At 38.3% G+C, this 72089-nt stretch overlaps 1 long non-coding RNA gene and 1 pseudogene across 2 annotated transcripts; one reads left to right on the forward strand and one right to left on the reverse strand.

The window, feature by feature from the left end:
* Nucleotides 1–18650: 18650 nt before the first annotated feature.
* LOC143675552 (thiopurine S-methyltransferase pseudogene) lies at nt 18651–19385 on the forward strand (annotated as a pseudogene).
* A 3374-nt stretch (nt 19386–22759) lies between these two features.
* LOC143676077 (uncharacterized) lies at nt 22760–49731 on the reverse strand. Of its 2 annotated transcripts, none has more exons than XR_013171796.1 (3): nt 49522–49731; nt 29120–29258; nt 22760–23089 (listed from the first exon to the last, which is right to left on the reverse strand). It is a non-coding gene; the product is annotated as an uncharacterized LOC143676077 (long non-coding RNA). The 2 variants fall into 2 exon arrangements; XR_013171797.1 differs by lacking the exon at nt 49522–49731 and adding an exon at nt 36669–36720.
* Nucleotides 49732–72089: the final 22358 nt, after the last annotated feature.

The raw sequence follows: 72089 nt of genomic DNA on the forward strand, positions 1-72089 counted from the left end.
ATATTACTTTCCTTCGAATTCTTGACTAAAATCATTGAAGATTGAGCTACCCATCAAGTTCCAAAAGTAATTCAGTTAGGCAAAGAAACACCATCAAAATATAATATAAGATGACTTCTGTACTCATGAGCTTAGAGTTTACTTGGTGAGGGACAACACAAACAAACAAAAATATAAAATATTACAGAGAAAAATGAGACATGAATATTAATATAGGCAGTGAGTAATTCAGACAATGAAAGTTTGGGGATATGAAATGATGTTGAAAAGAAAAGGAGCTCTAACCGTGGGGGCAGGAGATGGGGTTCAAATTTTAACTTCACCACTTAGCACGTGGAGGAAGTCTGGGCAGGCATGTACCCTCACCGGTCTCACTGTGCTCAAACAGAATTTAAAGGACTGCTTCAACCAGCACCGAAGTCCCTTTCAGTTTTAAAACTTACTGTTGTTTGGGGCAAGTGGGCTTCATGGACTATATGAGACCTGAGCCAGTCCTTGGCAGACAAAAAGGAATTGGATACTTAAATGATCCCAGAAGGAGAAGAGGCTTTAGAAGCGTGTGGTAATTTGAGATGCAATAGAAGTTTCAGTTTTGAAATCCTCAATGCAGTACTTCTCTGAATTATAAAAGCCCTCTCCAGCTGACGTGGTCTAGAGTCAATTAACTGCAGATACTAATTCTAAGTGCTCTTGGTTCAAAGTGCACTTATGTGCGGCATAAATTCCCTCTTCACCATTTACTTGGTATTACAGTACTTACCAGATAGCATTCTAGTTATCTGTGCTCATGTCCAGATTCAGAACTAAACTGTTTAAGGGCAGGGACTGAATTTATTTTTCCATTGGGTTGTTATTGTTGTTGAATTCATGTTTGTAGTCCTCTCTGGGTCTAGCTCAGGGTCTCGTGCCTAGTAGATGCTAAATAAATTCGATTGTTCTACAGAGTCAGAGACAAGCAATATGCAGATGAATGACACTGCACGGGCCTCTGTGGCCCTTTTGCCAACTGGGCTGTCTCACTTATACTTTTCATCTCTCAGCCTTGGGTCTGAGACAGAAGAGTCCACAGAACTGTCAGGCAAGGAGAGTAGTGAGCTTATTCCTTTAGCTCAGGGGTCACAAAATGACAGCTCCAAGGACAAGTCCAGCCTGGAACAACATTGCAGCCACCACAGAGCAGTGCTGCACAGTTTGCCACAAGCCTCATGCTCCTATTGTCTGCCTTACTGCCATCTTGATTCAGATTACTGGCCTTGGCCCTGGAATCATTTGAATTCATAACCTCAGATCTAGAAATTGATCGGAACCACAAACAGACTAGACATGACAGCTGCCTGCCGGCAATCTGGACTGACAACTAGCTATTTCAGGGCATTAAAATACATTTAAGCAAGCACGGCATAGTTCCAAAAGAAGTACCAGGTGGTTTGTCTGTGGGTCTCACCATATATAATTGCTAAGATATGAGATTTGATTATTAGACAGAGTTTTAAAAAAAAACGGCTCCAAGCCTCTGTATGGATTGCCAAAGGACGTTTGAGAATATATGCCAGTATAGTTGTTCTTTCTTAAGTGACCTTTGGTTTTAGACCTTATTTTTTCTTTTGGGATGAAACAAAAATTTAGGATAAGTTTTGCAAAGATGAGACTAATTCTTCTCCACATAAGCATAAGAAAAAAACAGCCCCTTCAGATCCTCTTTGTAGAAATTCACCATTTGTATTGTGACCTTGGGAAAGTTCCTGAACTTCTTTGAGTCTTGGGATCTTCATCTATAAAGAAGAGATAATGATGTCTACTCTATGGGGTTGTTTTAAGCATTAAAGAACTAATTAATGCTTACTGAGCACTTATGTATTAACTCATTTAACTTCGCAATGTCCTTATGATTTATGTGATATCATTATCACTTCATTTTATAGATGTGGAGACTCAGGCCAGGGAACTTAGGTCAATGCTCAAGATACCTGGTAAGTGGGAAAGCCAAGGCTCAAGTCAGGTAGTCTGAGTCCAAATCCCATATCTCTGCTGCCTCTCTAAGAGAAATCTTGTCTGGCACCCACCGAATATTCAACCTCCCTTCTCTTCAACCATTCCTTAGTATTTCCATCTCAGAAATTGGGATGGAAGACTCAATCATTCCAGAACAATGAAAAATGATCATTTGTGATTCTCTACAATGGTATAACGTCCAAAACTGTTGCAGAATTAATTCTTAATTTCATTTCATATGCTGCATAGTTACAGTTATTTCTCTATCCTTTCACCAAAGATCAGAATCCCCTTAATTATATCACCAGTGAAGAAAAACTGGTGTTTTAGCTGCATAGGTGAAGATATTTCATTAATTGCTTTTAGTAGACTGGTTCATTTATACAGTATTTTTGAATATTGAAACCCTCTGCTAATAGAACTCTAAATAGAAGGATGCTTATTTTTAAGATTAAAATGCTTCCTGCAGAAAATTTTGTAATATGCATCATATATGTTCCTTCTGCAAATGAGAATGTCATTGCTAATCATTTCACTTTTTCTTGATTTAACTAATTACGTACATTGAACTATACAGAAACAGAACATCCCTCCCAAACCTACTAGGATGTGTGCAACCATTTGGCACTTAAATAAACGTTCATCTTTTCTTGAAGTTTGCTCTGGACAGTTTGTATATGATCCCTTAAAATCAAAGTATAACATCTCCTTCCCTGCTTGGTTAATGTACTTGCTTCCAACAACCACCTGTACCAGGTCTTTATGGTAGCTAATCTGAGAAAGCTAGCAGATAGGTTAGTGAGAATTCAGTGTTTAATGTAAGAATAAATAGGTAAAGAATAATGGCCCAATATGCTCTTCTATAGATATGGTGCCTAAGATTTAGTGTCTGAACTTAGATAGTTCATATTCTACAAGGTAATTTGGTTAGTTCTGAGGTTCTTCTTAGTAGACTGGACAATGGGAACTACCAGATGAATTACTGCTAGAGAAAGAGGATTAGCTGTGTTTGTCTTGACTATTAATGTACTCAGAAGTGGATAATCATTTTGGAACAGCTCCATTTATATGTCTATACAGGCTAAATTTTCTGTTATAATTACCCCTCAAAACACATGCCTCCATCTGAGTGACTGATGGAGACAAGTGACATTGATGGGACATCATTCTCATTGCTCTGATGCATCTGTCCATGACAATCAAAATCCTGAAAGTGATGGATGATATAGACAGTAAGCTCCCAAAGTACTCCCCAGCTTTCAGTGGTTCTGATCTTTTAATTAACAGGGCATGGTTTTAGAAAGCTCTTTGCTTAGAAAAAGAACCGGCTAAAAGTAATTGGGTGGGCCTTAACAGGTGATTTAAGTGGATTATAATGAAAGGACACTGTTGGGGGTTGAATCATATCTCCAGCAAAAGGCATTTTCAGGTCCTAACCCCTGATCCTGTGGTTGTGAACCCATCTGTAAATAAGACCTTTGAAGATGTTATTAGTTAAGCGGTGCCCAGACTGGGTGAGGGTGAGCCTTAATCCAATATGGCTGAAGTTCTAATAAGAAAAGGAAATTGGACGCAGGAAAAGAAGCCATGGGAGACAGCCAGAAGTTGGAAGTCAATTGAACCCAGAAGAGAAAGGAGAAAACACCACCATATGCATTGCCATAGTGATAGCAATGAAAAAGCCCAGAAACCCCAACTATTCCTGGCAGCCAGCCACAGAATGCTACAGTCTTTTGGGTTTGCCTGGCTTTGCTGGCATCTTAACTTAGGACTTCTCCTAGCCTCAAAACCATGAGCCAATATATTCCTGTTATTTAAGCCAACCCATTGTATGGCACTTGGTTTAGCAGTCAGGAAACTGAGACTGTCATCAAAATCTGAGTGTCTATTGACATAACTAAGATGACCATATAGCAAACATTGAACTTAGGAACTTGCTACAATGGATAAGAATGGATTTACTGTAAAGATTTTTATCATATTAAGAAGATTATGGAATTAAAAATGAAAACAAAAAGTAAAAATTAAAAATAAATAAAAAGATTAAAGAGGATCCAGTGAGTTCCTGAAAGCATGCTGGACACATAAATTACAGGAATGATTGGGACATGGTCTCTGCCTCAAGGTGCTCTCAGAATAACCAATGTGACAATTTAGATGACTGAATCCCTGGGATATTTTAAAAAGCAGACTGCATTTTCACGACCAAGTCATCAAAATTGAGCTTATGATAATGAAGCTTGGGTTAGGCCTATCACCCCCTTTAACATTTTCAGAGAGAGAGAGGTAATTTTTTGTAATTAATATAGGATGACTTTTATTGGATCAGATCAAGTTTTTTTTTTTAATATTTTTATTATAGAAACAGCATACAGACATTCTTGACATACAAACCTTCCATTTGTGGTGTACAATCAATGGCTCACAATATCATCACATATTTGCTTATTCATCACCACGATCATTTTTTGTTTGAACATTTGCATCACTCCAGCAAAAGAAACAGAAAGAAAAAATTCGTACATTCCATATCCCTTACTCCTTCCTCTCATTGACCACTAGTACTTCATTCTACTCATAGGGGGAGATATTTGCTCTATGGAATTATTACTGAAAAATCTGATTTTTTTTTTTCTTGATTGCTCTCAAAACTGCATCTGCCTCAAGCTGCCTAGTACCTTCTCTGTCTTTTAAGAAGGAGGGGTAGGTAGAAGAGTTGGGACACTTTGCCTGACAATGACATTTTAATGTTCAGGCAATTTGTCATCTCCTAGAATTTTGCCCTTTACTCTGCCCATTTTTCTTTTCAGCTTTTCAAGAGTAAGACCAGAATCTTAAAAGAGGTCAGAGATAGAATAGATTCTAAATTAGTGATTTTGTTTCAGATAGGGGAAGTCCTTGAAAAGGGTGAGTCCAATAGCATACACACTTCATAATATTATGCCTACAGCAGATGCCTGGAAATCCAACTAGCTATGTTGTCATAGACATGTGTGATATATTGTTCAGTGAGAAAGATTTCAGGAAAAAAATTTGGTATCAGATTGAAGAGCTTACATACTTGGGATATTTTATGAAAAGGCAGATGACTATAAAGCTGTTCCTATAACCAAGAAAAACACAAATCGTGGGGTAGTGGTCCATGTGTCTCTCAGTGTAAAATTAGACTCCTTGGCTAAGTTTGTTGGTATGTTGATGAGCCAGCAATTTTAATTATAGCATTTTAATATAGAATTTGTTCACTTTTCCATGTATTGAGCACCTAATGTGTACCAAGCATGTGTTTGATGGTAAAGAATCACAAATAAGCCATTTCTCTAACCACAGGAACTCACATTCTAAGCAATGAGAGATGGATAGAGGACGTTTTCCCAGAGTACTCTAGCAGAAAAATGCACAAGTCGTATAAAAACACAGAAGAGGGAGCCACTAACTATGCCTTAATACAGTCCAGAGAAGGTTTTAGGCTCTGAGTCGTCCAGTATGGCCCTATTTTTATCAGACTGAAAGGATGTCATGGATTTACTGGATGTGTAGACTAAAGTAACAAGACTTCTAGCCAGAAAAGTAAGCTGCAGGATTCTAGAGGACACAAGTCTGCCATATTGTACAGTGTCAAGCTTAACCTGTCTTGATGGAGAGCTGCGGGATATTTCAAAGAAGAAGAAACATTCAGGTTTTTAGTTGAAAGGACAGTCTGGCAGCAGAGTGTAGTCAGGGTTGAAAAAGATCAGGACCAGAGACAAGGAGTCTGTAATCATGGTCGATGATGGATGAAGACGTAATTAAGATATATGCCACAGGAATGAAGAAGAAGGAGTCAGAAATTTCTCATTGAAACTACCATTCTTGATGAATAATTAGATATAGAGGAAAATAGAAAGGGGGGCACCCAGGATGCTTGGTAGTGACAGAATTAACTGATATAATGAATAGAGGGGAATAACAGTAAGTTTAAAGAATCAACCTTATGTGTATTGAATGCTTACTAGCATCAGGCATTCTACTAACACCTTTATTTGGACAATTTCTTTGTATCTATATATAATGTTATGGAAACACTATTTGTACAATTCAGATGAGAAAACCAAGACGTAGAAAAATTAAGCAACTCTCCCAAGTCATACAACCATTAAATGGCAGAAATAGTAATGAAACCTATGTCTATCTCAGTTCTGGAATAAACTAAAGCTATGACTAATAGACCTACTAGACTTATCTATCATCTTATCTGCCACTCTCTTCAGTAAAATAAAACTTCTTATCTGTTTATTTTTCATTTCCTCTAGTACTTATTAAATGTCTAGCAGACAGTAGATATGCTAAACAGAAGTTTGTGGCTTGGGACACTGGTTAAAGTCATGAACATGGCACTGGTGCAATTTTAGATTGTAATTTTCTTTATTGGTGACTGTCCCTTAAATCATACATTCATTCATGATTGCTATGGCATTGCACAAAACATTATCAAAACAGCAAAGCCATCTGCCAAGACAGTGTCGAAGGTGCTCTAAGGAGCACATGTTTGTTTTTAAGCTATTGTCTTTCAGGTCACAAACACACTGGATTTTGTCATGCTGGAACTGGGCTATGAAAACTTAATTTGTCCTTTGCCAGGTGCTCCCTGTGAGTTTCTACCAATAGAGCCCTAGAGGAAGGTAGAAAAGGAGCAGGGTGTTGGTACTTTCTGTTTTGCTTCCCGGTCTTGTCAACACCAACTCAACAATGGCTCTTGGCCCTGGCAGTAATGACTGTTTTCAGTTTTTGTTTTTACCCTCAGCTTCCAGAATCAGCTTCATTGATCTATCAACACTGGCCAGTCAGTGCCCCCTGTTCAGAGGTCAGGGTTCCAGGTGCATGTGATCTTATTCCAAGTTTCCTTCAAGGCCCCTATTCTAGGGGTGCTAGTTCCTCCTGCAGGTGCTATCCCTGTACTCTGTGATCTCTGAGTTAGCTCAGTGTCCTCCTTTTCCCTGTATAATCTGCCAATACCTGCCTCAACCACTTTCTTATATTAAAGTTTTCTCTGTTTGAAATAACTGAAATCATTTTCATTTTTCTCACTAGATCACGATAGAGAGTACAAATTATTTCCATCTTTTATGGCTGATGGGGACTTTCAAGTCCTTTATAAAAAACCCTCATGATCTGGGAGATGGGCTCTCTGACCCAGTGAAATTACCACCCATCCCCTTGGTAAAGTTGAACTTTAGTAGACCCATTTGAACCAGTGCATCAGTAAGGCTGCAAATGAGAAGAAATGGGGACATGACCATTTAGGCCAAAAAGGAGTAAATCTGTTGTTGCTCCTATCTGAGCAATTTTACTGACTTAGCTTGTGAAATAGCATAGAATAATAATAAGCGAACTGATTTTTCTAACTCCTTTTTAAAAATCAGCAAACTTCCACAGTTCATTACTTTATGGACTGACTGTTCCATTCCTTCCTAAGTGATCTAATAGAAAAGATGCCTTAAAATTACTTGTGAGCCAAGCATTCCAACTATAGTGAGATTCTATAAGCATAGATATTACTATGGATTTTCTTAGATATAATTGCTTACTGAGCTCTTCAATATCATGATAAGACAGGAAACCTCTCTGTTCCAAACTTCAGAGAGCATTCACAGTGTTTAATAATTATCTGTTTTGTTTCAGCTAATCGGTAGTATTTACTGCTTTTGGCACCAGCTGACAAATGGCAAGCCTGAATAAACTCCTGTTTAAATGCCAGCAGAATCCCCTGGAGGGTTGTTAGCTTGAAAAAAGAAAATTACCATTGGTTCTACTCCATGGAATTGGACATTTGAGTAGCTCAAGCAGAATTTCAATAGCATTATCCTTGGGGTTATTAAAAAAGAATAAGTAGAAGTCATGGGAGGAGATAGAAAGTACTTCTGGTAGATGATGTTTTGTGCCAGAAGAAGAATGGAGGACATAGAATTTTGCATATCACACAGTTTGCACCACCATAGCAAGATGACTGTTAGGATATTTCATGGGGATTTCATCTATGCTAAAGAACACTTAATCCAATTCCCTTCTTCTGCAGAGGAGGAAACCACTTCAGAGAGAGAAATTGATTTGCCCCACATTATACGGTCAGATGATAGCAGACTCAGGTCTAGAATTCATAGACATTCAAAATAATGACCCTTCTATTCACTTATCGGTCATTACCATTATTAAATTTAGATTTGTATTAGTTAAGCTAAGAGGTGGCAGACTTTTTCTGTGACAGGCCAGATAGTATTTATCTTCAGCTTTTGCAGGTCATACTAATTCCACCGCAACCATTCAACTGTGCCATTGTAACATGGAAGTAGCCATAAAGTAAACAAATGTGTGTGGCTGTGTATCAGTGAAACTTTATTTACAAAATCAGGCAGTGGATTAGATTTTACCCACAAAATCTAATTTGCTGACCACTAAAGCTAAGACACCCAAATAAATGGTGGTTCAAATGAGTTAGAAATTTACCTCTCCCACCCTTAAATTATCTTAGCTCTGGAATGATAGGTCAGTTTGGTGGTATAATGTCCCAAGCAGATTGACTCTTCTTGCTCCCCAGCCTTAACAAAACAAAAAAAAAAATCTTCCCAGTCATCTGCTGGAGTATTATTTATCAGCTCTGAAATGTAGCCAGTGAAAATGAAAGAGAAAGTGGGGTACACCCTTGCCCTTTCAGAGCCAAGTCTAGAGATGCTCACATCACTTTCACTCACATTTCATTGGTGAGACATGTGGTCATCTCCAGCTACAGGAAAAGCTGGGAATGTACTGTAGATTGTGGACAACCAAATGTACTTTCAGGTCCTATTACTAAAGGAAGAAAGATAGAATGGATATTGTAGACAGTGTTTGTGCTATCTGCAGGTATTTAATTTGCTAAGTAATCTCTTAGACTATGTATGAAAAGAAAGCTGCTTTTTCTCAGTGCGTAATTATCAATTTGCTAATCTGTCCTTTAAAAGTCACTGCTTCAGTAAAACTCTGTTCTCTTTAAAAATAAATATTGCTCTGTAGTAGAATGAATATGAGCTGTTAAGCAAAACAGATCTGGATTTGTTTCTCTCTTCCTTAATGGTGTGACCCAACCTTTGTTTTAGTTATCTGTAAATTGGGACCTTAAGTTGATGAAAATTAAAAGGAAAGACATATAAAGCTACTGGTCCCCTGCAGGAAATCAATATCAGTTCCTCACCTTCTTTCTTATATAATAGACAATCTAAAAGGTATGTTGTATGTATGAATTTTGTGATACAGGCAAACTAAATATAATCTAACACTTAAGTTATACCTCATTCTAAACTGCACCACTTAAAATTTTTTAACTGAGTGATATCATCAGTAGATCTTTATCTCTTTGCTTTCACATTAGGAGGTTTTCCCACGTGAGGGGCAGCACATTACAGAAGGTCAAGAACAGGACTTGATTTCAGAAAATGTGTATTCATAGCCTAGTTCTCTCCTCTACCGGCTTGGTAATTAAGAATTACAATTATGCACTTAGTGTTCATTGGGTCTTTTTAAGACTTGAAATTCTGATCTCTCACCAGGAATCACTAGAATCCTATTTTTAACAAATTGAAGGATGATACTTTCTTAATTCCTTTTTATAAGCCTCTGCACATATGACAACACTCATCATAAATGTTGAAATTTTTATTTATAAAATGAATCCTGGGCATCTTCTTATCATGAATTCTTTTTTATACATGCTTGAATTAGGTAGATAATTTGAGAAGACTCATTTGATCAAATTTTAAAGACATACCACTGAGCATCAGTCTCAGAAAAGCAATTAAAGGAATTAATTCTAAATTCCCTCTGAATGATCTAGTGTGTTTCCACTACAGAGAATCACAATTCCATCCACGAATGTCTCTCTCTATTTCTTCAGTATATGAATCTAAGAGGGCAAAAACATTGCTATAAATCATCTCCTGGCCCACTATTTTCCCTTCAAGGATATTATCCCCCAACTTATGAACCCCCTGACTCCCCAAAGTCATCAGCTAGCACTAATTCCTTAGGAAGAGTCCTAGGGTAGGGTTTGGATAACAGAGGTCTTGTCTTGTAATTAGTGACACATGAGCAAAGTTTTAAAGTCTAAACAGAAGGCACACGAGTTAACATGAAAAGAAAAGCATTCTGGAGGGAAGGAGGCAGCATGGAAAAAGAAAGAAGCAAGGATCAAGGTGTTGGTGACAGAAAACCTACACACACCCACTTTCTTTCGATGCACGACTATGTAGCAAGACACTTGGGAGAGGAATACAGGTTATCAAATGAAATATCTTACCACCAAGATCTTGGACTTTATTTTGTAAGCAACAGGGAGCCAACAGAAAGAAACCAGCACATGCAGATCGAGGTATTAAATAGATGACTCTGGAAGCTATGTGAAAGGTTAGACTGAGAGGACAGAGATGGAAGACAGGTTAGGAAGCCATATAGCGTCTTTGTGAGAGTCAATGAAGAGCATAAATGGATCATGCCCGTTGCTGTGGAAAAGACAAAGGTAAGAGGGTGGGGGATCTCTGTCTCTGCATGCATGGTGGTGGAAGACTGGCCAGTTGGGGGGGGGAGGGGGCGGGGAGAAAGGGAAGAGGCAATTCACCCAGAGAGAGCGTGCACGTTGAGAGGCGTGCAGCACAAGGCAGAGACATTAGGGAAAATCAAAGTGTAACAAAATGAAAAAAAAAAAATGTAAAGAGGGAAATCATTCAGAATCAAAAAAAAAAAAGAAAACTCCCCTTCTTGTTCTTTTTTTTTTTTTCTCATAGAGAACAGAGTATCTTAAATTGAAGAGGCAAACTTAGGTAAAATAAGACAGTTCCCTCATCCTGTCCCTTTGTAACTCACTCTGCATGACTGTTTATCCTGATTAGAGGACATAAATATGCAGTGCAAAAGCTATCCTAGACAGCAGGTGCAAGGGTAGTTCAAGGGTAGAATTCTGCCCGCCATGCAGGAGACCCAGTTTCGATTCCCAGCCTAGGCACTTCCCCAAAACAAAAAACAAACAAGCAAAACAAAAGAAAGTAAAAACAACCAAACAAAAGTTCAACAAATGGTGCTGCAATAACAGGATACTCACATGGAAAAAGAATGAAATGTGATCCCCACCATACGGCATACAAAAAAAAAAAAAAAAAGCAGCCATAGACAGCGTGAAAATGAATGGCTGTAACTGTGTTCCAATAAAATGTTATTAGAAATGCAGGCAAAGAGCTGGATTCAACCTATGGACCATAATTTACTAACCCTTAATCTATATTTTTGGGGTCTACATAAGATGGCTTTTAATTGTTATTTCAAATCCATACGATTTTATATTCTTTTATGTAATGGTAGGTGTTGGTTGTATTTACGTTTTGCTTGTTTTTGTTTTCTTGCAGATATTCAGTATTCTTTGGGAGGTCCATGAGAACAACATCAAAAATTCTTATCATATATCTGCCTAGAACTCTCCCCAATCTTCCACTTCTGTAAACCCACATGGTATCTTCTCTCTAAAACAAGAAACAAGTCATCTCTCCTTTTTCAATGTAAATATCCATTTTAGAATTCTTTACTAAGCAGTGTTCATTCATCTATGCATGTGTATGCACGCGAAATCTACAGTCTCTTTGATGATATTATGCCTTTATCATGTTGAAAAATCTATGTGATGTTTGCACTATACTAAGCCGGGTGGCATTCAGGTTAAGGCAGCTTCAACCTCTATGTGATTTTAGTGGGATTTCAACTAAACACCATTTAAACTTTCACGAACATCATGCAATTTGAGAATGGCCATGTCTCCAGAAGAACAAAAATTGCAAGTGACCAGCCTCAAAATTCCCACAATTTACTACTTCATCAAAATATTATGAATTCTGTAAAATGTCTCTTTTTGGCAATTTCCATATGAGTGTAGAAGTCAATTGAGTTTTACAGATTGGCAATTTTACTAGAGTTCAGCCAAATTAAATATCCTTGAATTATTTCTTTTACCCAAGAGATTTGGCAAATAGTTTACAGGAACTCTCTTGGTACTGTTTTGAGGAGGGCCTGGGGGTGAGTATTCCTAAACATCACCTCTGAACAAATACCAAAGGCTATTCGAGAGAGCCTTGTGAGTGTTCTAACGTAGACATAGCAGACCCAGATAGGTCATCCATCCATTAGTCACTCAATCTTTACTGGCAGGACCACGGCATTCCATTTACTTTATTCAGCAACCGTATTTTAAAAGTACTGGAAACTTCATTCAAATGGTGAAGAAGCCTTCCCCAGTTCTCTGTCATCAACCCTCATGGGTTCTTGAAATGCCTCAGAATGCAAAGGAATAATCAGGTAGACTATCTGTGATCCTTCTCTTAGCCAATGATTATTTCCAGAGCACCCAGCTTAGTCCAAATAAAAGAGAAAGCTTACGCTAAGATAATTGGTTTCACGTGCATACAATTTGTAGCAGCTGCCTTCCTTCTCACTCGCCTTCCCTGCAGTGCCATTCTAGAACCTGGATTAGAAACTATGGCAAAGCTACAGAATTGAGGGCTCACCCAGAGCAGCTCATTCCTCTTGTAAATAAGAACCGTCAGACTTAATATCTGGGTTTTTTTTTTCATCCATGCACTGGGAAAAAAACAAACAAACATATACTGAGTGGTAAAGACACTTGATGTTCCTGGTCTGATAATGTTTAGTTCTTTCTGGCATCCCAAAGCAGGTGAATACCCACCCATATAGTGTGCATTGAAGCTTAATTTCAAATAACTCTCCTGAAATATTCCTTCTGTCTCTATCTGTGCTGCTCTGAATCCACCCAGCAAATAACCTTGTTGTTCAGTCCCCTGCCTTTGTGTTCACCTTGCCTAGTGAATGAAGCTGACAAGCTAAGCCAGGCATTTTCCTGTTAGACTGGCTCTCTTCTGGGAAGCCTCCTAGAATCTGCCATGCAGACAGCTCCCTTCAGAAAGCCTTCTGACGCATAATACTGTTCATCATGTGACCCTGTCAGCAGAGCGGGTGCTGATTAGAGCAGGGGTAGATGCCTGAACCGAAGGCAATAAATCTATAGAATGGCCAACAGCCTGTACCGCTGTCTGGTGCAAGAATGTAGTTCAGTGATGCTGACAGTGGTGAATCAACGCTCATGGAGTGTGAATGTGAGCCCATGCCAAAAGATTAGTAGTTTATCACCAGGGATAAGATGCCATTTGAGAAGGCAGTAAGCGTCAGAATATGATGAGTTAGTATCATAAGCATCAGAATAGGGCAATAGGAAAACTTAGTCACCATAATGGCAACGGACAATGAGGAACTGCTCAAAGAGCCGTGCTAGATCCTGAATTTCCTCTCTTTTTATGTCCCAAATATGTTCTGATTTTGCTTTCCTTATTCTCCCATATCTTTACAACAAACTCCCATTATCTAAGAAATTCTCCGTTTGTCTGTTTCTTGCAAACTTCTAGTCATCATGACTTTGGCTTTCCTTAGTCACAGTTCTCTTTGTCCCCCGGCTCTGAACCGCTCATTTAAGCTTTTTTAGAATGAAAAAGAGCTCACCTGCCCACCACCCCCACATTTTACTCCTTTGAAACCCCGCCACACCTCCTCCATGGGACTGGATATCTGTTGCTCCTCCAAGAACCACATTTTCTCCAGGCTCTTTCTCTATTGCAAATAGTTTGGAAGGTGGGATTTGAAGATCTAAGGGTTCATTTAGCCCTGGTTACCTGTAGCTCCTTGGCTCACTGAATGGGTTCAACAGAATGCCACCTACTTACTAAAACTTGGAGACCTGGAAGACCCTCGAAACCAACATGTACACCAATCTTCATTAAGGTCTAAATTGTCTCAGCAAGGGATTGTTCTGGGCTAAGGATTCCATACAGTGGAATGAGCAATGGAATAGAAATCAAGAGAACCAGGTTCTGGGAACTAGATTTACCATGTTATGAGCCCCGTGACCTTGGGAACAGTACTGGACATTGTTGAGCTTCAAATTTCTTATGCTTTAATTGGAAGTATAACCCTGATTCTACAGATGACTTATGGGGTAGAGGTAAAAGCCAAACTAGCACTACAACACATTTATTAAATATGGTGGCCTTTCAAGCATTGTTTAAAAAAAAGTTCCCTAAGGCTGATGGTGATTTCCTTGAGCTCATGCTGTAAGTGGTTAATGTATTTTTCATAAGTATATATATAAAATGAAACTGTGGTAACATTGTATTAAAAATAGCTATTTTTAAAACTTTACTGTCTGCATGAGAGGGATGACAACATAATTTATATTGGTGGGAAGGCTGCTCTTTTATTTGGGAAAATACTTTAATTGCCTTTTGGTTATGTAATGTTCTTAAATTATTAAGCCATGTATAGAAGGAAATTGAAACAAAAAAAAGAGAGATTGAAGAGCAATTGTTTCACAAAGAAAATTTCACTCAGGGAGGGGTCATGGAGGGTGGCTGCCACATCACCATAAAGATGTTATATTGGTCTTAATTTGATTTTCCTTTCTTCCACTGGTAGAAGATGATGTGGGAGGACCAGGGACTAGGAAAAGAACAAAAATAAGAGTGGAGAACTGTTCTGAGGAGGTTGAAATCCAAGCAATAGGGCAGTGGGCTAGTTGCCATAGAGGGTATCAGCCAGCGGGGCACCCTCCCAGGGAGAGGGCACAGTCAACAGCCCCTGTTTATGTTAAATGCATTTCTTAAATTCCTTTATTGTCAACTACTAAGAAAAGCTTTCTTAACCATTTCAGTTTCTCAGCTTTCTTGTGCAGAATTAGGGATGGGTCTGTGTCCAAGTTTGAGATGGGGTACGGAAAATTTGGATCCTGTGATCCCTGGAGAAAATGAGAGCACTGTTTGCTGGGAGAATGGTGGTGCAAGTGTGCTGGGAGATGATTAGAGATAGGCAGGCACAAGTGAAGTGCAGAGCTTATGCATGGAATGAAACTTGAGCAGTATCTCTCAAGACAGGTCTGTGATAGGTGAAAGTTGGGGAATCTCAGATTTTTTGGAAGTTCTCAAAAAATCAAGGGAGGAAAGTCCAGTTAAGACAGGGAATGTCTGCAGTCATACAGAACTCAAATATTTTACCAAATATTAACATAGCCAGGGATCCCAGAGGTCTTGCAAACCTGGAGATGCTTTTTATATCCGCATAGGTGGGCATCACGTCGTGTAGCTGAGGCAAGGCCATGTAGTGAAAAAAAAAAAAAAATATATATATATATATATATATATATATATTTGAGCCTGTGTGACATTTGGGTAAGCTTCTTAAGTTCTGGGACTTGATTTCTTCAACTGTAAGCACGTTCAGGTTGCTTTAAGAGGTAGAGACAATGTTTGCTGTGTGCTGGGATGCAGTAAATGCATGGTAGCCACTGTTGGCCACTCACCCAGACACACGCCTGCCCCACACAAACTGCTGCTGACAGCAATTCAGCAATGCAAAAAATGAGAGTTTATTTTCAGACACCATAATGTTGGATACACAGTCTTCTGGAGTGCAGGGACGGCCACACCTATACTAGATAGAGGGTCTTAGGTACCATAGCATTCAATATTAAACAGCAAATCTCTTTCCACACCACCTAGCAATTTCCTTCTGGGTTAATATGAGGTGATGGTTTCAACCTATAAATTCCATTAAGTTTGCATCCTGGTTACTTCAAAATAATGTTTAAGAAACGAGGTTGTCATGGCAATTTAGACCTGAGACACACACCCAATCATAGTTCCTAGATTTAAAGCTCGGGAGACAGTACACTTTATGCGTACTACATGCTTCATTTTTAATACCAGAATTCTCTCCCTCTTCCAGCAATCTACAGACTCAATTGCTTAAGTCTCTGTGGGGCAGAGCTTGTCTTTTTATATTGGTCAAATAATGCTCTGAGGTGATAATTAGAAATCTAATGTAATATTTTTTTTACATTAGGGCATTTCTAGTTGGAAAATTATATGTATCTAAAAGCTTTTAGCAATAACTATTTTTTAATCTAATAAATAGTTTCAGGTAAACATAGTGATAATTTTCAAGCATATTTCCCCTGATAAATGTGGGATGCCAAGCTCTGAACTGTTCTAAATAAAACCCTTTCATTATCTGGTTCAAGGCTATATTTTCAACTTTCAGCAAAATAAAATAGACCTACCGCACTTGAGAACTCTGTCACTGAATTTAACTCGGGTGCATTTTTCAGATTCCTTTTTTTTTCTGACACAATGACTTATATTATTGTAAGACACACATATGCCCTAAACTCTTTGAATTGTGACTTCTATACAAATAGGAAGATCACTTTATCATGAGACCTTTCAGATAGGTTAGAGGTTATAAATTGTTTAGCCTGTTGGCCCAGAATGTGATAACAAAAGAATTATATGCTTTTATATGCTGTCCCAGCTATTTCCAATACCGTTTTTGACAGTTTGGCTTTTTTTCCCCCCATACATTTATTGTTTTCAAAGAGCACAGGTTTTGAAATGCAGGAACAGAGCTTTCAGCCTTTAGAAGACTGGCAGACCTCATGATTCATCTCAGACATGGGGGCAGAGGAGCTGTAATTGCCGGTTGGTCCTGACATTTATTTGATCTTTCTGCTTTCAAGCACCACTTATCACTTTATCTAAGAAAATGCTTCTTCCTGAGGAATATATTATTAATATTTCCAAGGGTATTGACATGCCCGGTTGGCATGGTCTCACGTATGTTGTCTGAAAACTCATTTAAAATGAAAGCCATTAGGCTCTGGCAGCCTTTTTAGAATGAGCAAACCAAGTTGGGAAAGAAAAATATTTAAAATGTCCTTGCGTTCTTATAAACATCATTTGGAAATTATTCTGAAGAAAGCACAATTAACTTCACCCTCAAAGTAACAATGTGAAGATATTACTGTTCTCACTGCTCGACAAAGGAGGAAAGTAGATTTCAGAAATGTTCAATAGATTTCCAAACTCAGAGAGCCAATAAATGGCAGAGCTATGAATTGAAACCCATTCTTTGGTTGTATTCGTTTGTTCACGGAACTTTGATAAAAAGCTAATGCATGCCAGCCTCTTGGCTAGCGAACCAGGAAAACTGCTCCAGCCTTTAAAGAAGTCATAGTATGACTTGGGACAAATGTAACAATAAATTGGCCATAGAGAGCACTGCTCTCTAAGAGGTTAGGGCAAGGTTCCAGGAGGGTATAGATCTGGGTTTGAAAAGATGAGATGGCGTAGTAGATTCGTGGAAAGAAGCACATTTAAACATAGGGAATAGCATGCACAAAGCCATGGAGGCCAAAAATGGCCTCTCGGCCTTGGAAATGATAAGCAGTTTGGAACTACAGGGACATGAAGGGGGTTGAATGCCTGGAACCAAAGCCAGAAAAGGAGGCTGCAGTGAATTTGTCAGGGTTTTCTGTGTGTGTCTATATGATCTTAATCTGGGATTTATTAGGTTACAAATTCACAGTTCCAAGGCCATGAACATGTCCAAATTAAGGCACCACAAGAAGATACCATCTCAGCAGAAAGGCAGCTGGCATCTGGAATACCTCGGTCAACTGCTGAGGTATTTGGCTGGCATCCACTGGTCCTTGCTTCCAGTTCATTGTTTTCAGCTTCTGATTCCAGTGGCTTTCTCTCTCTAAGCATCTGTGGGTCCTTTCTTAGCTTCTCCTGGGAAAACGCCGGATTTCATTTCTTAGCTTGGCATCTCCCAGGGGTGTGGCTGCATCTCCAAATGTCTGCTCTGTGTGTCAGCTCTCCAAGCACCTATGCTTTCTCCAAAATGTCTCCCTCTCACAGAGCCCCAGGCAGTGGATTAAGAGCCACCTTGAATGGACAGGGTCACATCTCCATGGAAATAACCTAATCAAAAGGTCCTACCCACAATTCCATGGGTCATATCTCCAACCTAATCAAAAGGTCCCACTCAAGGATGGGTCTGCCCCCACAAGATTTGATTAAAAGAGCATTGCTTTTCTGGGGTACATAAGTTTCAAACCAGCAAACATACCTACTCATCATCAATTAAAGTCTCATACTTGCAATTTATATATAAAACTTAATTTATTCTAAGGGATGACTGTCTTTTCAATTAACCTCTCATGGTGGGGTCATGCTACACCTACTTCAATGAATCCACCATTGTTCAAGACATTTGGGAAGCAGTACTTTGAGAATTTCAAAAATAGCTTGCAACACAGTTGTCAAGAACGTCTTCCTTTTAATGAACTTTTGTCTTTGTGGGTGAGTTTCATTTCTTCCAGAATAAAGGAAGACGATTGAAGGAAGTGACTTATCTCATGGAGACCATTTGTGACCTAAAATGATGTGGACCTGTGAGGCATTGAGTTCAATTTTCTATTATGGTATTTACAATGTTCTTTTGGCAATTTTGCATGAGAAAGTCTGAAGGTGTAAGGCAGACACTGAAATGAGATTTTAGTCTCTCAGAAGAATAATTAATTCTATGTGCTCAAAAGAAGAAAACAAACACTGCTACTTCTTCACCTTGTCTTCACATTTGGTATCACCAGCTATTGGCCTCCATATTAAAAACCACTATTTAAATATATTTATTGAAAATAGGCAGGCAGCGGGCACCGGAAGAGGCTTGAAGATATCTGCTTATGAGACAAAGGTGTCTACAAAACTATGAATGATACAAGAACTTTACTAGAAATTAATGAGTATCTCAATAATAGGCACCAAAAAACCAATTACTAACTCTGGAAGAATGGCAAGAAAAGTGGGTGAGCTGCAACATTTCATTTCATCAAGAGCAAGGACATCACCTATTAAAGAAACATCTGGACACTTTTCTTAACGGCAAGAATGGACTCAGGATATTTTTCCCTCTTTGTGGAAAAGCAGACCAAGGACATAGCCAAGATGGTGTGGAGATCAGTGAACTTGGAATTCAAAAAATGTTTTGCAAAGCCAAATCTTTCTTAATCAGTACAACCAAATACTGAGAAATTCCTGAAGGCAAAGGATTTAAGAGTTCTTCAGGGAACACCTCATTGAAATGTTGCAGCATTTTTATATTTCCAGAGTAAATTTTGGTGAATTTGACAGGATTTGGGATAGGGGAGGCTCAGTCCATGTTAATCCAGGGGATTGAGAATGCTGCATTGATAGGATGTTGTCCCTAAGAAAAGGGTTCCAGTACCTCACATCATTGCTTCTTATGATCCAACTAAACATGAGGGCCCACAATTTTATATTCCAGACACTGAAATTAAAAGGCTGTTTGGTCCAAAATGCTATATTCATTGTCTTGAGAAGGTTGTTGCTTCTGAAGAATGTCATAAAAGTTGGGGAATTGACTACGTATTTGAAAAGTTATATCTATATGCAGAAAAATCTAGCACATCAACATGTTTTTGAGCAATTAAAAATCATTCTCGGGCGGGCCGCGGTGGCTCAGCGGGCAAAGTGCTTGCCTGCTATGCCGGAGGACCTCGGTTCGATTCCCGGCCCCAGCCCATGTAACAAAAACGGAGAAACAGAATACAATAAAAACAAGAAAATGTTTAAAAATGTTTCCCTTTCTTCCTTCCTTCCTTCCTTCTATCCTTCCTTCCTTCTCTCTGTCTTTCCTTTAAAAAAAAAAAAAAAAAAAAAAAATCATTCTCAGTCATGAAAATATAATGAATGACTAAAAAATTATTTACCAATCACATCACAGATCTTTGTTCAAAATGCATATAACTTTTTAGAGAAAAACACATAATAAAATGTATAAAGTGATTACTTTTTAGAAGAGAGTGTAATTAGTGGTCTAAGCAGAAATATGGTATATGATTTATGGCAAATCCAGACTCATGATTGTTCACTACATAAGTTTAGATTAAAATATGTTTACATTTAAAAAAAAGAGGCATCACAGCACCAAAGAAGGACTTACTTAGAACTTTCAAGTTTTCTACCTGGACACTGGACACAGCTCACTAGAACATGTATTTCTTTTCTCTTATTTAATGTAGGAGAAGAAACCCAATTGATTCCTTGCATCAATTCTCTCTCTCTCTCTTTCTCACTCCACTCTTGTTAGAGTGGTCTTCCCAAAATATTGGAGGTCACTTAGGTCTTTAAACATCTACAGTAACCCCATTTGCACCTGAAAAAATCTCAAGTTCAGACCCCACACTTTCCAGCCTGATTTCCTAACACATCTTTGTACCAATGTTCCACCCAGGTTAAGTCAAATATATCCTAACCATTAATAAATATAAGATATTCTTTCAGACCTTTGCTTATACTAGACTCCGAATAGAATGTAATTTCACTATTTTCTATGCGTCCAAAATAATCTGTATTTTAATAGTATATTCGTATGCTACCACCTTTAAAATAGTTTCCATTACTCATTTCTGCTCTAAATTACTAGTGCCTTCCTCGATATCACTACATTAGAGTGTTCCTTTTAATTCAACATATTTTTTCAAACATCCTTGCTCTTTCTTAAATTGTTTTCATGTCTGATTTTCCCTATAACATTAGAAGCTCTTTATGTTCAACTTGGGTAACATATCTCCTCTCTGTTTGAGTTCAGGCTCAAACAAGGCTTAACAATAATGAAAGCTGAGTCGAATTGAATTAAACACATAATGTTATACTGTTGGAATTCAGATTCAGATCTGCATGTATTTGGTACAACAACTAATACAATTGTTGTTATTGTGTTGAAGAAAAATGCAGTATTAAAAACTTAACCAATAGAGGGTGGGTCATGGTGGCTCAGCAGGCAGATTTCTCACCTACCATGCCAGAAAACGGGTGCCTGCCCATGCAAAAAAAAAAAAAAAAAACTTAACCAATAAAAAACTATAGAAGAATATGCTAAAGTCTTCACTATTGAAAAGAAGTAACCAGCAATATTTTAATTTATTTTCTTCTGGTATATTTTTGTGTAATATTATTCTTTTATGGAGGTGGTCACTTCCTAAACACTTTTTCTTCATTTGCACGTATTAATTTAATAGAAGCATTCTGGTCATGACAAATGTTTTTTAAACATGATTTTAAATAAATATTTTAAATTTTAAAAAATTAACCAATAATTAACCAAATCTCTTAATGGTGGCATATATTAGGCATTTAGTCTTTTTGGTCTTTCCACATAATAAATGTAAACTTTAAAAGGCTGAGCCCACCTTATGATGAATTTGAGCTCATGGATGCATTCCAAGGATTCTCAGTCCATTGATTAAAGTTCTGAAGAATGATATGGATTTGTACTGAACTGAAACAGCAGGTTTATACACTATATTGCACAGACTGACTTCCTAAATTGCTTTTCTAGAATGTTCTCTTTTACTCAAAAATATGCCCACACAGAGCCATTAGAACTCCATTTTGCTTTCCAAGTGGTTGCCTCAGTGCTGTCCTGCTCTCCCCAGTATGCTGTCCATGTTGGTTCCCTCATTCTCTCCTTCCAGAGAAAGGAATTTCTGATATTGAGTGTATTCTTCAAAGTGGAAGCTCCACTAGAATGCTAGTGAACAAAATTATCCATTATATCAAAGAAGTAATATTTTTGTTAAACATCTTCGTATCTAACGCTTTCTCTAACTTTCAGACTTTTCCATGGTTAAAGATAAATCTATGAATATCTTTAAAGCTTCGGATAGCTACTTCTATCTTTTCAAAAGCTTTAGACCAGTGTATACCTTCACCAGGATTGCAGGGGGAATGGAGCTTATCTTGGCTCTAAGGAAAAGGGATCTGCATTATAAACTGTATTACAAACTGTATAAACTGTATATCTCTGCATTATAAACATTCCAAAGCAGGCAACCAGTGGAAAGTATAGCCAGGGTAGCTCTCCCGGCATGCTATAATTACATTTGAGTAGAAAGCGACCAGATAAGAGCAATGCAGTAGGAATTCGGAAAGGATTGGACAGGAGTCATTGCCAATATGTAGGTTAGGTTTCCATGGCCATTAAAAGAAAGTCCAGACCAGACGAGCTGGAGAGGCATTCAACAAAGGGCACCAATAGAAAGCATGCAATGGGCAGCCAAAGGAGAGTAAATTGTCTTTAGCAATCAAGTTGATTTGTGGCTTAATGTAGCTTTCTATATGGCTTTCATCAAACTGTTCATAAAATTCATGGCTGCAGCTCACCTCCATTATCATGCTCTTGGCCAGGCTTCCGGAAACTCCTTTTGAGGGTGACCTCTACAGGGTCACCCTGCAAAGTGGGAAGGCAGATGCACTCTGGCTTGTGTGGCAGCTTTTGGGAGAAAAAGGCTTCCAAGTGGGAAGTGGGACACAAGATGGTCCCCTATAACTACACTGTATTTTTTGAAATTTTTATGATTACATACTTAACTCTTTTTGAAATGCTGTAACAGGCCTGATGGAACCATAAGTTAGTTTCTGCTAATGAAATCCCAGGAATCCGTCCTCTCCTTGAGACTTGCCAATATGTCTCCCTTTCTCCAGTTTTGCTTCCTTCCTGTTTCATCCTCCATATAATTGCCAGAGCGCACTTCCTAAAACACAGATTTCATCCTGCCACACCTTTCCTTGCAATCCATCATTTACAACAGTGTTTAAAATATTTGGTATTACTCTTTTTAAAATTGTTTTTGGGGCATATGTAATACATGCAGACAAAGCTCTTTATAAATTAGACATTAACTGCTTTCTACAAATACATACCAGCATGCACACTCCTATAGGTGTGTGGGTAGATACATACATGCAAACATACATAATCCACGTAAATAGAAATTAAAGAGGAAAGACATTAAAAGGGTGAAATCCAAATTCTTTAGGCCTGTGTAAAAGACTTCTATAGACCATAACTCTGTCTTTTTATATAACACCATTCATTGCTGAGTGTCCTAAAACAATTCACTCACACCAACTTCTTGTCATTTTCCACAATGCCCAGTTCTTTTCCCACCGCTTTTCCTTCACCAACATTGTACCCATTGCTGGGATGGTCCAACTTGTCATTTTCTCCTGGGGAACTTCTTATCACTTAAGATCCAGGTTAATGGGTGGGCCACCGTGGCTCTGGGTGGGTCACGATTGCTCAGTGGCAATCATGCTGGAGAATCGGGTTCAATTCCCAGTGCCTGCCCATGCAAAAAAAAAAAAAAAAAAAGATCCAGGTTAATTATGAACAATAAAAATCACGTATGTTAACAACAGGAAAACCTGCTATGCTATTCAACAGTTCAGCGAAATAGCAACAAAAACCTTTCTTCTAAAATTACTTAAAAACATGCCTTGATCACAAGATAAATATCCAAATGCAGGTCTCAAGAATAGAAAAATAAAATGACAAAAGTATCCCTGTGAGCATTGAAACCAAATTTAAAAAAAGATCTAAGGGATATGGATCTGTTTATTAAAAAGTAACTTCAAGTATTCAAAAAATATTCAGGAATAATGATTATTAGTATTAATATGAGTTCAAAATGTCATGTTGTATTAGCAGAACTTGTAAATAGAGTGAAGTACAAAGCTGTCCAATTCCTTGTCTTATTGTTAAGGAAGTCAAGATAAGGTTTAATGGTTGTGCCAGTTTGAATCTCTGGTGGACCCCAGAAAAGCCACATCCTTTAATTCTCATTCAATATTGCTGTCTGGGTGCTTTTTAATTGTTCTCATTGAGATGTGACTCACTGAATGCAGGTAGTAACCTTTGATTACAGGGAGATGTGACTCTACCCATTCCAGGTGGATCTTGATTCGTTTACTGGAATCCTTTAAAAGAGGAAACATTTTGGAGAGAAGCACAGAATCCATCAGCCAGAGAACTTTCGAGATGAAGAAGGAAAACACCCCAGGAGAGCTTCTTGAAACAAGAAGCCTGGAAAGAAAGCTAGCAGACCTCACCATGTTTGCCATGTGCCCTTCCAGCTGTGAGAGAAAACTGGAACTTCATCGGCCTTTCTTGAGTGAAGGTAAGCTCTTGCTGGTGCCTTAATTTGGATATTTCTATAAACTTGCTTTAATTGGGATACTTTCTCGGTCTCAGAACTGTAACCCTGCAGCTTATTAAATTCCTCTTTTTAAAAGCCATTCTGTTTTGAGTATATTATATTCTGGCAGCTAGCAAATTAGAACAATAGTGAACTTTAATAATTATGGGAATACAGCTTCAAGAATTTTTTGAGAAGCTTAAAAATAACTACTAGTGGAATTTCAAATAATATTTATATCTTCCAAATTGCAAAATGAGTTAATAGCAATTGAAATCAGCATGGAATAATGCAGCAAGAGAAAAAATATTTAAAACTACCCTAAAATATAATAAAATTATTAAGAAATTTTGGAAATTTGTAATGATGCTTGTGCTGGCTTGAAGCTATTATGTACCTCAGAGAAAGCCATGTTCTTTTAATCCATTCCTGTTGGTGCAGACCTATTGGAGTTCACAGTGCATTGCAGTACATAAATGTATCAAAAATAATTCCAATATAAAATGGCAAGTGTTAAATTGGTAAATAAACAAGTTGCCCATACCACCAACCAGCTCATTCCATCCAGATGGACAGCTGGGTGGTACAATGCTGAAATCAGGAACATGCCTGCAGGCAATATGCTCATACAGGTGCCAAGGAGGATACTTGAACTTGGAAGAAGGATGAGTTGATATTGGGATACTTTGATATCGAAATGTCTATGGAACTTCTAGTCTTTGCAGTTAGAGAGGGAAGATTGGTGTTCCTCCAGCAGTGATTAATTTGCGTTTCCTTGACTAGCACATTATCAATCATATGCAAATGCAGGTAAATTGGTTGTCTCTTGGACATCAGCGATGCATTTTTTTTTCACACCAATGGAGAATACATAGAATACCTGGAACCGTGTCAGATTTTTTAAAAAACAACAGAGATTAACAGAGATTATTGATACTATTTACAAAGTGTGTTTAGCCCCTATGATTACAGAACTCTCTGTTGCACTTTTTCATTAACTTTTGGAATCTAAACGGCATGTCACACAAAAATCCCAGCAGCCATCCAGTATTTTAAGAAATACTTAGGAAAGTACAGACTCATGACTAGAGCTAAGGTGGACTTGGGGGAAAACTCATTACACAGTTAGTTTCCAGGGGATAAGAGCTGAGACCAGTATTCAGGGCTACTTTAACAAAAAAAAGTTGAAGTAGTGTTTTTTCTCTTCATTTCTCCCAGCATTTTGGAGCACGTGGAGCCTTTGTCAAGGTCCCAAGTGAGGAATTATGAAACAAAGGAGAGAAGCAAGCATGAAAGGAGTATATATCTTGTACCAAGAGGTTACACTGAAGTGCTTTGAGCATTTATATAGTCATTTTCAACATAAGGCATGATAAACACAAGTGCTGTGTGTTTTGAACTGTGGTTTGTTTTTGTTGTTTCTTTTTTCTGTAAATCCAATCCCTTTTGTTACCCAGTTTTTAGGGTTCTTCAGAACTTCTACTATACTAACAGTCATCCTTTCTTATTTTCCAGTGCTTGAATATTCTTTATTTAATATGTTTTTGTCATTCCATAGGACGTCAGGTGAAAGGGGATTTAGACATGATACTCTTTTTACTTGTCCTGATCCGAGCTCCTAACTAATTTGATGGTCCCTGGGTTTTAAAGTGTTAACATGTCTGTGAACCTCTGGAGACAATGTGATAACATGAAAATGGATATTTATAGTGATAATTTTGTGTACATGGAAGCAAACTGGGGAAGCTTCTTGGGAGCAGGTGAGCTCCTATAAGTTTCAATTATAGAAGTTTCACTCCTATAAGTTTCAATTCCTAATAACCTTAGTGTGGATAAGGCTTTTCAGAAGATGTCAAATAGAACATATAAGCAATCTGCAAGAAAATTAGAGTTAACGTAGATTACAGTGTAAGAATTCGAGAGATTTGCCACGCAAAGGAGGACTCCAAGAGACGTTCTCTCATGCAACACGCAAGGGGTTTATTTACCACACATGCGTGGGGCTCACTGAACATGCAGGAACAGAGAGCCCCGAACCTGGGTTTGGGAAGCCTTTTAAGGGCCAGGATAAGGGGGTGGGGTTTGAGGGTTGAACATGAGTTACAGGTTCTGCTTTATGCAGGAAGTAGATAACGAACAATTTGCAAGAAGTAGATAACAAACATTTTGCAAGAACCAGATAACAAACATTTTTCGCGCATGAGTCTTGGGAGCTGCTTTATGCAAGAAGCAGCTGTCTCGTTGTGCAAAACTCCCTTACTCAACCTTCTCAGTTGCATTCTTAGATAAACTTCCTCTGGCAGTTACAACCTTGCATAACCAAGGCAGCAGATAACCTTGCATAACCAAGGCAGCAGATAACTTTGCATAACAAAGGCAGCAGATAACCACCCCTGGGAAGTCCCGGGTTGTTTTTCTTAGCCTGATGGGGCCCATAACTCTTTTCTTTACAATTCTTAACTCACACCAAATGCATAGCAGTGAATATAAAATGACACAAATGCTTTTGCTGGATATTTCTATCATTCAGAAGCTAAAATATATGTAAATAGCTAAATTAAGCAGGAAAAATTAGCTACTGTTAAGCTTTATAAAATCCTTCTTTACAACAGAAAAGAAGTTTCATTTGCAATGTGGAATAACTGTGACTTTAGTTTGTCTCTATAGCTTTCCTAGCTCTGAATTTTATGGAAGTCAGTTGAAGCTGTGTCAAAACGGGTTAGCATTTTGTAAAATGCCAGCTTATGTATCTTTGATTGTGTTTTTAGCAATTTATTGTATCCCATAAATTCAACAATGCCAAAATTTTTGTGTATTTTTTTAATCGTTGGGCAACGAGGGTATAGTTAAGGAATATGATATTAACGTTGGTTCTAAATATGATCTTAAGCTAAAAACATTGATATTGCCTTAAAATTAATTGATATTTCCTTAAAATTAGTACAATTAAGTGCATTATGCATCCCCAGGCAAAGATGAATCTGCATTTCAATACAGGAGTTTTGATGACAAGTTAATAGCTATGGTCTCAGTTAACAGAATTTGCTAATATTAAAAATGCAGCTCTAAAAACATGTCTTCTCATATATGCAAAATCTTCAGGGTTCCATAAGAAAGCAAACCGCAGTTCAAAAACAATCTTTGAAGATAGAAAATAAATGTCAGCTTGCTATTTTCAAGACCCAATAATAAGGCAGTATAGGAGAGAGAGAGAGAGAGAGAGAGAGAGAGAGAGAGAGAGAGAGATTTCTATATTTCTATAGAGGCAATCTCCAGGAAGGCTCATCTGAATTTCAAAGGGCAACAATAACCATTAATTAACTGGAAGACCCTTAGTCCCTGGGCAGAGCAATAAAGCAGGAAAAATGAATTAAAGCTAAATGCTCTAGGTGAATTGTAACAAATAACAGCAAAGTCACTAAAGTTCTCCAGAGTGTTGCAAAGCCTCTGAGATCAGTGGCACCTTACCCACCTGGAAGGAACTGGAGGTGTCTAGTGACACTTAGACCTGTCTCTTAGTCAGCCCCTAGGCGTCTTGCTCCAAGCTTCCTTCACTGACTGAAGTTTACCTGCTTGCCCATCTGCACACTTGTGTTTTGACTGTTTCTCCAAATTCTAGGCTTTAGACATTTCTGTGGTTTCACTTTCATTCTGCACAATCTAGTTCATAACTCACTTCTACTCTTGAAACGTTATCAGATGCTGGACCCTGTGTTTAGCCGTTCTTAATATGGTTGGCAATTACAATTTCAGGGAATCTTCTGTGAGAGCCAAAACCAAATGAATGAATGGATGAATGAATGAATGAAGAAAGAAAATCACTGTTTCTGAGTAGGAAATTATACTAGAGGAGGAGAAAATCTGTTTTCTCAGCCAAACTCAGAGGTAGAATACATGAGGGGCTGTGTGCCAAATACTATGCTAGTGCCATATCTGTATGTCGCTACCTACTTAGGCATTTTCTCATTTAATCATCAGAACCACGAATATTTGGCAGAGGAGCAAATAGAGGTTGAGAGAGATTAAGTAACTCGCCTAAAGTCATACAGCTAGGGAGTGACTAAACCAGGATTTGAGCTCCTGTTTATATCTAACTTCAAATCCAACGGCATTCCTAAAGAATTTGGAGCTGATTTAGCAAACATATTTTAAGCCGTCAATGATTTGCAATATTTAGAAATGTCTCCACCTAGCACGCAGATCCTGACAGGCAAGCCTTCTGCCTACCAGCAATTATGATTTCAGATCCATGCTGCTCGAACTGCAGTAGCTAATTAGAGCAAGACATGTATCATGACACAAGCCATAGTTCAAACTAGCTAATTAGATTAAGATCAATATAAAATCTTCTTCAGACAAAGGTGCAATTGGACATTTCTGGCAGAGATATCTGCATGTTGAGTCAATAAGATAAGGACAAAAAACACATGTTAAAGAGTGTTTGTGTGCCAGAATCCCTTCTCTGCTCTCTTTAATGAAATGAGCAATACCAGTTCCTTAGAAAATAGAAGAGAATTAAATAAACAGGGAAAACTTTGCCCCAGCTGCAAAAGGCTGTGGGTCAGGAGTTAGCAGACATACATCCGCATTATGTAACATTTTGAGCCTCAGATTTCTCATAACTGGGTTTGAAAACTGCCAAGATGATTCATAAATATTTACCATAGGCTTAAGAGCTTATAGTTTGTTTTCACAAAGAGCTTATTTTTTGATCCTCACAACAACTCTTTAATGCAGATATTATCATTATTATCTTCATTTTACAAAATAAAGATGCTGGAATGAAGGTTTAAAATGTACTTGTCCAAAGTTCTCCAGCTAAAGTGGAGAAGACAGAGCAAAGATGGTTCTACCCCAGATGCTATATATATTTATTTCCACTAAGGCACACTTCCTTAATAAATGGCACATTGACAAGTAATAATACCCTAGTCCTATATCTGATCTTGACATTTACTCACCACTGGACCTTATTTTTCTGAGTCATGAAGTCCTTGTCTGTAAGTCCAAAGTGTCACATTAGTGGTTTTAAACTATGAGGGTCATAGGTTGCTCTGAAATCGTGATGAAAAGTATGAAATTTATCCCCAGGGAGAAAATTGCCCATACACAACATGCATTATCAGGATATTCACTGCTTCTTTGTTGCTCCCTATGAGCTCTCTAGGGGATACTCACCCTAGAACAGGATTCCCAAGAACAAATTATCTTTAGGGCCAATCTCAGGTTTGATGTCTCAGGATCCTGTGCAGTATATTTCTTACAAGAGGAAATTTCTTATGTATTTTACTTGATGCTTCACTCTTAGGAAAACAGCCTATTTGAAATGGAAAGAAGTAATAAAATATGAAGTATTTAAAATAAGCAAAAATTTATAATTGAAGTTTCAATGTGCATAATTGATTTAAAGTTACATTTTTTAAGGATATTTCCTTCAATCTGTCATTTTCAACCTAGTCAAAGAAAACAGTATACCAAGTCCTTATTAAACAATTTATTTTTCAAAAAAGATGGAAAATTGAGGATGGATTTGTAATATTGTAAGAGGTTATTTTCCTTTTGGTTCTTCTACATGTAAGTTCCTTGTTGGAAATGGGACACATATCAGAAAAGAAAACGTCAAATGTCAGAAAGCTTGAGTGAATTCAGCTTGCAAAACAGGCCATTTCCAAACATCCACATCAAAAGTAATAGCAACCATTTTAAGTGAAGGATGACAGTAAAGAGAATTATCAATTGATATTCCATCTGCTCTGGATATGTTCTAATTTCTGTCACTTCCCGTGGGGGCAGGAGGAAGCACATGGCAGGGGCTGAGTGATTGACACCCCAGAGGCATCACGGGATGGTAATAAAAGCCTGTTGTAAAACCACACTGGAGCCTGATTGGTCAAACTGAATTACAAACTATTGAAAGATCAAGTATGGATGAGGCAAAGGTGCGAAGACCAGACCAGAGTGGGAGCAGCAGAGCCCAGGGTGTTCCTGAATCATTCCGAGACAAAATAGGAGGCAGAGTTGGACAGAAAAAGAGCGAGAGGCCCAAGGACATTTCCATGGACAGCCCCAGGGAGAGTCGAAAGTAGGACAAGGTGGGAGAGTGGTTTAGTTGTTGAAAATTTGGAGCAATAGATGTTGTAAAATGGAGGGTTGTCATGATCAAATTAGTTTTCTAAGATTAGCCTGGTACCATATGCTTGATCTCAGGTTATCTTTACCCCAGTGGGCTTGAACTGGAATAGCTTGCAATTTTTTTTGCAAGATCATATTTTTGAACCAAGATAGGTGCAAACCAGATGGTTTGCTCCCAAGCCCTCACTAACTACATGGTTTTGCATATCAATTTAACCCACAAGGATCCACTAGGCCCTCTGTATTCTTATAATGAAAATTCCACATCAGCTTATACAAACAAATTCCCATTCTTCAACATTATCCGCTGACTAGGAATACACAGAGGATGGAATTGCTGACATCATATAGGCATAGCTATGGATTTAGATGATGTGTACATGTACATATATGCTAAGACATGACCAATCTTTTCACTTCTGACTTACCTATCCTTCAAAAACTAACCCTTAAATGTGAGTCCTACATTATCTATATATTTTCTACTAACCTCTGTTGGCTAACTACTAATTTATATCCCAGAGGGTGAAACTCTAACATAGCTTGACTCACAAAATAAATTGTGAATAAATGTAAGATGAAAACATAATTTCCACTTAAATGTGAAAAGATATCATAGAGACTATTTCCCAAGATATTTCAACACTTCAAATGTAGGCTGAAAGGAATGAAATGGCTATTTTTGTAGTTCAAAAACCATTGAATATGGGTAATTTCCTACATCTTATCAGAATAGAAATTACTGAGAAGAGGTGACCCCTTGGAAGCTGAGGAGCAAAGTTCTGGGGTGGGGGTTTGGGGGCAAGGTGATCTCTATGTATTTTGCCACTGTTTCAAAACAATGAGTTTCCAGCCTCAATGGATGGATCCAGCTTTCCACAAAAAGAACTTTTCAACACAAATTTCAATACCTCTCTTAATTCCTGAGTGAAAATCTGGACCCAATCTGGACACTTTTCTGTGACAAAGAGACTTGTCACTCTGGGTCTCCTTCCCCAGATATCACTCATTTCACTTTGAGTGCAAGGAACAGCTGAGATGACAAAGATGGTAGCCATGAATAGAACCAAGGAGAGATAAAACAAGTGGCAACTTTCTAATGCACACTGGATCTCCCTTACCTTTTGATCATTTCATTTTCTGTGCATTATTAAAATCCTTTTCATTCTTACACAGTGCCAAGAGCTCTCAAAAAGTGAGGGGTCATAGAGTGGGGAGAAAAGTCCCAGGAGAATGGAACCCAGTACAAGTTCAGCAATTCATTGGTGCCTGCGACTGAGGAGCTTTCATTCAACCCTCACCACAGCCATCGGTTTCCATTGGAGGAGGAAACCAAGACTTGGGAAACCTAAGTAACATTTCCCAAAGATGTCCCAGTAGAGCGGGGTTTTGGGTGCAGTTGTATCTGATTCCAAAGCCCCTAATATTTCCCTTCATTTCACTGGGTCTCTCAGCCATGAAGCACCTGTACCATCAACAGTCCTTTCTTTTTTGAGTCAAAACACTTTGATTCATTTGGGGCATGACTCTTAGTATGTTTGAAAATCTATTTAAGGATTTTTGGGTTTTTCTTTTAATTGGGGTATTTTTTTCTTATTTATGGAGTTGAGATCTTTTCAATATTTATACCCACAGAATGTTGCTGAGTGTTTATGAACCATTGTTAAAGCAAGTTAACCTGAACAGGAAAAGACACCAATGCAGATAATATAGAGATTCCTTTCTTAAGATATGATTGTGAGGAAATACACACTACAAGTTTCGTATGTGCATATCTAATTGTTGCACTGTTGAGTATTGTAACTTTCACCTAACAGGTGTACCCTGCAATACTATATGTGAGACAGAAGACTGGACTTTTATGCAATTTAGCAATATTAATTTAATCCACATTAATATAATTTAATAAATTTAAGCTCTATACCTTGTCCGCAATCACACTGCTAGAATGTGAGAAAACTCTGTCTAGCTTTTACAATTGGATTGGCTCTATAAAGAGATTTTTTTTAAGCAGTCCAAGGCAACCATCTTCCCTGGTCTTTGCTATGTCTATCCTTTAAATCTGATTACTAATTTTCAGTATACTAGAGTCACAAATAAATCGTTTTATGCTGAAGTCACCAATTAAGTTTGATTGTTTTATTGGTTCCAGAAAGATAAAGTTTCTCATGTACTGCATCTGTCATAAACCCTTGCTTAAAAATCACTTGGTGGAGTTATACTACTCCAATACAGAGATAAAAGGAAGATTTAAAATGCGTGAGGTGAATCTGTCCTAGAGGCTAATTGCATGCAGTGGGGAGGGAGCAAAGCCTGGTTTGTTGGTGTTATCAGCCATGTATTACCTCTCTCATCTATTTATCGTCAGTACTATCATTAGGAAGATTAAAAACCAGTGTCTACAAATAGCCCTGAAATTTTTGTCTTTCATTAGTGACTTATTATTATTATTACTCAAGACCTCCTTTTTTCCAGCAAAGACAATGATTTCTCAGTCTGCAAAGAAAGATTCTTAGGATGTAATCCATAGAGAATTCATCAGGGCTAAGGAAATATTAAATGCTATTTCCAACTACCGCATCTTTTTGTCAGGGGCCATCTTTGATAATAATGGCCTTAATTTATAGAAATATAAATAATACAACAGTGACAGCAAGAATCTATGATCATATAAATCTGTCACAGATCAGTACAAATGAACATAGTTAAATGAAACTGAACTATAAATATATCCATGCATCAGCTTGGGATGGAAAAAGTTTACGGAAAAAAAAGAACCACAGTTGCAATAAAAATGGAAGCTTCTTCAGTCAACAGAGGCATTCTCCTTGAAATATGAGCCATTTTTGCATTTTATCCCTTTGAAATCTTAAAATATATTGAATTTGTTAAGAAAAAAAGGAAACAGATGCCATGCATCTAATATCCTCTGACAATTCCCATGCATGCTCATGTATGCATCCTTTTATAACTTAAGTAGCAATAACACCTTATATTATATTATCCAATGCTCATTGGAATAACAAGATTTATGATCTTATAAATAACCTAGTGCTATAGTGTTGTTGGCTTGGGTGGTGATGTTATTTTTTCCTTTTAAAAATACATGCATTTGCTATTTGAAATTAATGAAATCCATATCCAGGAATGTTCTCTTTATATATTAAAAAAAAAAAAGTCATCTGCCTGCAGCAGCTGAATAAAGACATCTTAGTAATTCCTTTCTCTTTTTTAAATTTCATTTTATTGATTACTCAAGGAAAATGCCTAAATTGCTTTATACAGAAGGGGGAAACAACATGTATAGAACTTTATTGCAGAAAGTAAGATGGATTGATCCCTCCAAATATTCATATCAAACACAGCTTATTAGAAACCCCTTTGATCTAAACAAACAGGCTCAGGAACAAAATAAAAATATGCAGAGAGATTATCTGTTTTAAAGGAGCATGACATTTTCTTTTCATTATGGAATAAATACTAGTAAAATGAACCTGGGAAGGCAAGCATTTCCACAAAATTTTCATTGTTGCCTTTCAGATTTATAAGGTTGAAAATTTTTATTGGACACCCCGGTCACAGAAAGTAAAAGTTTTTTTTTTTAATTAAATTTTGATTTTGGAAGTTAAGTTCTAGGAGCTTCGGGTGATATTTACCCAGATAAATCATAGAAAGCAATTACATCATACACTGGGCCATAAAAGAGAATTATTTAGAACTATTCAATCAAAATCCATTTTTAATTTGTCACTGGGATATAATTTTATTAACACTGTGTGTGGTTGAAGATTTTGTTGGTGAGATTTAAATCTGTTTAAAGAAATGTAAATATGTTAAAATTTCAAATCATCGTAAGAAATTTCCACCTTGCTACCAGTTGGATTTGTATGTGTCCTGTAATGTCATACAGTCACTCATACAAGGAGTAAACCAGTTGTCACTGCTACTATCTCTTCAAGATTAACTCAATCCTGACTGTCCATCATGCCCTGCCTTCTACTCTACAGCTTTTTTTCCCTTGGCCACAAACACTATGGCTCAGAGCAATGAAGAATGGCAATTAGTGACTTAGTGGCTAGCAGAGGAAGCCATGGAATACATTTTTTCTTTCTCATCACCTTTTCTTTACGGCAGTGGTGAGTTGGGGTTGATAGGGGGCCTCTACCAGTGCATTAGGGATGCAAGCCAGCCTGTGCCCCCTTTGCTTCCATTTATCACCATTTACATTTCAAGTACTGTAATTCTCCTGGAAGGAAACATTCACTCATTTCTTCATCTCCCATCCCTGTTTCTGACTCTTACTCAGCATCTACTGATATGCCTTGGGAGAACAGCTCTTCTGTCACCATTCAGTCACTTTCTCTTTGTTATAATATTTAGCCAAATGTGGACAGGTATCATGGATGATGCAACATCCATAAACTGGCCAGGTTCTAACCCTAACTCCAAAAAATTTGTTACGTGCAATTAACAACTGACTTAAATTTTCTCTTAGTTTCCTCATCTCTAAAATGGGTGTGTGGGATACCTCACATTTGCCCCTCCAAATCCACTCATTTCCCCACTCTGCTCTCCATTCCAGGTCAGCTTGTGTGAATGATCCTAACTTGACCCTTAGGTCCCCTGGCTTCTGGTTGGAGTTGGTAGATCAGACAGAGCGAGGAGTGTGATGCCTGATACCTGCTCCCTTGGCTCTTTCTTTGCTCGTCTACCTTGAGCTAGATCTGTCCTTTCACAAACAGTAACAGCTCTACTCAAAGCAGCATACGTGGTAAGACTCTCCTTGTCTTTCTCCCTTTGCCCTTCCAGTGTGGTGGCTGCTCAGCTGCTTCTAGACTTGAGATCCTGCAGTGTCCTTTGTGGATCCCTACACAACACCCACAGATTTATAATGAATCCCTTTGTAAATAAACACTCCTGATTTGAGCAAGCCCTCATTTCCTGTTGAGGCCCTAACTAGTTAAACTTAAGTTTGTTTCTTTGTGTATTTTTTTTCCATTTGTTTTTATGTGTGTGTATATGTGTGCATGAGGATAAAATAAGTAGATGTATGGAAAGTGGGCATAGTGGCCAGCATATCATACTAATATACACTCAACACATATTAACCACTAATGAGAGGAGTGCTGGGGATACACACTCACCAGTCACAGGAAGGCCTTGGGCTTAAATCTGAATACAGGGCTACTGCAGCCTTCCAGGAAAGAGATAATAGTGACTTTTGCAGTGATGCTAGCAGTGGAAGTGACCTACACATTTAATATGGGATGAATTTTGACAGTACAGGTAGCAGAAATTGGTTTGGGATTGGACATGATGATGAAAAGGCAAGAAAGACTAAAGGTGACTGTTGAATTTGAGGCCTGAGAAACTGGCTGGATGTTGATCTCAGATACTCAGGGGGAGGTACCAAGAAGCGTGCTGAAGATAGGGGTCTGGAATTTAAGGTTGGAAACTGGAGATACAAATGTGAGAGTCATCAGAACCTGATTCCATCCAATCAGCTTAAAGCTATAGAGTCATATGAGATCCCTGCAAGGAGAGATAGACAGGGATAAAAAAAGAGGCTCGAATACCACTGTGAACACAGCATCCTTTAGGAGTGGAGAAAAAGAGGAGGAAAGAGCAAAGGAGATGGAGAAGCTATCAAAGAAAGAAGAAGTAAATCAGAATTGTATGGGATTATGGAAGCTATGAAAAAAATAGGGCTAAGAGCAAAAAACAAATAACTTAGTCTAAGTTACGCAGTTAAGTCTTGAAAGATCTAAGGCTCTTGTCTTCAGTTCAGTGCTTTGCCCACTTTATCACCAACAAATATTCAAATTTAAGATCATTCTTATCACAAGTGTCTTTCAGAATCTCTTTTAGAATGATTTTATTCTGCTGATTGAAGAAAGTATTAGATTCTTTCAATACCTGTGAACTAGATGGTTTTATCCATTAAAGAAAAAATAAACTTTTTGTTCTTACTGTGGATGTTTGCTTGGCATGGATGTATTATTCACAGTTTTGACCCTTGTAGTCTACCCTGGACCCCTTCCCAGAGTCAGTGTATCTGTACTATAGAGAAACCCTTCAAGATTAGGAAAATATGTTTGCCAACTTGCAATATATTCTCATTCTGGTGACACTGAAGAGAAGCTTAGGAGGCAGGCAATGCAAAGCCTCACATCTTTCACAAAGGTAGACATATTTATCCAGGATGTCAATACTTTCAAAGAATCTCCTTCCTTCTTCATATTACTTTCTAATATTCCTCCAGCTTCAGAACTGTCCCCACATTTGCCGTCATGGTTGCCATAGAATGGATTCATCAATCTGATCCCCATTTAGGAAGATTAGTTCTCTGAAGTCCTCTCTATATTTTGCTTGTGAGCATTCACATTCCTAGATCTTAGCAATCATCCATAGCACAGCAGGTACTTGGCTTTCTTGGACATCTAAGGCACTGGGGCTATGGGAAGAGTCATTTGTTGGATTTACATTAACATTGCATGTAAGTATAACAAGTACATAGCACCCACTTAACAAATAAGAGAAGGAAAAAATTGTCTCAGGACAGCAGAGGATATAAATAATTACCAGGTAGACTTACCTAATAGATTTTTAAAGAGAGAGAATGGAAGGTTCACAAGAGTAATGCTTCTATTAAAAAAGAAAGAAAAACCAAAATGAAAATACATTTTTAATGAAAGCAATACAATTCAAAATCCTGAAATCCCTGCAGAATATTTCCTCTTTTAAGACTCACTAATATATGCTCTGTATTAGTGTGAAATCTTGCTGAGACATAAATATGAGCCGTATGTACTGTAACACTTTCATGAAGCAATAATTTAAAAGATATTCACAAGAGGAGAATGAAATTCTAAAGACAGAAGTCAAGACTCAACTATCTAAGTGACCCTCAAATGGAATCCTCCCTCTATTGCCAGAGTAGGGAGCTATGGGAGAGAACTTATTAAAAGAGCATACTAGCAAGCATTTAATGCATATACCTGCAGAATGTGGGGAGACAATGCTTCTAATTATGCAGTTGTCTCTCTCTTTCTCTCTGTTTTTCAATTGAGATGTGATTTGCCTACAATAAACTCCCAAATAGTAAGTGTAGTTCGGTCAGTTTGACTAACTTATATTGCCTTATGAACAAAACTCTAACAAGATACAGAACATTTTCATGTATGACTGCAAATGTTATAATCCCTTTTGAAGGAAAAAATATTCATTTTACAAAATGCAACTTTGGTTCCACTTTCAAAGGCATATGATATACAGCATTCAAAGTAAAAATGTCCATTTCTAAACTGAGCATAGCAAAAATTCCTAGTGGTGAGTGCTCAATTTTTGGCATTTTTTTTAAACAAACAAAATGAAAATAAAACCGTTCACATGATCTGGCCTCCTGCCCCGTTTCATAGGCTCCTGTACCAAAGTTTGGAGCCAAGGCTGTAGCTAATAATAAAATGCTAAATTGCATTCTTCACCACCTTTGTGTTTAGATTTCCCTTTGGGAACTTACAGTTGAAAGCAGTGGCTCGGGCCAGGCAGGGCACAATACCAATTAGTAACAGTCAAATCTCACAATAACGTTTTACTCTTTGCATTAACACAGTTCATAAGTTAATTATTTCATAGACTGTGCTTTGTTTCATAATACTGGTTAAATCAGTGACTCCATTGTCTTTAAAATCCTTCAGATAAAAAATATACATATTTCTGAGCAGATGGGCTTAAATTGGTTGAATCCCGGTGATATTTAAGGGCAATATTCTGGTGCCCACTCTGAGAAAAAGGAAGAAGAGATTGAAAGAATTGGGGGGGAGGAAGTTGTCATTGGTTTAAAATTAATGATTTGATATAAATTGTCTATCATAAATATGAAATAAACAAAGATAAATGATATCCTAAGACAGGGTATTATTCTAAACTCTTTCTGTAGAAATGCCAGAAACAACTCAAATTAGCTTAAGCAAAAAAGGAGAATTTATGCGCTCACATTAAGTAAGAAGTTCAAGGTTGGTGCTGGCTTCATAGAGTCCAGGGACTTAAATGATAGAGGCAGAATTCTCTCTGTGCATCTTTCTGCTTTAGTTATTTCATTTCATATAATTATTTTCTGATTATACAGACAGTCTTTCTGGGTGTGGTAGGGGAGAGTGATGTATGATGTCAGACAGATTCAGGCTCCCAACATCTCGGTTTAGTGACATTAGATTAAAGAGACAGTCTTTCAAAATCTACGTACAAAATTCAAGAGACAGCCTCCCCCAGGTCATATACCCACCCTTATGTTAATCTCTTTGGACAGGAAAACAGAAATCAAGAATTGGGGAATCCTGGATTAAAATGGAGTAGGGGAGAAACCATTCTGCAAAGGAAAAAGCTGGGTTTTTTTTTCCAGAAAAAGGAGGGAAGGGATGCTGGGCCGAGGAAAACAACAGATGTCCACTTCAGACAGCTAGTGAATACATTATCCTGTCGACAAATGCTTGTCCAATTAAAGGACAAATTCAGTTTTCTCTCTCGCTACTAAATAAATTTTAATAGTGACAATTATTCCAGCTGGAGAATAGATGTCCTTCTCCCGAAACAGTGGAGAAGGCAACATTCAACCGAGGTTCTTCCTTGACTTAATTGGGTTAGATAGAGTAGGGATGTAAGATTTGACTCAAAAAGAATCAGCCTAATTGAAGTGATTTAGATATTTTCCTTCAGCTTAGATAAATAAAACGTAAAAACATTTTACCAGGGGCCTTCTATGCAATTTTGTTAATTAGTTCACATTGCTACCCAATGGTAAACCTCTATTATATTCTCTGTTACATAAAATACCCTATAAAATGAGAAAAGAGTTCCAGAAATCACATATTCTCATCAATTAAAAAATACACACAAACACACACGCACATATCTGAGACAGACATAGGAAAAAATTCTAGATGCACAAGTATGTCTATTTGTTTTTATTTGTTCTTAGAGCTCAGACAAGAGCAAAGTAATCCAGCAGCTCTGGTCTGGAAAAGCATGCCAGGCATTGACATGTAAATGAGCCCATAATGGCAACTGAATTTGCTCTGCCACTGATTTACATGTCAATACCTGACTATTCTGTAATTTATGTACATATGGGAGTCAGAGAATAAGCACAATTCTTATCACCCCTGAACACATGTTAACAATTTACTCCCTAAAATGGGTATCTTCAAATACAACTTAGTAATATTGGCTAAAGTATTTTCCGCCTTCATTCACATGCAAACTATATTGTGAAGCTGTTTACTTTTGTTTTTTTTTGTTTTTTAGGAAATCACTGCCTTAACGATATCTTTTGAGTTTTAGAACCCATGATTCTTGAATTGAAAGGTCTCTGGTATGTATCCCAGAACAAAATCTATCACGCCAACATGCCCGTCTGATGACTTGTACCTTCCAAATTAGCTTTTTCATTACAAAGCATTCAAATATTACCTACAATTTCTTCCTCTGATGACTGATACTTTGGAGATTTCTATTTTAGGCTTCATATTTTAGACTAATACTGATGACAAGTGACAAATAAACTTCTATGAATGAAGTGGCCATGTTCATTAGAAATCATCTCTGCAGAAGAAAGCTTTGACCCACACTTCCTACTAGGGCCAGCACGGTTAGAGTAGCACTGTCCACTCTGAAATGTCTTCAGGTCAATGAACTTGGCCCTTTGAGGCTCCTTTTCCCTTCCTGTTTTAGTATCACTGTAATCTAAAACCAGCATCTAACAGACCTGTACAACCTCAGAATTCCTGCACCTGACTTGGTCCCAAAGCCTACTTTTCATCTGAGATGGCTTTCAAACACTTGTTAAATTGGAGCAAGCTAGAAGAGAACCCATGTTTATGAAATCATTTAAAAACCTCCTTTAAGATAAATATGACATAATGAGTGGAGTATAAAAGCAATGTATTCATTATGGAAGTTGGATTGTCTGTCTAAATTCAAATTTAAAAAAGTTTCTCTCAGACTATTTTATGATGTGATGAACACAAAGTTATAGGAGTTTAAGACTCTTCATGTACCACTGGCTTGCTTGTCTTTTTCTACTCTAACTGTATCTTACTGATCTTCTAAATGTATACTTGCAAAAATGAAGGAGAAATCAAGTAAACAAAAAACTAGATGTGCTATGCATTGAGACAGTTGGAGAGGTTCCAATATTGAAAGGTAGGTCTGGGAAATAGGTGACAATTTGCATTTTTAACAAGTCCTGAGGTGATGTTAATGTTACTGTTCCAGTGGCCACACTTTGAATCACTGGCATAATATATAACTAATTCTAATATTTTGTATTTTTAGGAGTTACTCTCATGTCTTCTAATGTGTTACCCTTTTCAAAAGAGTTCTGTAAAACAAAAACCTAACTGAAGTTAGGAACTCACTTTTACTGATTGAAAAATGACTATGCAATTAACAAATGTTATGTCTAAATATGTAGCAGAGTCATCATAGTATTATTCATCCGATCCCGAAATCACAGTCAAGTGGCAACAAGACAACACTATGTTCTAGAAGCATTGTCAGAGCCCTCTTTATCCAGTGCAGCCTCTTGAAGCACTGTTGGGTTTTCCAAAAGTCACCTCCTCTCTGAAAAAATTGCATAGGACCTGTCTTGCTCTTGATTCTTTAGAAATACTACAGTGGTCCTACAAGGGTCATCTGAAAGACCTTAGGTAGGAATACAATTTTTAAACATAATCAAATAGGGTATATGTAGTGAAATCATGTGCAGAGCCTCTCTTTGGTCATGAGCAGTCAATTTGCTTCTCACGCCCAATAAGAAATTCATTCCCACTGGCCAGGTGACAGTTCACTCTCTTGGTAGCTGCACATTGACGTGTGGTACAGGATCAGAAATAAGCATACAATGTGTTAATGGTTTGGATTTTAACATGAACATTTTAGTAACTTGCTTTTAGATGCCATTTACAGATTCTTTTTTCCATGCAACTATGTATTGAAGTTGAAAGAACACAAAAATTTCAGGAAACAATTGTGGTACAGGAGAACTTACATGGACTTTAAAGTCACATAGACTTCCATATGGAATGCTATATTTAATTATTTATATCTTCTGCTTCCCAGTTTCCCCACCAGTGAGAAAGAGGCTCTCTGACCCTGGATCTAATTGAAATATGAGAGAGAATGAAAACGATTGGCCTGTCTCTGCAAAGCAATTGTCAGACAATGGAATAATAGAAGTTCACTACATGAAATGTCCATTCCACAGAGGTCTCCAGATAAACAGATTTCTTTCCTCCTCCATTTTTGTCAGATACCACACTGCATCTCTGGTTTTTGACACTGACATAACTAGATCAAATTTTTCTTTTACAAACAAGGAAACCAAGACCAAAAACCTTCCCATGTCATGCAAAAAATCAGTGTAAGAACCCAGTATCTGAAGCCTATGTGATCATATTCCAGATTAATGTACAAAGAAGAAAAATACAATAAGTATCTTGTTTCATGCCTTTGCAATTAAGTCATTAGATACTCTTCTTTTCTCTCTGTACAATGGAATGATATTGGGGTTTCTCAACTCTGGCACTATTGAGATTTTGGGTTCCAAAATTCTTTGATGGGGGAGCGGAATGTGTAGGATTCTTCTATGCATTTGTAGGATGTTTAGCAACAGTTCTGGCCTTTATCCATTAGATACCAAAAACAACCAAAAATGTCTCTAATCATTTCCAAATGTCTCCTGAGGAGCAAAGTCTCCCCACATTGAGACCATCGAAATATAATCACTTGTCAAGAGGCTAAGTACCATTTAAGTTCTCATATGGCAAATAATGAACTGATATTAAATATAATGCATTAACTTATTTAAAAAAAACTCTTTTAAAGAGATAAAAAGAGGGCAAAAGAGAGAGAATGTATGTGTGTTGTATCTGTGAATGATAGAAAGAAGCTCCATGAGATCAACTTTGGTAAGATAAAAAAACATGGCCAAAATGGAGTGAGTGAAACTGGATTTAGTTTTCGGCCTGAAACAACCAAAATAAGAGGCAACCTCTGAAAGTATGGCTTGCAGACACAGGGCATCAGTCAGCATTGAGCAGGAGTTTCTAAGAGACAGGAAGCAACGAGGTGACATTGCCATTATCTCAGCTCACTGCCTGGAAAGTATTTATAGAATAGGGAAGGGGATCACAGAACAGTTCAGCAGTCTTCCAGATTTGAGGAGGCATGTGGGGAATGTTCCTAATCAAGGTACTTAAGAACAATTAAAGTTGTTGCAGAACATCTGGTCCAAAGATGGTAGCATGAGACACTCCAAGGTGGCATTCCTCCACAGAATCTTTGAACAACTAGCAAAAACTGGCAGAGCCATATCCCTCAAAACTCTAAAAAATGGATAAAGGTTGTAGTAACTGGGCACGTGTTGAATAAAGAAAACACAGTTTTAAAAATGGTAGTAGAAGCTTGTGGTATCTTGCTGGTCTCTCCCACATCCTGTCTCTGGCACAATGTGGGCCCACTGTGGGCCCCTGGTCCTGTTCCCCAGAAAACAAAGTAGCCCCTGTGTGTATGCTAGAGCACCTGTATGTCAGTGCCAGCCTATCCAGGGGAAGCCTGAAAGACTAAATTAAGAAACGCATTTCTGGCTTGTACTTCCAGAACTTGCCCTGCAGGCAGAAGTAGTTCATGGATAGCTAAGCAGTATAAGAAACAATTAAGCCAGAGCATTCTGTGGCAAAAGATTGACTGCTGTAAGTCATACAATGCAGTCCACAGGAGGTGGAGAAATTCTATTTCATAGGGAGTAGAAGGGACATGTGAATTTCTGTAAAGGGGAAACTCCAAAGGCCATGAGCAAGCACAAGTCTAAGACAAGACATAGGTTTAGATAAGATGGAGAGGAACAGGCTGTGCACTGTGAATTTGCCTCAGGTTGATTTTCTTGATGGGAGGCTAAATCCCGAAAGAGAGTACCAACCAATGCACAGCCAGTTTTCAAAGACTGTGAAAGGTGTTTCTGCATTGGGTTATTTGTTTTTGTTAGCTCTTGGCACTCAATGAAATCTCTGTTCTGTCTCTTTGGATACAAACTTAAGAACAGACAACTCAGGAAACTATACCCCAGGGTTAACACTTTAAAATATTAAAATGTCCAGTGTGCAAAAAAAGATTTTAGAAGTCAAAGAAACAGAAAACGATGGTTCATTCGAAGGAAAAATATGAATATAACAGAAACCATCAGCAAAGAAGACCAGACTTTGGACACATCCGTCAAAGACTTTAAAAATGATTCTCAATATGTTAAAAGTAATGAAAGAAAACACACAGAAAGAACAAAAAGATATCAGGAAAACAATAAATAAACAATAAAGAGATGGAAATTTTTAAAAGGTACTAAGCAGAAACACTGGAGGTACAGTACACAATAATTGAAATTAAAAATTCCCTGGGTGGTTTCAACAGCAAATGGCTTCTGGCAGAAAAAGAGCAAATGATCTTGAAGAAAAGACAGTTAAAATTGTTCAAGCTAAGGAACAGAAATAAAAAAGAATTTTAAAAAGTGAAGAGAGCCAGGAGGCCTGTAGGACACCATCAAGTGTACCAAAATACTCATTATAGAAGACTCAGAAGGAAAAGGGAGAAAGAAGCAAAAGGAATATTCAAAGAAATAATGACAGAAAACTTCCTAAATTTACCAAAAGACATAAATACGCAGATTCAAGATGCCCCACCAACAGAAACAGGAAAAACTTGAAGAAAATAGGCCCAGACAAATAATAGTCAAACTATCAAATGCCAAGGACAAGGAGAGAATTCTCTAAGCCACAAGAGAAAAGCAATGCGTTATGAGCAAGGGAGTGCCAATAAGATGGAACAGTGATTTCTCCTCAGAAATCATGGAGACAAGAAGGCAGTGTGATGAAATATTTAAAGTGCTGAAAGAAAACAATTGCCAAGCAAGAATTTTATAACTGGTGAGACTGACATTCAAAAATGAGAAAGATATTACAATACTCCCAAGTCAGCAAGACATGAGGGGGGTTATGACCACTAGACATGCCCTACAAGCAATGCCAAAGGGAGTTCTTCAAACTGAAAGGAAAGGACACTGGACAGTGGATCAAAGCAGTATAAATAAATAAAGAACTCTGGTAAAGGTAACTGTATGGTTAATTATAAATATCAGTACTATTGCATTGTATTTGTTCATCTGTAACTCCACTTTTACTTCCTACATTTCTAAAATGCAAATGCATAAACAATGATGATAAATCTATGGTTGCACGAAGAGATAATGTGTAACAAATACAACAAAAAAGTGGGGGTATGGAGGAGTACAGGAACACTGTATATGTGTGTGCTATTAAAGATAAGTTGGTTTCAAAAAAAACATGATTCTTATTGATTTAAGTGGCTACATTTAAACCCAATGGGAACCACAAAAACAAGCTAAACATGAAAATATATGCAGAGAGAAATGAGAAGGAAAACAAAATGATACAATACAAAATAAATAAGAAAGTAGGCATTAATGGAAGAACTGAGTGACAAAAAAGGTATAAAACTTACAAAGACCAAATAGCAAACTGACAGAAGACAGTCTTACATTATCAGTGGTTCCTTTAAATGGATTAATTCTTCATTCAAGAGGCAGAGATTGGAAACGTGGACAAAAGTATGACCCACCTATATACTGTTAGAAGACACCTAAAATTCAAAGACACAAGGTTGAAAGTTAAAGGATGAGAAAAGAGTACCATACAAATAGCAACCAAAACAGAGCTGGGGTAGTTACACTAATATGAGATAAAACAGAACAGTCTCTTCAAGAAAGGGTGCTGGAAAAACTAGATATTCATATTCATATTCAGAAGAATGAAGGTGGGTCCCTACCTCACACAGTACACAATAAATGAACTCAAAGTGTGTGGAAGATCTAAATAAGAACTAAAACTGTAAAATGCCTAGAAGAAAACATAGGGAATCATATCCAGGACTATGTGTTAAGCAATGGTTTCTTAGACTGCACACCAAAAGCACAAACAACAACAGGAAAACAGAGAAATGAGAATTCATCAAAATGAAAAAGCTTCTGTGCATCTGAGGACTTCATCATAAAAATAAAAGGACAACCTACAGGATGAGAGAAAACATTTGGAAGTCATATATCCGATAAGGATTTAATATCCAGAATATATAATTAAATCCTACAATTCAACAACAAAAAAGACAAAAACCCCAATTAAAGCATGGGCAAAAGACTTGAAAAGATATTTCTCCAAAGAAGACACATAAATGGCCAGAAAGCACATGCAAAGATGCTCAACATCTTTAGCCAATAGAGAAATGCAAATCACAATGAGATACCATTTCATACATACTAGAACGGGTTCTTTTCAGTAAAAAAAAAAAGATGGAAAATATCAGGTGTTGGAGAAGGATATGGAAAAATAGGAACATTTGTTCATTGTTGGTGGGAATGTAAAATGGTGCAGCCACAATGGAAAACAGTTTGGCAGTTCCTCAGCAAGTATGCTATTACCATATAACCCAGCAATCTTACTTCTAAGTATAGACCCACAAGAATTGAAAACAGGGATTCAAACAAATACTTGCACACCAATGTCTATAGCAGCATTATTCACAATAGCCAGAAGATGGAAGCAACTCAAGAGTCCATCAAAGGATGAATGTATAAGCAAAATGTGGTATACAGAAACAATGGAATATTATTTAGCCATATAAAAGGAATGAAGTTCTCATGCATGTGATAACTTGGGATGAACTGTAAAGACATCAAGTTGAGTGACAGAAGTTAGATACATAAGGAACAAATATTGTATCATCTCACTGATATGAAATAATTAGAACAAGCATATTCATAGATTCAAAAGCTAGGATACAGGGTATAGGAGCAAGAATAGGGCAGGGGATGAGGAGAAATGCTTAACTTAAAGTTTGTCTTTTGGGTGATGGAAAAGTTTTGGGAATGTATGGAAGTACAAGTGGCATAACATTGTGAATATAATTAACACCATTGAATTATATATTTGAATGTGGTTAAAAGGGGGAAATTCGGGGTTTATATATGTTAGTAAAATAAAAATTAAAAAATAATAAACACCATACATCCCAAACAGTGAGCCCTAAAGTAAACTTTGGTCTATAGTTAATATAATAACTATAATAATATTTTTTTCATCATTTGAAACAAAGGTTGCACAGTAATGCAAAATGTTAAAGTAGAGAAGACAGGGTATGTATGTGTGTAAGTGGTAATATGGGAACTCTACATTTTTTGCACATTTTTTCTGTAAGCCTAGAACTTCTCTAATAAAAAAAAAGAAAAAAGAACAATACATATCCTATAATGACGATGGACTCAAAACTAGCCACTTCTGCTTTCATGTATTTCAGCCAGAATGTTCAAAAACATGTAAAACACCATTTCTAGGGACAAGAAGTAAAAGTCCTAAATCAGCTCAACAACTTGCAATGCACTATAAATCTACATAGGCCGTGTCTGAATGTAAAACGATTTCCTGTTTCTGAGAAAAAATTTTGTTTCTAGAAGGAATGTACTGTATTTGTATACTCTCTCTATATAATTTTGGGGGAAAGTGCTCAACTTTCTGTTAATAAATATATCTTTTCTTACTGAATATGATGATAATTTCAATTTAGACAGAAATAGAAAGGGGGGAATGGATTTTGCCACCTGCTTTGCTAAAGTTCAAGTTTCCTTTCATTTAAACAGAGATAATAATGTGAATAATACAATAAAATAATATCTTTCTCACAAGTCAAAGAATCAAAGAATTCATGTGATTATGCATATATAATTCTTGGCACTGTCTACACATTACAAAAGCTGAGTAAATGTTAGCTGCTATCTTCGTCCGTATTATGGATTTTATTTCTGTTATTAAACAAAAAGGGGATGTGGAGAAAAGTGGAAAAAACTGGGTTAGAATCTCAACTCCAATCTACTAACTGTTTAATCATTGAAAGGAGAATACTACCTCTTGCACTATTTTCCCATAAGTAACCGGCAATAATGACAAAATCTTGCTCAAAGCCTGGGTACACCAGAACTGAAAGCTACGGCTGTTTGACTTCGGAGACCATACTGCCTCACTTCCCCATAAAACTCAACTATAGGTGAAGCTAATATTAAAAGCCATATCGTAATTTAGAAGATGCACATATAACATGGCCAAACCAGCAGCTATTTCTAGATTTCAGGATTACTGAGTCCTGGAATCCTGGGATTTTCCTATATCAAACAATGAGCAAGGATAACCATGAAATTGCATCTATCTTTAACTCCTTCCGGAGAGTCCATTGCATGCCCAGAAAATGTGTTCTGAGCAGTTCATAGCCCTCCATCTGTAGGAATGCCATTTACCTAGACAACAAACCTTCCTGTAGCAGGAAATGTAAGAATGAGCAGACATGAGTCAGAGTACTAATTAAAAAAAAGGAAATTTGCATCAGGAGATATAACTGCCTGTTTCAATTAGGAACAGCAGCTCTTTCCTCCTTCCTTCCTAGGGAGAGAGAAACATCAGTGTTGTGGGTTTGGGATTTCTGCAGAGGGATGTGTAATTGTGCACAAACAGAAGTGAGAAAAGCCATCGAATCTCCTTCTGATACAGACCAGTAACTTGGGAGAGTGAGCGTCAGAGGCAGGCAATACAAAAATGGAAAAATCCCACTATGAAGAAGATGAACACTTCCTTTTTACTGAGCACTCTCCCTCTCTCTCTGTCTTTCTCTTTCTGTTTAACTCTTTTTCAGCCCTGTCTGTCTGAGACCCTGGCAGGCCCTCACAGCTGTGACCTTTCTAAACTGTCGGCCTCAGATTAACTGATACTTCATCAATTTCGCCTGAACTACATTTGCAACCCAGTCCCAGGAGGACAGCCGAGTGCATGAAACAGCCTGCGTTAGTCCACCAGAAGCCAGAAGTGCTTCAAAATGATAGGGGTATTTTCCAATATTCTTCCAGTGGCCAGCACAACAAGCCTGGAGAGACATTGGCTGGAGGAGGGAAGAGAAGCAGCCTCTTATTATTCCCCGTAAATTTTTCATGAAGGCATCTGCCCATGCTCCACTCCTCCTGAGCTGCTCTCCTCTCCTTTCAGGCCTCCTGACAAGGCATGAAAAACGAGAATGATAGGGCCTGCGTCCCCATTAGCCAGGAAGCAGGGATAGGAGGCTGGAGCGCATGTGATTTTAGGCGAGGGCAGGCGGCGGGGGCTGCCAGGGGAGGGTCTCTGAAACAAAAGATCAGTCTGAGATGGATGACTCTTGGGTGGTGCCCCAGAGCCTACAGATTGAGGCCGGGCCACGGGTAGGTGCTTCAGCTGCGCAGATGGTCACGGCTGATAAAGCGCGGCCTGGGAGACGTGGGGCCGCCTTGCGCCACCTCCCCCAGCTGCAATCTCCTCGTTGCATTTCACAGACAAGTCTCCAGGCTCCCTGTGCAAACGAGATCTCCCCAAGTCAAAGCAGAGAAGAATTCAAGTGTCGACGTGGGGGCGGGAGGAGGGAAGTGCGTCCTTATTTAAATAATAAAAATAATAAATCCTTTGGAAATACTAGCAGCTTACAAGCTGTAACATCCTATCTTTCTCTCTGCAGTTCAAATCCAGGCTCAGCAGCTCTTTCTCATTAATGCATCAAATCATGCAGATGTCCTTTCGGTGCTCCCTTTGAAGTGACATGTGCTTGAATTTATTTTTAATCTCCTAAGTGATGTCGTAAGGACTGCCGCCCCGTGTGACTTGCGAAGTTACTCTTCCGCACGGAGCCCGATTTGGGTAAATGCCTGCTCAACCCGCACTCAGCCGTCTGCTCGACCCGGGGACCACAGTCAGAAATCATCCGGAAATGGCGGAGACGCCTCAAAAGGAGTGTTCCACTGAGGACGTGGATTCATTAAGAACCTCATCCTGGTGCACACCTCTCAAATCCTACCTTTGTGCTCTCGCTGGGCAGGTTTCCTGGGCGGCCCCCAGGGAAGACGTCAGGTGGCCTGTCGGTGGATCAACAGCGCCACCCAGTGGTCACTTCACTCAACTCCTCCCCTTGGGCGTATTGGAAGATGACAGAGAGAAAACGATGTGCTATAAACTACTTGCCCTGAATATCACATCTTTAAATAGTTATTCACATGAAAGAAGGCCTGGTACTGATTCAAAGCAACTTTGATAGGATAATCTGAAAATGCCCATAAAAGGGAGTGCACACAGAACAGAGGAAGTTTTTATTTTTCTCTCCCCCAGATAGCCAAAACTGGTCATTACATCTTTCAGGGGAAAATAACAATTAAGTACGTGACTTAACTAAATTCGGAAGGCGGATATCCCAATCCAGTTTAAAGATCTAAACAACTGAAGTTTCTCTCCCCCAAATAGAAAGAAGAGGCAGAAATACCACGAGACCTTCCACAGACATAGATGAAATCTTGCCCTAATGTCCACCGAACATCACTGTAGATGGCTTTGGGAAAGTCATTTTATCTGATGGTGCTTCCTTTTTCTCAGCTGCGAAATGGATCATTTGTGGAATAAAGTTTGTAGGAAAGCGTGTTTCTGCGGTTTCATTTACACTCAGGCATTGCCTCTGAAGCGATGGCTGGACTGGGGTTCAGGGGACGTAGGCGAGCCTGACTTCGCAGCCATTAAGCGCTCATAGACTAAATAAAGTCATGAAGACGGGGTGCAGCTGTGCAGGTAGGTACCGGAAGAATCAGGGTACATAGACTCACACAGACGCAGGGGCAAAGACCCACCTCCCAACTAGAGACATCGTCGTGGAGACAGAAGGGCACAGTGTTTTAATTCAGGTCCGGGGTTCGAATCTCATTACCACCCTTTCCCTGCCGCGGGAGCCTGGCTGGTATCTCAGTCTCCCTGAGCCTCAATGTATGCACCTGTAAAAGGTGAGCCATGGTGGATGCCGAACAGGATGAGTAATTTAGCATGAGCGCCAAGTACCCTCTGCACCCCAATAAGGCTGAGGGCAGACATTCTTCACCAGGAAAGAGAAAGTGGGGTCTCCAAACCAGCATCTGCCAGACTCTGGACTTGGCTTCTGCTTCCCTTTGCTGAGTGTCCTTGGGTACGTGGTTTATTCTCTGCAGACTTGGGCTTTATTTTCTATAACACAGACACGATGGCATTTGACCTAATAAGGTGCTTTGTAAGAATCAAAAAGAAGTGGTAAAGCTGTTAAATTTAATGACTCCAAGAGCATGACACTGGGCAGGCATAAGGGTGAGAGGATTATTAATGGTCTTTTAAATATATACCTCTGTATTGTTCATTTTCCAGTAAAAAGCTATTATTTTATTTTCAAACTGCATTGAGAATAAACAAGTAAAAAGTATAAGGAGTCTGTTCAATGCTGGAGGTAAGAATTTGGGAGAGTGTAAATAATAAATTCCCCTCTAAAGACACCCAAGAATGACTTCTTGAGAGCACATGCTAAAAACATCGAACTCTTCATAATCATTTGGTGTTTGTATTTATAAAAGATGACCAATAGTGATAAAAATGTCTGCTGTCCTTTAGTGCTTCTCCCTTTTACCCTTGCTGTTTGTCCCCACTATGCCCTTCTGATATTATTAGGGTACACTGCAATATCTTTCATTTACTTTTTAGAACTGTATTCTCTATTTTTTTCTAATCATGTATCCACTTCGTAAAACAGGCTGCGAACATAAGGAATCTATGTGTACCCATGTATTTATTAATTACATTCATGTACTAATGAATTGATGTGCATTATAAAACAAAAGAAAACATGCACGTGGTAAATGAGAAACTGAAGAGAAAAGGAATGATATTTTAAATTGTTTTAGTTTTTATTTATAAATGAAAACAAAATCTGTGCTTTCGTGAAATATTTTATAATAATACTATTTTAGTGAAATAGGTATACCTACATATGATCTGTTCTTTTTTTCATGTTGGCTTGTCACTTGGTTATAAAATAAAGTTTTAAGTTCGGTTAATTTTTGACATCAATGGTTGGTATAGCTGAAAAAAAGACGCATGACCAAAGCATATAAATTTTAATTCACAGGAATCATTCACCGTGCTTACTAAATTATGGTACTGTTTAATCCAATTCATCAATTTCACAAAATATGTTGTTGAAATTAAGCCATTAAACGTCCCTTTTCCTCAATGTCAATCAGTCATACATTCAAACTAATTCGAAAGTTGGGCACTTATAATTTAATCAAAGGGCCTCAAAACTATATAACTCTTAATTTTGAAAAGTTAAAACATTAAATGTATCTTTGAAAGTTTTTACAGTGTGCAAACTTGAGAGCTTTGTTCTGGGTATATGTATTTTATAATAAAAATCATATTGTATTAGAAATTAATTCCAGACGTCCAGTCCCATTGGTCTTTCTCCATAGTGTGTATTTCTCTCAAAAAGCAGTTACCTACTCATTTTTTGTTATAAAATTTGCATTTATGTATTTATTTGTTGGTTAAAATAAGATTCAAATCAGCAACTTACTGCTGATGGTTCATTCTCATCTCATCCTAAAAGCATTACCTTCACTGAAACAATAATACTTTTCATAGCTCATTTTTAAGTTTGACAACTCTTTTAAGTACTTGGCTGTGTGGTGTCCAGCAAACATCTGTGTGCTACAAAATATTTACATACTTATGTCCCATGTCTTTAAAAAGTATTGCAGCATTGTAAGGGATAGTTTGCTAGAAATAATGTTGGGAATGAATAAAACATGCCAGAGTCCTTTGTCTTCTTCTTGTGATAGTGTTTGCTGGTTAGGCAAAGCACCCTGGTTATTCTTAACTAGATTTTTCCATAAAATATTGTTTTGTTGGATGAATCATTTGCTGTTTAGAATAGAGCTTCTAATACATCTTTCTTCAGCAGATCACAATGAAGTAGCCCTCTGTGAATTTCACTATTCAAGCTGAACTCAGAAATTAACAGAAGTCTGGATATGTTAGAAACATCTTTATTTTACCCAACTGTGTAGAAAACGCCTACATTGAGTGATTTATTTGTGTATCGTCTTTTACAAATCTTCACTAATATTTTTATAACCCTTCCCCAAAAGGGTACGTAGGTATATGTCACATAGTTTTCTCGATGTCATTACAACCATTTTTACCAAAAGGTAGTATTTGGTAGGAAGGGAATCGATTTTATTAATCCATTTGGCATTTTGTCTTTTCCTATTAAGAAGGAAAACGCAACTGAGATCCTGAAGAATTAATCGAGTTTAGCAAAATTTTGCAACATACCGAATCAGATACCATAATACTCTTGGCATTGAAAAAAAAAAGTCTCCAAGTTTGCCTTCATATTTGGGTTCTGATTTTTAAATGTCCTCCTAATTATGATTGATTTGTACTTTCATTAATAATACCTTCAAGGCACTGTGCACATAGAGAGTGAGGTTTACAGTTAATAACAGTGGATGCAAATCTATATTTCAAATTTTTCATGGTGTTGAAGTTTGCTTTCACTGTTGTCAGACCTTATTAGATTGTCATTGTTTTTAATCTGATTATGAATGATGGAAGACTTGCATTAGAAATAGGAGATATATCAGCTCTGCCATCTCATTTTCTTCAGTGGTGCTTATGATATTAGTAGGTGCTTATGATATTAGTAGAAATTCCAATCCATGGTTCCTTTGCTGTAATATTTTTAAAGATCTTTATACATTTTCTGAGGTTTGGCAAAGTTAAAACTAGATAATATAATCCATAAATGCAGTTATGGATTGAATCATGTTCCCCCAAAAGACTTACTCAAGTCTTCGCCCCGGTCCTGAGGATATCTTTGAAGATGTTATTAGTTAAGGTGAGGACAAACTGAATGAGGCTGGGCCTTAATCCAATATGGCTGGAGGCCTTATAAGCAGAGGAAATGTGGACACAGAAGTAAGTTGCAGATCGAGAAAGAGAGATTTATCCAACAGAGACAGAGATTGAGTTACAGTTCGTGTGCAGAGCGACCCCAGAACTCTACAGACTTCAGAGAAAGTCTAATCCTGCTGATGCCTTGATTTTGGACTTCTAGCCTCCAAAATTGTGAGCCAACAAATTCCTAATTAAGCCATCCAATCTTTGATATTTGTTATAGCACCCCTGGCAAACTGATACAACGCAATTTGCCAGAGGTGAATAAATTGCAATAGGCTCGAGGATGCAAAAACACACACAGGATTAAGGTCATCACAGACAGCCCCTCTGCAAACGAAGTGAAAGTGCACAGGTCTCGCGTGCTTGCCTCGGGAAGACTGGGAAGACGCTCTAACAAATAGAGTGAGAGCAGCAAGGCCAGTTAACCTGTGGGTCCAGTCAGTTCTGTGATGATGCTTGTTTTGAAACTTCTTTCAAGAAGGTTTGACATTTGAGCCTGATGTGAACTTCACATTTACATATGCATGCTTTCATGCCCGAGAAATACCTGGTGAAAGAGAAATCTGCTACTAACTGATCTGAGGTGTGTAGGGTACACACGTCCACACTGCAAACATCTACCAGTTGTTTCCGTTTTCGTCGTTCTTATGAGCCACACCCAACCACAGCTGGGCTTAGAGCTCCCCGCCCTGTCCCAGATAATCTTCCTTCTTCCACTTCACAAAAACTCACAAGCTGCATCCCCTCCACACCCACTTCCACAAGCAAACTGCAAGCCTTTTCCAGGGTAAAGTGCTATATATATACTAGAGTATTTCTGCATAGATGAATCATTTAACATGTGTAAAAGTATGCCACTGTTTTTATTAGGTGGCTATCTCTTATTTTGTGTCCCTGACCAAGTTTCAAGTGTTTATTTTCCAAAAGGCCCTATGGTTTTTTGTTCTGTTTTGTATGCGGTATGGTGGGGGTGACATTTCATTCTTTTTCCATGTAACTAAACAGTTATGGCAGTACCATTTGTTGGATTTTTTTTTTTTGGAAGTGCATTGGCCGGGAATTGAACCTGGGTCTCCTGCATGGCAGGCAAGAATTCTACCATGGAACTACCCTTGCACCTTCCCCCCGCCATGGTTTTTATTTTCAAATTTTGCATTAGTTGTTGATGTTTAGGAACACTTGTGTCATGTTATAGCAAAACTGATTGTACAACTTAATTTTCTATTTTTCCTCTTCCATCACTTTCAGCCCAAAGCATTCCTAACTTATTCAGGTATCTAAGCCAGTCACAGGGAGCCAATAAGGGCTTCTTGGCGAAACTGACATCCCTGCTAAGAACTGAAAGGTGATTAGGAAGAGGGCTCCAGGCAAATCCAGAGCTGTAGTCACAGGTGATTTGTGTGCACAGTTTCAATTAATCCTCACCGAAGCCCTGTGAGTTAGACATTATCATCATCCATATCCACAAGGAAATGAAGGCCCCGACCTATCAAAGACTTCACTGAAGGTCATGCGCTTTTGCACAACTGAGCCAGCCTTTGGGGCGCCAACACCCATATTCTTTCCACTGTGTCAGGCTGGACTGATTTGTTTCATACCAAAGTGTCCCGGCCTCCAAATCACCAGATTTCCTATTAAGAAATCAGTAATCTTGTTCCTCAAAAAGAAATACATTGAAAAACTAATGATCTACCATCTCCACAGGAGTTAAAAAAAAAAAAAATTCACCAGCGGATCTAAACAAAATGGTAGGATGAAGGCTTCTGAGCCATCTGACCCACCCTCCGTGACCTCTCGCTGGTGTGGCTAAGTGTGGCTTCCAGGAGTGAATTTTGCTCATAGCTCATGAGAGTGGCCGCTTCTTATGGACTCAGTTTTTGGACAGCACTAACTTAGCAGGGTCGCTCGCAGCAGCTCGTGGGAATAGCACCTCCCCTGGTAGCCACTTTCAAGGGTGGGTTCCATCAGAAGCAGCTCTCAGAGAAAGCTTAAAGAGAGGCGGCACCTAGAAACAGATGTTTCTAGTGCCTGGCCCTGATGGGGACTCTCACAGCATCCCGTCCCAGCATTTCTCGTCTATCAAAACAGATGTTCTTCCATTGGCCAAATTAACATCATCTTTCCCAACACCTGGTGAAAGTTACCTTGACTCTCTTGTTTCACTTTCCTCTTGCATACAATAAAATTAATACCTCTGTTTGCTGTTTTAAGGGTTAATTATGATATGACCTATGTATTTGTTTCCTAGGGCTGCCATAACAAAGCGTCACAAACCAGGTGCTTAATATAACTGAAGTTTACTATCTCACAGTTCTGGCAGCTAGAAGTTTAAAATCAAATTGCCAGCAGGGCCCTACCCCCTCTGAAATCTGTAGAAGAGAATCCTTCCGTGCTTCTTCTAGCTTTGGGTGTTTAATGGCAATTCTTGGCTTTCTTTGACTTGTAGGTACTTCACTTCAATCTCTGTTTCCATCTTCACATGGTCTTTTTCTCCTTGGGTCTCTCCCCCTCTTCTTGGAAGGTACCAGTCATAGAGTTAAGGGTCCACCCTACTCAAAAATGACCTCACCTGAATGAATTCTATCTGCTATGACACTATTTCCAAATGAGGTCACATTTACAAGACTGAGGCTAGGACTTGGATATATCTTTTTGGGGTACAAGTTTCAACCCATAATAATATATAAAAGACATGATGCATTAAAGATGCTCAATAGATAGTAGTTACCTTCTCCTCTCATCATGCATGTGTGTGCACGGGTGTGTACAAGCGTGTATGTGTGTGTCCTCTCCTCCAAAGGACAGTTCATAAGAAGGTTCCAACTGAGCTACATGATGATAGTTGCTAGGACACAGATCATTTAGTAATTGCTCATTTTTAGAAGCCAGAATCATTGGCTTCTAGAGAAGAGTAATTAGAAATAAGAAAAGAGAGGCCCAAAGAAGATAAATAATTTGCCAAAACCACCTCATTATTTTAGGCAATGTGGTATGGTTAAATGAATATAGAATTTGGAACTCAATAAACTGAGTTAAAATCCTCACTCCATTATTTACAAGTGGTGTGAAATCAGTCAATTGATAGATTGGAGCCTCAATTTCCTCACCAGTCCATGTGGAAAAAGACTGTCAGGAATGACCAATGAATGACCCCATAGGGTCTAGTTGCCTAGCAAAAGGCTGACTGTGATGGGCTGCACTGGTGCTTGGGGCTGCAGTGAGCTCAACCCATAGGACATGGGGACACGGGGGTGGTGAGAATGGGGGGGGGGGGCGGGGTTGAAGCCAAATTTTACCAAAGGTCATCAGTTACCAGAAAACTTCTGCAAAGCTGGTCTTCATACTCATGGTCATCCTGGGCTCTGACCCTGCTTTATTTACTCCTCAACAGCTTAGCCATTCTTCTGTTGACTCCTTAAGAAGATAAGTCAGCAGAAATGAGTCAGCAGAACCTCCCACACCCTTGGCATATCCAGCAACTAGCCCTGGCCTGGGCACGGGGATCAGGGGACAGCTTTCTCTTCGTGCTAACCCTTGCTTTGTGTGTTTCACTAAAAAAGTCACTCTCTTAAACCATATTATGTACTGTTGTGGAATTTGTCCTGCATATCTTTTTTTCAAGAATATAGTAAGGAAAACAATGATTCATTTGCAGGGTTGGGGTTGGTGCTAAATAAATTACTATGTGTAAACATTAAGCATTTAATATTTAAGGCTGGTTTCACTCTCTTTAGAACTGGGATAGGACAAAAACACAGGCCATTTCCCTCTTGATGTTCATTCCTTCCATTTATTAGTCTAGAATTAAATTAGAATCTGGGTCTGATCAAATGTAGTATCTTTTCTGGCTTCCCCCTCCAAGGGAAGCATCAAACTCACATTTGGAGCTGACAGGTAGGGAAGGTTTCCTGGGGACAGCACACAGCGCCTTGGTAGAGTGACTTTAATGACTGTTGTTCAAAGTGCATTTCAGGATGCTTAGGTGAGAGAGGGCCATATATATTCTGGGCCAATTCACACTTTTCTGATTACCTCAAATCAAAGCAGCAACCAAGTAGAGTCTGTTTCACCCAGCAGAGGTAACCATGAGTATAGTCAACTTCTGAGCTTGAGAAACTTGAGTGCTCATGAGTTACAACCAAATTCTATGTCTATGAGTTACAATGAAATTCTGTGCTTGAAAAAACAAGACAACTGGGCAAACTGTGTGTAATAAAGGCAATTTTAGCCAGTCAAGCCCAGGGCCCAGGGAAGGAGCCCTAGGCTTTCCTGCTTTGCTTCTTTCCTGTTCTTTGCTTTATTCTGGCATGTTCCTGGATCCTTAACTTTTGACTTGCTCTCCTCTTCCTAGATCAAAGATAACTCCTTGTGTTGGACAGCATCTATGGCTTCTCTGACATGAAGGAGGCATGTGCAAATGTGTACCTGCCTGTCCACACCTCCCCCCATAGACATACTTGTACGTCCTGTTCAAAAGTCCCCTAAGATGAGTCTACTTGGTCAGTGACTCAGCCAGGATTTCCACACCTACTCTCATAGGAACTCTGGCCAAAAAATAGTAATTTCATGATTCTGTCACATTCTTTAGTCAACATTTTTAATAAAAGTGCATTTTCCTCCACACTGAATTTGGAACACCTCATAAAAAACATAATTCATGTCTTTCCATTTAGAAAAGGAACAATATGAGTTATCATACTTTATTCTCCATCTCAGAAGGAAACCCCATGGGGTTAAGTATTTCACAAATATCATTCAGGAGCTGGCAGCTTTTTAGAATGAAATTCCCAATGTAAATCATTCTAATGAAAAGAAAACTCCTTAGGAGGCACATAGGCTTTTTATAGAACACTTAGCTTCTCCTGGTTCCTGGGCCAATGCAATCTGTTGCAAGCCGAGAGTCATTAAATCTGCTGGAGAGGAAAAAGCATTGGATGAAGAATTGGAAGAGCTGGGCCGTCACTTACTCTGTGACCTTGAACAAGTCACTGTGTGACCTTGAGAAAATTACTCAATCTTAGCATCCCCACCTGTAAAGGGAAAAGCATTACAGTGACACTTCAAACGATGTTGTGGGATAAAATAGGAAAGCAGGAGGCAGACACAGAGCAAGCAAAATATATGTTCAGTAAATAGATAATGAATACATAAAATGAAGGTTATTTACAAAATGTAAAATATTTAACAAATGTAAGAAATAAGTATTCATATCTAACACTAAAGCTGATATTTCATTTTAATATTTGAATGACATCCTTGGCATATGTACTATTGTTTCTCAGACACATGGGAAAAAAAAAAAAGAAAGAAAAAAGGAGAAAGTACTGATAAGTTCAAATGAAAAGAAAGGAGAAGGGGACAATAACAGTTATACATGGTTTCATACGCGTTATGTGTGTATGGTGTTTTACATATATCATTGTTTTTAATCCTCACTGTAATTCTATATAGTAGGCTTAAAAAAAAATTTAAGGGTGAGCAAATGAAATGAAATCACTTAGGCAAAGTTGCAACAGTAGAGGCACAAAACCTAAGCCAAGCTTGGACCATGGAGTCATGCGACTCTTTCCTTGCATCCCACTTCATGATGTCTCCACTTCCCAGTCCTGGATTCCTTTTCCACCTTCCCAAACTCCTGCCCAAGGAAGTAGTTTGACACATTTAAGGAAAAGTTCAGAATACCACAGGGGTAAGAGGCTCTTTTCTCCCAGACAACATTACATATATGAACAGAAGAGAGATAAAGAGAAGGGGGAAGAAAGAGAAAAGGACTCCTCCCCGTAAAAAGCACACAGTTCGAACTATAAAATGTCAAAAAGAAATGAGTGCAATGGTGACATAAATTACAAAAGGAACAATACAACTTTTGAGAAGAAAATTCAACCCCTAAGGCTAAAATGTTCCAAAGAGTACCTCTTTTAACAACAAAGCTTATAAAAATCATTGGTTAAGGCAATTAAGGCAAAAAAAAAAAAACACAATGGAGGTAATGATGAAGATTTTAGCCAAAATACTTGAACTTGGCAAATAGAAAGATAAAAGACATCTGTTCACTACTGTTACTAGGTTTCTGTTTGAGCTGACAAAAAATTCTGTTATCTTAAGAAGACTTGACTATAGCTCAGCTGGAAGGGTAGCCCTGTTTGAGAGCACAATGAAGCAGAAGAAGGATTAAGAAGAAGGGCATCTCCTAAGCACTGTGGGAGCCGAGTGTGGTGGGGGGCAAGGAGAGCCTGAGGATAGGGACTCAAGAGCAGGGGAAGTTGTTTTTGATGAGTCTGGTTCTGCAGAGTGATCCTCCTGTGCTCTGTACATGGCAGGCTAAAGACCACACTAGTATAGACTGTGTGATGTCATTCCTACAATGAACAGCTTTCCTGTCCCCAGACAGGACAATGAGCCACTCGAAGGGAGGAGATCATGGTACACAGACTGAGCAGCTAGGAAGTCGTGACCACATCAAGATTTTTGCCAGAAGAAAGTTTATGCAGCATCAACCCAAGGGGTTCCTTGAACCACTAAAGCCTAGTATGCTTTTCTCTTGGAATAGTTTCTCAGCACCCAGATCCCTCCCCCTCCCCCTCCTCCCTCCGCCATCTCTCACCACTTTCAGGAGCAAAAACCCAAAGATTGAGTAGGAAGTTTTAGGTTTTCAGGAGATATCAAATGATGAGACTAAGATAGAAGTAAATTGTTTAAAGAGAGAAAGAAATGAAGAAGGAAGATGGACCTCCATTCCTTCCCTCTGTCCTTTATTCCACGCCAAGCCATACCAAACTATTTCCATGACTTTGAAGTTGACTTTCACTGCTCCGAGCTTTGGTAATAACTATCTCTGCCATAGCACATCACCTGTACCCTGCCCCTTCTCCCCACCCCATCATCTCAGCTTTTCAAAAAATATTGCCTCATTCTTGAAGTTGCCTCAAACCTCTCTGACAAGAAACAGAAGGACATGGGCTTTGATGGATTCCAGCAAATGCACACTCAGCCTGTGGGCTCCTAATCTGCTCCTTTACCTTGCTGATCCAAGGTTCTTCATTTGCAAAATGCAGGCAATAATGGAAGAAGCCATACTGTGCTCTTGAGGAATCAAAGAAATACTGTTTATAGAGAAGTTAGCAAAGCTTCTGACATATCACAAGCCCCATCCTAGACTTATGAAAAGGGGGAACAACCTCTATCTTGCATGGTGCATGGCTACTGGTCTATGGTGCAGGCTGGGTTCACTCCCTAACCCGGGCCCCCACAGCACCCCTTCCATCTCCTGTCACCTCCTGAGGGGCAGCTTGATTAGGTTCCCATGTGTCAGTCTCTTCTCCAGCTCAATTATCCTTCTATAGGGGGTGGAGTGGGGAAATGGTTTATATTACTTCAAGTATCTTTTAAAAGCTGCAGAATTTCTCTTGAGGAAGATGCACCCAATGATAATTAACATATAAAACACTTTATATATTGAAGGCATTACTCTATGAAATTTACACATGATAACCCCCCTAATTATCTCAACAGCACTCTGAAGAATGTATTGTTTCTATCCTAATTTTGAAGACGAGTTGTTGAGCCAGGGAGGTTATGTCACTTGTCCAGGATCACACAGTCTGCAAGTGGCAGAACCAGGTTGGCCTCAAACTCCAGGTTAACCCTAATCCTGCACTGTCCTAAAGTGTACTTAGGGTTTCCAGGGATTTATACAGCTCAGATTAGAGATATCAATATAGATTATGCTACCTTAAAGGCAAAAGTCCTCCCTAATTCACAGGGTTTTGTGAGAATTATATTAAATCATGGATGTGAAAACATTTTTTCATTTCTAAAATATATAAATTATTATTGTTCTTTGCATCCTCCTGACTGCCTGGCCCTTATGTGGCTCCCTTACACCAAGTTCTCCTAAGTGGGAGCTGTAGCTTTCATTTGCCATCCTCATTCTCAGTCCTGGTCCACTTTCCCTCACCCAGTCAATGCAAGTGAACTTTTCCTGGTTCCAACCTTCTCAGCTCCCAACCTTGCCTTTTGTTCTTTCCTCCCCGCTCTTGTCTCTCAACCAGACTTGACATTAATAGAAATCTTGGCAAGTACATATTGAAAATGACATATTTAATGCACTGAAGTTATGATTTGGCAATGTCAATCTCCATTGAACATAATTTATACCAAAAAGACTCCTGGAGTCTTATCTTTATTGTCAGGATGAGAATAATGAACCAGGCAGAACTATGTAAGGACCATGGTTTTCTAATGTATCATGAAGAGCTAGTTGACCCCTCCAGATCTTCCGTTTCTCCAAAAGCTTCAATCTCTAGAAGGCCCAAATGATAGCAGCCTACTGCGGGAAAGGTTGCTCATGTCACCACCCCCCAAAACCTATCAGATCCTCTCACATGTTAGTTGGAGCCTGGAATTCCCTGTTGAATTTCTCATGACATTAGCAAAGCACTCTGGCATCTCTCCATGAATTTCAATCCTAATATGTACAACTGAGTGTACATAACTCCTTATTTTCATGTCATTAGCTGATAGAGCTTGGATAAGGCTATTACTAAAGCATTGAAGAGTATGTGTCAGTTAGGGACAGAAAAACTCTCTTACTAGGAAATTAAGATGCTAATTTTTTTTTTTTTTTTTTTTTTTTTTGCATGGGCAGGCACCGAGAATCGAACCCAGGTCTCTGGCATGGTAGGTGAGAACTCTGCCACTGAGCGACCATTGCCTGCCCAAGATACTAAATTTTAAGCAATACATATGTATGTCAACTAGGGTAATTAAACAAATAGAAAATGAGGCAAATTGTTCTTTAACTAACTTCTTTTGGGTCTGAATCAACCTGTACACAAAAGATGCATTTCAATGGCCACAAAACTGAGAAATTCAATAAGTCTGATGCTGCCTCTTCTAATGCACATGTTGGTAGATTTCCTTAAAAGTAGAACTTAGGGACCAGATCAAGAAGAAAATAGAGTTTTTCCCAATACTTGTATCACTTTTTAAAAAAATAGCAATGATAGCTACTATGTATTGAACTATTTTAGCATAATGATAAGAAATAAGGACCACAGAGCCAGACTGGCAACTCAGCTGTAGTCATTAAGAGTCAAACCCTGGCAAGTCGTTTATTCTCTCTAAGCCTCAGTTTTCCCTTCTGTAAAATGGGGCTACAAGCAGTATCTCCCTCATGGGATTGTTCAAGAATCAAGTGAGATAATATATAAGAAGAACTTTGCCCAGTGTATAGCAAATGAGAAGCACTCAATTAATGATTGATCTTAAGTCAATTTTCTTATCAAGCCTCAGTTTACATAACCATAAAATGGGAATAATAATAATGATACCATTGCCACAGAGTTATTATGAAGACCAAAAATGATGATGGTTGTTGTTCTCTTTCTTGTCATTGAGCACTGTGCATTGAAGGTCAAAGCCAGCCTCTGGAGGGTGTTAAAATCTAGTCTAGTTTGGAAGAGGGAAGGCTACATGGTGTTCATCAACCAAGGGAGTGAAGCCTTAAAGATGCTTCAGATGCATTTTTCTGCTCTGGTGTTATCTCCTGAGAGTGGAAGAAAAGTCCCAGAAAGGGACTGATGTGGGCATGGCATGTGATGATTTTATGAGAGCAAACTGGCAGGAGAAGGGAGCTACTGGCCGGAGAAAGGAGATGCAGCCAGAATACCGAAGGTGTGAGAGGGAAGACTGCATCCCAATTGTCCCAGAGATGACAGCCTAGGAAGCACAGCCATGCCTAAGGAGAGGAGAAAGTTTAAATACTGAAGTCTAAGCTGATGAGTTGGACAGTTATACTTGAGATTCTGGGAAGGAAGTGCAAGATGAGGTGAGGACAACTGCTTTTGCAATTCACTAAAACTCTTGCCTGCAAGTATTTGTGCTCTGTAGTTAGTTCCTAGTTTTTCTCATTTGATGACACTTTGATTGGTGACTACCACTGTTCATGTGACCACCAATTCATAGATTGGTTATAGCTACCTGGGTAGGTAAAAAGGCCAAGTTGAAAATATACGGCAAGTATGTGAGTTTCTGCTAAGGGCATCCTCTGAGATCGCAGCCTGGGCACAGTGTGGTACAAATGAACCCCTGGCAAATCCCCAGCCCTACTGTGTGGCCCAGAAGTGTTGAAAAAAGTCAGGAGAGGTGTGTGCATGGGAGAAGGAACTTGCTGCAGTTTCCATTATGGAATAATGTTATGTTCTGTTGTTAGCCACAATCTAAGAGAGTTAAAATCAAATCCTTGGTCCATTGGGCAGAACTTTCCAGACAGAGGCCAAAGGAAAAAAGAAAAGACAAAATATATAAAGACAGGGAACAAAGTTATCATAGTTTTCCCTCCGGAACAACTAAGTAAATCAGATTTTCTGGAGATTTAGCCACCGATTTGAAAATCTGGGAACTAATAACATTACTGGAGATACAGCTGGAAACCCTTCTGAATTGACAAAACCCACCAATCACAATATGTTTTGACAGCCCTGGGCTCATCAATGAATGATCAGAAATTCTGTAATGTCCATATATAAGAGAAATTGCATCCTCAGGAACTGCCTTATAGATGAAGTTTTCTGTTCCTCTCAGTCTTTCTGGTCACAGACAATCTTGAAAGGATATAAGGGAAAAAAAATTTAAAAAGACAGGAAGAGAGATCATGTTATATTGACACAAGTTTCCACCAAAATTACCTGGTAATTTACCCTGGCAGTTAAAGAAAAGTGCCTGTTTACTATTGTCACATCAAAATTTACCCCCGAGATTTGTCAGAATGATTTCAAGAGATGAAAACAAGGATATACAGTCAAGGCTTCCATCAGCTGTCAGTTCTGTGTCATGCATCACCCGCTTTTACATCCTGTAATTAAATCAGCGAGCCATTCAGACTGTCTCTGTTTCCAAATTACATGAAATGAGGATTCTTCCAATCGCTGCTCACATGCAATTTGTGCTGTCACCACCTTACTTGAGGAATGGTAAAGGAAAAAGAAGGAAAGTCCATCTGGGAATTTTATTCACCCTGGCTATGCCAGCAGAAAGTAAACTAGAGAGCTGTAAACAAGTTTTATAAATGGGGTACTTTCTGGTCTAATATCTTGCATAGGTTAATGCAAAAAGAAAAGATTTAGGATTTGCTCTTTGGAGCTCATATTTTTAAAGCATGAACTCCTGCTTCACTTTTCACATGGTGAATGTGTTATCTGCTGTAACAGACTAAAGCTTTTGCATGAATTATTAAGGATCCAAGCCAGAAAACTCTAAATAATTGCATCAATTTATCAATAAAAAGACAACTTGTGACCAGACCAAGAAGATTTGAGACAAAAATCAAAGAAAAGAGAGATTCTATAGCACAGTGGTTAAAAAGATGGATCTATTGCTGCCTAGTTCAAAAACTAACTTTCCCACTTATTTACTTGTGTCACCTTAAGCAAGTGACTTAACTCCTTATTGCATTTCAGTTATCTTATCTGGAAAATAGGCATTGTAGTAGTAGTTTATAAAACTTCCCTCCTGAGATTATTGAGAAGCTATAGCATTTATAGTGAGGATGCATGGAAGTAGTCCATAGATATTATCTATTATTAAAATGGTTGTCTGTGAGGCAAATAGGGGACTGTATAAGACTGTGAAGGGACTTTGATTTGTGATGAAGATATGTCCAGAATTTAATTGTTGGTTATCCCACTTCTAATATGTGACTCTGGATAAATTAAAGTTTCTAAACATTCATGTCCTCATACATAAAATGCAGAAAATGATATCATCTCAGAGAAGCAGTTATAAAGGTTAAATGAACTGTTTAAATGGTAAATGAGCTGTTCATATGAGTGCCATTCCTTATTCCTTCACCAAAGAGTGAATGGAGACAGATCTAAAGCACAGCTCTCTAGATCTCAATTAATGAAGAAAATGAGACTATATAGGAATTGTTTGCTTGCCATTGTTTAACGTCTTTTAAGGTACAACAACCAAGGAGAATGATCACAAAGGACTGTGTATACTGTACAACACAACACAAATATGACTAACTTACCTTACCTCAATCTATTAGAAGAGTTCTACAATGCTATTCTTATGACAGCACTTGAGAGATAGACATCATTTTGTCTGCCTTTTATTTTTCTTGATCTCTTGCATATTTTTGATGCCTCAAAGTATTGACAACCTACCCATGGCTTTTTGCTACCACTTTACAGTGGTGCTCGTTGATGAACTTGTGTAAAGGAGAACAAACATCCTCAAAATGTGTGTCCAAAGAAAAAGAACATGACAAACTGGAAAGATTTTTCTGCCAGTTCAATTCTTTCTTTGAGTTGTATTTCTGCTGGGTTGGAAAAAAATTTTCTTGCATCGCCCTTGCGGGTGGAGAACATGTCTATTTCATTTCTCTATCTCCAGAAAGGATCCCAGGGTCTGGCACATAAGGGGTTATAATAGCTGCATTTGGCTCTCATTTACATTTTGCCTACTTGGTTCTATACACATATTTTTGTTTTATTTGATAAAGGCATTAGAAAGGCACTAAAGAGGAGTCAAAAGCCCCACCATCAGGTTTCCTGGTGGTTTTCTTGTCATGTGGTCATTATCCTACATCAGGGTGCATGACTAAACTGGCTCCAATATCTCAACAGATCTATTAGCAGAATTTATTGAGTGCCTTCTATGTCTAACACATTTGCTGTGAGTTATTCCATTTACTTCTCACAACAACCTTAGGTGGTTGACAGGTAATATAAATATCCCCATTTCACAGTTGAGAAAAGCCCAGTGTGGACTGATGCCCTTACACAAATTCCCAATGCTAGCAAATTTCTGAGGCATTTAAAGAAAGAAACTACATGGCTTCCACTTTATTTCATAGATTACATCATCTCATTCAATCTTTGCAATAGCTCTGATGAGAAGTTGTTATTATTCCTATGTCTGGATGTGGTAATGGCGCTCACCTCATAAGCTGGAATTGATTACCACTTCTTTTCACTTTAAAGCCCATACTCTTTCTACAACACCGTAGATGGACCATTGCAGATTATTGCCCTAAAAAACATGTTATACAGCATAGATCCCCAGAGCTGACCACACGGACCCTCAGCAAACAGAATCAGATGTTTGGTGCTAGAGGAGATATTAGAAGTTAACAAATTCAACCACTTTACATTAAATACGAGGAAGCAAATTGTTGAAAATGTCATGTCTCCCATGGTCCACCATCCTTAATGAGAATAGAAATAGTATTATATGAAACGTAGGACAAAGATGGAGTTTGTCTGAAACAGGGGTCAGCACAACCCAAAGCTTATGTTTACATGGTCCCAAACTAAGAAGGGTGTTTACATTTTCAAAGGGTTTTTTAAAAAAATGCAACCAAGACCTTACATGGCCTGTGAAGTCTAAAATATCTACTACCTGGTCCTTTACAGAAAATATTTGCTGAACCCTGGTCTAAGCCATTGGTCTTCAACCATGGATGGCTGCATATTAGAATTACATAGGAGGCTTTAAATACACGTCTCTGGCCAAGACCAACCTTGGACTAATTAAATTAGAAACTCAATAGATGAAGGTCTAGGCATTTGTTTTTTCCTAAAAGCTTCCCTGGTGACTTCGGTGAACATTCAGGATTGAGAACCAACGATCTAAGAAGAAAGACAAAAGCTCTTAGGGAAAGAGCTGCTAGGGAAAGAGCTGCTGTTTTATTTAGTAAAAGACTTTACTGGACCTGTGTAACAATCAATGTCAAGATCTGTTGGGTCTACATAGGAGAAGTGTTGAAAAGAAAAGTGTACTTTTCTACATAGTAAACTATCATTAGACTTTCCTTTTCAGAGATCGTAGACAAGGAAGAAAATGGAGAGAGATGAGGAGGGCATTTTGAAAGACAGTTGACTGCCAGACAGGTCTCAGAGAGACAAGTCTGATGACAGGATGTCTGGGTTCACTGGATTTGGACTTCTAATGGTCACCTGCAAGCTATTGCCAAACTGTCAACAAAATCTGCCACACCAATGTCTATGTCAATGGTGTAAAGAAATGCAGGACACGTTGGGGGAGATGGGGAGAAAGAGAATGGCAGGTAGGGGAAGGAATCCAACCAGGTAAGGGATCAGGAATCCAGTGGGAAAGAGATTGTAAGCATCAAAGCATCTTCAGATATTGTGGGAAGCAGGCAAGCTCTGTGAGGCGTGTGGATTTAGGCTTCAGTCACTGTGTTTGGATCATAAGCAAAGGTTATCCCCAGAAGACTGGGGAACTTGAGAACATCCATGTTGAAGACCCTGCACTTATAAACAGTAACCTGTCTTAACCTACTTTTCCCTCCACAGCTTTTTACCCTATTTTCTCAATGTGTTGCAACCTCTAGCCTCCTTATTTTTGCTCGTACCATCCCTTCATCTACAATACTACCCCTTCTCTCAATTGATTAAAAAGCCACTTTACTGTAAAACCAGCTGAGACTCAACTATATTTATAGCACCTCTCAGGCTTTCATCAGACTATCCCAGAAACAAAGGCTATGCCCCTCTCTCTTCAAACATTTATTATGTTTAGTTTTATTTCCTTTTTCTTAATTTACCGATCAGTGATGCAAGGGCTTTCTCTAATGCCAGGGTCAAGAAAAGAGATGCTGAAATAACAAAGAAAGTTTCTGACACCTCTTAATCCTTCTCTGCACCCTATCATACCCAACGGCATCATATATTCTTGCAGACCATGGCCACTGTCAATACACATTGTCTATAATCATAGACCAAGTAAGAGGAAGAATAAGAGATTTTTTTTAAGTGAATGAATATGCAACCTAATGAGAGGAGACATCAAGGAAAGGAAGAAGATGCCCAGCCCCTCCCCTACTTCTCTGCTTGGGGAGATTTTTGTATATGTGTGTTTTGGGGAACAGAGGTATAGCCACAAGCATAACTGTTAGTCTCAAGCTGAGACAAAGATCAAAAATATTTTTCAGGGAGTGGCTTAGAAATTTCTATACGAGATGGACTTTGAGGAGGCAAATCTTCTGGCAGAGGGCAGTTGAAATTGTTACAAGGCCCTGTGCAGAAGATAGAAACAGTTTAGAATCCATATGAGAGAAGACAAAAGAGAAACTATGGAGAGTATTCTGATTCTCAGAGCCTTTCAAGCACAATGATGAATGCCTGAGTCTGTGTAGGAATTAGGGCCAAAGATTGAGCTAAAGAATTATGCCTGAAAGGAGTCATCACAACACACATGAGAAGACTCTCAAAAGCTGAGGTGCAGAGTCAAAAGGATCTGTAAATCAGAGTGATAGAGAAGGAGCTATAAATCAGGGAGGGAGGATAGCCATCAGGAGCCAGTGCTACTGGCTGGGTGATTGTAGGCTTTTCATATACGTTTTGTGGATTGTAAATGTCCTTTGAAAAGAACTAGTAACCAAGAAAGAAGAGCTACAAGTACCCTACTTCAGATGGGAACATTTTGGAACTGTTAGTTCCAAATTAGAAGAAAACTGAGAAGCTTAAGTACATCAGCTGGTTATTGAGCTCTCACAGGTGCCAAACATTATGTGACCTGACTCATCCACAGTCTCCTTTGATCATCACCACAATCCTGTTGCCTATAAGACAAAGGAGGACAATGGGTCCAAAATGCAAGTAAGACTGGGGCCAGGCTTAAGTGGAATTTAATATAAAAAGGCCAGAAGTAGTGAGAACAATTATGGGTGAAGGTTAGAGACAGAGGCTGGTTCAGAGCTGGCAGATGTGGGCAGAGAGACCAAGCATGGAGTGGAAGACATATTTTCAAGTAGATAAGAAGGGACAAAATTGTCAGAAGAAAGTTCTGAGGTTATGGAAGTTCTTTAGAAGGCTCATCGCCCGCCCTCCATAGATCGACTTCCACTGATTTAAAGCCACAGAATTCTAATCAAATATTTTATAGCTTCATAAGAAGAAGAGAAATAGAAAGAATGGATTTACCCCTTCCATAATCCCCAGCTTTAGTCAAAAACAGAATGTATCATGACCCTCCCAAAAGGTTTCAAGGGAATATCCTGGCATTCCAGTGGGGAAATCCATAACCCATTCCCTTATCTGTTCCCACTTCCCAGAAAAGAAGGGAGAGGAAGGGGAAGGAGACATGATTAGATTAATAAAATGTTACTGTGCAAAAGAATCTGAGTGGAGACATGTAATAAGAACATTGAAAATTGTCAATTGAATTGTAATAGCTGGAATCTTTATTGGAGCACAAATTAAGATCTTCAGTAAATGTTAGTATTTACCTAAATTAGTTTATTAATGCCAAGACTAGTTTCCTGGCACATAAACTTTAATCTTATGGAAAAATAGGTGTCTATAGGGAAAAAACAATTATAAAATGCCCTAATAGGTGACTTCTCCAGTTACCAATTGAAATCTTTGATTTTAATTTATTTCCTAGGGGCAAACAATTCTAGTCATACCCTATGAAATTAACTCGGCAAACTCCTTGTGCATCTAGACGTGTAAGGCAAAAGGTGTTAACAGTGAATGTCAAGTGGAAGAAAATAGTCATTGCAATCAATGAGCTCTGATTTTTCTTGTCTTTTTCTACCAGACACCACTAGTGTGGAAGCATGTGTATACACATACACACAAAAGACACATCGTCATGTGCATGTTATTTTACAGTTACAGTTACATTTTGGGTTGCATCCTGGGCCTCATCAATGTTACTGAGTTTTTGTTTTATATGTGCCAGCCATCTGCAGGGCCAGTTCACCAACAGATAAATGTGTAGGGATTTTCTTGGTGTTTGTGGTGTTTTCTAAATTTTCCTTTCCAAAATGTATTTCCCAGAGAATACTTATCAAATCTGGCTCAAGAGTCCAAGCAGAAGATATGTCAACTCTTTCTGCTGGATAACGAAATGTAAATTTTATGTAAATGCAAAAGCAAAAGCATAGTCCCCAAACAAATGGAGTCCATCAAGATGGATTTATGCCAAAGTATGGTGATGATATCATACGTTATTCTCTCAGAAATGCATGATGATAAATCTTGAGTATTACTAATTGATAGAATATATCTGAACAAATGATAAATAGAAAACAGATTGAGAATATGTAAAATCATGGAAAATAGCACACATTGATTTATTAAGTGATTGAACTAAGAATCTTCATGAAACTTAAAAATAGCAATCCAAAGGGTGGTGCAATGGTGGCTCAGTGACAATTCTCACCTGCCATGCCAGAGACCAGGGTTCGATTCCCAGTGCCTGCCCATTCAAAAATATATATATATATAGCAATGCAGAATGATTATAAGGATAGAGAGATTAGAGCAATAGAATGCATCTAAATTCAAAGAAAATGAGAAGGCATTACTTCCTTCTTCATTCTACAAAGATATGTATGGTACTCTTCATTTTTTTCTTTAGTGGTAAGTAGTTAATGAGCTATATATATGAATATAAGCTTTAAGGACTAGTTGGCTCATTTTATTTCTTCCACAAACATTGATTAAGCAACTGTAATTCAGAAGGCACAATGGCAGTTGCTGAGATACCTCCATTTAGAGGCAGGCCTTCTCAAATACATACCTTCAGAGAGGCGGTGGACTAACTGGTCCTTGACCTACAAAAAGCATCCCAAAAGAGACGCATTTGGCCAAGGTAGAAGGAACAGTCTGTTAAGGCCATAAACCATGCATTTCATGAAAATAATAGTCTTTTAGGGGAACAGAGAGAATTTTAAGAAGACTGAAAACTGAAGTTTCAGAAAGAAAGGAGGAAGTAGCGATAAGAAATGGAGGCAAATTAGAGCAAGAGTCACCGTGTGTGTGTATTTGTGTATATGCACATGAGTGTGAGTATGGAGGAGACGTGTTAGTTTGGACTTTGTTCTGGATTCAATGGTACTTAAGTGATTAGGAACCACAAACATCTTTGTGAAATTGATTAAAGACTCTGATCATTCCCCAAGGGAAAAAATAGCATACAGATATTCTTGCAAAATTTTATAGGCAATTTCAAATGGTTTATAATCCCTCTGAGGCTCATCCTCAAACCCCAGTTTGTAAAAGTGTGAAGGAGACAAAAAGGTTTACTATCAACATCCTGAGTTAGTGAAAGATGAACATTCATAGTGATGTGTAAAATTCTATTATTGATCTACATCAATACGTTAGTTTTCTCCTTTTTTAGACTGGTTCAGTTTCTCTGAGATAAATTGTAGGGGTTGGGGAGAGCACCTCCTTATTCCTTGCTTTTCCTCTTTGTGTTCTAGTTAAGATGACCAGAAAAGAATCATACAATCTCAAAGTTTAAGGTCACATCTGAGATCATCTGATCCAAATGAAGCAACCTGCAATATGCACTTTCGATAAACACCCAGCTTAAATATCTCCAGTGATAGATAGTTCACTTCAAATTAGAACTCTCCATTGCTGAATTGAGCTTATACCAGGCTGAAATTTGTATCTGTATCTCTGCATAAACTTGATTTAGTTCTTCCTATTAGACCCATAGGAAACACAGGTATTCCCTGCATTGTTTTTAAAATAATAATCAATCAGCTATTTACAAATAGCTATCACAATCTCCTGTGCCTAGTCATCCAAGGTCCTCCTATCTAAGATACATCAAGGTTAAAGCAAAGAGCTGGCTCCATCATTCCTCATTCTTGTCAGGTCATCAGTTTCCGTCATATTGATTTTACTATACTAATTATCAAAATGGGTATATGGAAACAAGTACTCCCTAGGCAAATATGCCCCTTCTTATTTACAGCTTGGAATTTCAAGAAGAGAGCCTCTAAGTGTATTTGATGAACAGTAGTGCATGCTGATGTAAATCAAGAAGACCAGCAGTCCTTTCAAGCTGTGAGCAATTTTATTGGCATATTCTGAAATAGCTGATTGTCGATGCTTCTACTAGGAAAATTGCAAAAGCTAGAAGTGAGCTTTTAAGAGGTCAGATTCAATATGAGCCATTCATAACATCACAGGATATGCTGGGGTTGTAAGCACACAAGGGTACAGCAAAGATATGACACAGCCACTTATTAGGACAGTGAGGTAGCCACATGGAATATAGATGGGTCAAACAACAGGTAAAGACAGAAAACTGCA

The sequence above is a fragment of the Tamandua tetradactyla genome, chromosome 3, assembly GCF_023851605.1.
Source record: "Tamandua tetradactyla isolate mTamTet1 chromosome 3, mTamTet1.pri, whole genome shotgun sequence".
NCBI lineage: Eukaryota > Metazoa > Chordata > Mammalia > Pilosa > Myrmecophagidae > Tamandua > Tamandua tetradactyla.